The sequence below is a fragment of the Mesoplodon bidens genome (assembly GCF_964165515.1).
Source record: "Mesoplodon bidens genome assembly, chromosome: 15".
NCBI classification, from domain to species: Eukaryota; Metazoa; Chordata; class Mammalia; order Artiodactyla; family Ziphiidae; genus Mesoplodon; species Mesoplodon bidens.
In genome coordinates, this window is record NC_138171.1 from 5970549 (window position 1) to 6022519 (window position 51971).

Genomic DNA, 51971 nt, shown 5'->3' on the forward strand with positions numbered 1-51971 from the left:
GTTACTAATAAGATACTCCATGCTTTAACATTGCTTGCATTGTAGAAGGTAAATAAAATATTTCTGCAGACTTTGATGACATGTGTAAACATTTTTTTCCAAACAAAATTTAAAAGTCAAAATAACATACATTCTTTTATGATTTACTTTAGAACATAGGATAGAAATTAGTCTCTACAGAGAAGGATAAAATAAAGCCTTCTGAAGAAAATTAGAGCGCAGCATTTTTTTGACAAAAAATACAATTGACGGAAATTATTTTATTAAGACCATATGTTCTTTCCACAACAGCATCCACTGCTGAAAACAAAACTAATGAAAAGCCTCTTGCAATCACAAGATATATGCTGATGTGTTTTTATATCCATCCTCCAAATTTTAATTTGTTGGGTAAGTACACTCTGGAGAGATAATCGGATGATAGGAAGGTCAAGGCTTGAATTTCTGCCTTCATTTTAGAGTCTGCCATTATTTCCATCTGTCAATAAACGTAAAATGTAATCATACCAGAGTCCTTTGCTACAGTTCTGTCAACTCAAACTGGTAAATCTAGATTTGTTTTATTCTCCAAAGCCGTGGGCAATAACCTTTAGGTCAGCCAGAATATTCTGGAGCTGCTACAGCTACAAATATTAGTATGGATTCCTTCAATAATTAGGAATGGTCTGGGAGCTTTATAATTTCCTTCTCTCCTTTTTCCCCCATGAACTAGGATACAGCCATAGACAATGGGTATATAACTATGATGAGGATAAACTAGATCGGCTCCACCCAGATGATCTTATCTATTAGCATTCACAATTCAGTGTTTCTACAACCATTTACGGCTGAACAACACACACGTTAGTTGTTGGTTATATAAAAATGCAAGAAGGGGCTTCCCTGGTGGCGCAGTGGTTGGGAGTCCGCCTGCCGATGCAGGGGACACGGGTTCGTGCCCCGGTCCGGGAGGATCCCACGTGCTGCGGAGCGGCTGGGCCCGTGAGCCATGGCCCCTGAGCCTGCGCGTCCGGAGCCTGTGCTCCGCAACGGGAGAGGCCACAACAGTGAGAGGTCCGCGTACCGCAAAAAAAAAAAAAAAAAAAAAATTCAAGAAGAATAGTTCCAAAATATTATGTAAATAGCCACTGCTAAAGTAAAAGGCAATAAAACATACATTTGAATTTTTAAAAGAAACATACTTCTTTTCTCCAAAATGGTTGGCAAGTAATATAAGGTCTCTTCAGGATACTGTCAAGTTTCATTTGGTCCTGTTTTGTCAGTGGAATTAAAGTACCTTTAGGTATATTTAATCTGGAAAAAAAAATAGATGAAAAAAATCAGTAAAAACAAAGTGCTCCTGTAACTTTAAGATCATATATATTTCATTTTTATTTATCATACTATTTCAAGAGACTCAGAAATAAAAGATGAGAAAATTAGTACAGATCCACTTTTAAATACAGAATTTGGGGGATCTGGCATGTCTTAGACCAGCAAATGTTCAAGATCATAGCAGAAGTCTGTTTTAAGTTGTTGTTTTCTTTCATGCCACACTCACAGGACGATGACAGGAAGACAGACATTGGTTATAAAACAAATGCCGAGAACACTAACATCATGTGTATCAACACCAAGGCAGCCCCCAGAGCACCGCAGTTTTGAAGCGGTGAGCGCCAGTATGTGTGGCCAGCAGCAAGATCCACTGTGGGATTTTAGGTTCCACTGAATACTTAATTCTCCGTAATTCATTGAGAATTTTCTGGGCCGAAGAAGTTAGTCTATCAATTTTCACTTATGCATTCATGCATGCACACAGACATGCACACATCTATTTAGTTTTACACTTTTAAAAAGTTGATTGTAATTTTATCTTGGTATGTGTTTTAAAAATAGAACATGAGAGGTCCAGGATTTATGTTGTAAACTGCTTTTTGAAGTCACAAATCCTGGATTTCTCAGGAGAGCTCCAGTTTCAAACAGTCTTTTTCAATGTCCCCATAATTATGACCATTTGCCAGTGGCAGCTCCTGAGTAGGATGACAATTTGATTGAAAGGGAGGCCGAGAGGATTTCCCTCGAAGCCATGTTTGTGTTGCTATCACACTTTTGTCTTTGATTGTGCATTTATTTAGAGTGGCTTTTGAGGGCACTGATGGAATTTATGAGATGCAGCTAGAGTTTCTTCAAGTTTTCCACCTCAATGATCAGACCCTCTGTCCTAAAGTTGTGTTAGAAATGATATTCCTACAAATAGATGACCCCCAAGGGATTCTGACCATGACGTACACACTAAATTGACAAAACTTTGATTCATTAGAGTGTAAACATTCAAAAATCAAAAACTGAATGTTTTCTCTGGTGCCCTCATTTTGTAAGAAGCAGTGATTACCCAAAACCTGTTCATATTCCAGATTTATAAAATAAGCACCTGTTACCACGGTTTGCTCACTGCTTAAAGAAATCCAATAAATATTTAATTTCATTCTCACTGGCTAATTAAGACAATAAAATATTTTAAAATATCACATTAGCAGAGATGAATAAAGTGATAACGTCTCATGCTGAAGGACAGATGGGCTCTTACTCTCCAGGGAAAACAAAATAATTAACCTATCCAGAGGGCAGTCAAAGCCTTAAAAATGTGCATACCCTTTGACCCAGCAATTCTGGGAATTCGGCCTATGGGACTAATTAAGGATACGGGGCAAAGATTTAGTTACAAGATGGCCCATCAAAGCACTATCCATTGGAACAGAGACATGGAAACCACCTAAACGTTCAGCTGCAAGGGGCTGACTGAATAAACACACTCAGAATTGGAACTCAGCAGAAGAAGACATTCAAATGAGGTCTTAGGAATGTATTTCTTGATAAGGAAAAGCGATCACATTGTGTTATGTGAGAAAAGCAGACTACAAAATAGAGTATGACTCCATTCTTTTGGAAGAAGTTATGGCAATGCACAGCAAATAATCAACAAGGGTAAAGCTGTTCATCTGTAGGTGACTTTTATCTTGTTACTTAATGATACTTTTTCTATAATGAACATATATATATATTAAAAATGACAAAATTTAGATTTCCCAACTTTAATCTTAAAATGAGATTTTTAAATGAAGTTAAAATTTTAAATCTATGATAAAGTTAATCCATATGGCAAATGGTGTTGTCAATGATTACCATTTAACTAGATTCAATGTCTTCATACTTTCTAAGTATAAAAAAAATGACTACACACTTTAACCATAAAGGTAAAACAAAAAATGTCTTCTAGCTAGCTAAAGGTTCAATTAACCAAATATATTTAAGTATTTTAGTAGTTGAAACAGAAACATGGATAAATGTAATTCATAATTATATAATCCCGAGTCATTGTGAACACGATAAGTAAAAACCGTTAAGTGCTTTCCCTGGTAGTGACTTTTTAGGCTGAGTGTTACATATTACAATGAATCATCATTTTAAATATCCTACTTCTGCTAAACGCCTAACCTTTTGATATCAGATGGGAGGAGACCAAGCCATCGAATAGCTGGAACTGTGAGATTATGGGCTTCAAAAGACATAGCCTAAAATAAAGAGCAGAAGTGTATTAGCTAAGGTATGCAGAGAACTAGCATACTTGTTTTTGCAGCAAATTTTTTAACTTATTAGGAAGGACCAGTACTGAAGACTTCACACCCCCAGAGACCACAGAAGTGAAGAAAATCACCAGGGGCTTAGCTAAACTTGACTTTCAGTGGAGGTTTTAAAACTGCTCTGTAGTATTTCTGTATTGGTTTTCTATAAAGTAAAACTACAGATGACCCCTCTGACCTGCATTTACTGTTGTTCGTGATCCCATACCTTAACACCTTTCTTCACCATCCTTTTCATCTGCTATAAACTTATACATCAGGACACTCAAGGTGTACAGCAATGGTTCCCAAACTTCACCACGTGTCAGAACCACTTGGAGGGCCCACCCTTGGAAATCCAGACTCAGGAGGTCTGGATGGGGATTGAGATTTGCATTTCTAACAAGTTCCCAGGTGATGCTGATGTCCAGGACCACATTTTTGACAACCATTGATGTGTGGTAGTTGCAGTCTCTGGTGGTGAAGTTTGGTGATCTTCTCATTTCTCCTTATAGTTGGAATTGGAAAAGTCAGAATTCAAGGCTATATATAATTTTCAGGGTATAACTGGTGATCAATGTTGCTATGCTGAGGGCCCACAGTTACTTCAGCAGGCCAGGAAAATGGAGGATAATTAATGTCTCTTGCCCCCAGGTAATCCCACTCTGTCATCGGCAGTCACACTGGTCATGTTGGAAGCTGGAATCACAGGTCTGAAATAGACTGGCCCTAGACTAGGACAGTAGCTTCCCTGGTACATTTTGGGGGCCCTTAGCTTACTAGGGGCTGATAAGTAAATGCAGAAGTCACTTCAGTGAATATAAAATATCTCAATAGTGAAAAAGGAAAAATATTTTTCTATACTTACCATAGATCCATACTTATAGATACACATTATTTCTATGCCTGTTAAAATAAAGTTAACTTTAAAATTAGTCTTCTTGCATATTATAGGCTAGATAATTATACCTAACATCTGCAATTTTTATTTTTGTGGACATTACCAATGGAAAATTTATGGTTCAGTTTAATACAGTAAAAACAGCGATAAGTTGCCCCAAATGATTACAGTCATTCATTTTAATCTACTAATCATATTCTTTTAAATTTTTTTTTCGGCCATGCTGCACAGCATGTGGGATCTTAGTTCCCCGATCAGGGATTGAACCCGTGCCCACTGAAGTGGAAGTGCAGAGCCTTAACCACTGGATGGTCAGGGAAGTCCCAGAATCTTTTATGAAAGTGTTCAGTGAGCAGAAAAACACAACTACAGATATGATTTATTATGACTATTGTTTCAAATAGCCCAACAACAAATTACCATGTGGATCAGCATCTACAAGAGTGAAAATAGGAATGTGAAATGTATCCCACAGCTTCTTGACTAAAAGTCTTGTGTTCAGATCAGGTACTCCCTTTCCCTAAAAGCAAGTATTAAAATCATTTAGTAGGATGAAACTGATAAAACTATATTCTTATTTTGTTAATAACTTAAAAGTTAGATCCCCTCACCTTAAATTTCAGGTGATGGAAGACTGGTTTTGACTGTGAAAAAATGTACACTATATACAACAGGCTGAAAAAGCCCACATAACTTCATACCTTTGACAATTATCCCAGTCCTAGAAAATAATCCTAAGGAAATATTTCAGCAGAAACAGAGATAAGAAAAATCTGACATACATAAAGATGTCCACTGCAGGGTTATTTAACAGGGCAGAAACTATGATAAATAGCCAACATGTCTCACAACAGGGACACGGAGAGGCTGCAGAGCACGGTGCTGATATGCACCAGCTTTGGGGCCAGACAGCCTGGGCTGGCATCTGACCCTGCCACTTCTTAGCAGCATGAACCTGAAAGAGTCACGAAGACTCTCTGAAGTTGGGGCTTCTTAACACCTTATAAAATTACTATAGGAATTAAATTATTTAATGATTATAAAGCATTTAAAAGAGTACCTGGCTCACATTCAGAATTTAATAAACCTAAGTAGTGGAAGAGTATTATGAAGTCATTAAAACAATAATTATGTGGAAAAGTAATTTAAAGAGCTTTACAATGGTGTTTGGAGAAAAAAGCAGAAAACCAAATGAAACATGGAGCAGAGAACGAAGCAAGCAGAGAGAAGAATGGGCTTTCCACGCGACCGCTCTGAGTTTGAACTCCCTCTCCGCCAATCATTAGCGGGTAAAGTTGGGTTGGTTTCTTAGTGTCTTTAGGCTGTGGTTTTATTTATAAAATTAGGATAAATATGCCTGCCACACAGTTATGGGACTAGAGTGATGTGGAGCTGAACTGCCTGAAACCCAGTCCTAGTTTTGACCAGCCTTAAGATTGTGGTAAAATACCTTCCTGGGTCCCACTGTCCTACTGTTAAAATGGGAATGATAATACTACCTACCTCACAAGGTTGGAGAGACTTTACACGATGGTATGTGAAAAACAGCACTAAAATGGGAACCCTTATTGTATCCAGTGCCCAGCAGAGCGCCTGGCACATCATGAGCACTTAGTGAATGCTAGTGTATTTTAATTTTTTCCTTTGGGAACGACTACACATGTATGTGGTAGAGGAGACCACAGAGGAGTACCAAAGGCTCCTTCCTAGCCTGGCCCTCGGTTCTCAGCTCCCCTCTGCAGAGACAGCTACTACAGATCAGCTGCTTGGGGGTGTTTCACCATAGCAATGACAGCAACTATCAGTGGACACCATGATAGCACCAACGCGCAGGTAGGCAAGGACTAGGAGGCAGCCTACAGGAGGAAAGACAAGGTAGAAAAAGAAATGTGACAGAGGGCCGAGCTTTACTGGCGTCTCCGATGCGCGAGTACCAGCTGTGATTCAAACGCCAACAGCTGAACAGAGGCCGGGGCCCGGGCAGCTTTCTCTGTCGGTCGTGGCTTGGCTTCCTATCAGCCCAGCAAGCATGCACTCTCACCAGGGAGGTGTGAAAGCAGAGAAGGACTGGACCAAAGCACGAGCCACAGGACACCCCCACTGAGAGATCACTTCAGGGGTTCAGGCAGCGCCTTTTTAACTTATGAGCTCTCAGTCTGCATTTTCCATCTCAACTGTTCTCCCCTCACTTCAAACTGGGCAGAGGCCACTAGGATTCCCTGTCGTCATCTCAAATTCTTTTTTCTAAAACTACATGCAACATCTTTCTGCCACGAAGAACTGAGCCTTCCCGCCAGTTGTCCTGTAGTATCGATGGTGACATCATGGTAAAGCTCCACACACCAGAGTCATTTTGACTCCTTCCCCTCATCCCATGGTCACCACGTCCTTTTGGATTTGCCTTGGAAATGCCCTTTGCTTAAGCCCTTTCTCCTTAATCATTCCCCTGGCATCCTTCCACCCAGGCAACCACCTGAGAGCCTCTGGACAGGCTCCCTAAATCCAGTTATGTTCTTCTCCGTCTAACTGATGACACTGCCACACTAATCCCTATCATTTCCTTTCTCACCAATCCACTTCTGTAAGCACCTGATATTTACACTACATCAGGATGCCTCCTGAGGGGCGTTATTTGATTTCAGTCAGATTTGAGGACGGTTAAATAAACACCTTGGAAACTCTTGTTCTATAATCCCAAAGGATGCATCATATTGATAACAGAATGCTGTCCAAGCTTATGGATGATGTTATAAACCCGTCTTACCAATCACCAATGTACTATATTATGTTAGTCTTGGAATTGTGGTAAAGGTAGATAATATACCGTAACCACGATGCACGGAGACATTTTGGTGCAAAAATTGTCATCTAGGAGCCGCTGAAATGTCGCATCTTTTTCTACAATTAATAGAAATTTTGCATCTGTAATTAAATCTGTGAAGTTAAGGCTGATAAATTTAAGGCACGAGTATTTCAATTTAACCACTAACTAAATAACGGTTATATTTGAAGGTAAACAGATATCTATTCACACACAGTATTTAGATATCTATCTCTCCTACTAGATGGTGAGCTCCTAAAAGGATCTTTAAAAAGGGACCATGGTGTGCTCATCTTGACCACTACAGGGTTTGGCTTGCTGGTTACACATTATGAAGGCTTGATTTATCAAAGTCATGGATGAATGAACATTCTAGATGTTTTAAATAGTTTTCCCAAAGGATACTCCGAATTCCTTGAATATTAGATGGCACAGCAACAGCCTAAGTTAACAAAACAAGACAGTTTTTATTTTAAATAAATAGCAAGTTTAACGACATTTAAAAATTTATCACAAAAATCCTATATTTTCATTAAAAAAAATACACCTGTTATCAGAGGTCTATGCCTCAGTAAGAAAACAGTAGGACACAGATTCACTTTTCAGTAAGAAAGCAGACATATAACCTAAACTACTTCCCAGAAGGTGAGAATTTCTTGGAAATTTTATAGATATGTGGCTTAAAAAGCAGAAACTGATGAAGGAAAGACTTCCTTATGCAGGATCTCATAGGTGTCACTCTCCTCTTTCCAAAATGGTGAGCTGGCCCTTTCCAAACTTCTGTGCTAGTTCAGTACTGTGGGCTTCCTACGTACCAAGCCTAACAAATAGTTTAGTAACAAACATTAATTTCAGAACCAGAGAATTTTATGAAGATTACATAAATAACCATGCTAAAATGGTCAGGTCACCCTCTACCTGAAAACAACAGTGCATTTTAAAACGGAATGTGTATGTTTGTTTCTTTCAATATGACATTTGGCAAGTGGCATATTTTGAAACGATGTAATGTACAACCCGGTACAGCACATACATATTCATCGATTTTATTTTAAAATCTTAAGCTCCAAACTACATAACAAGGCAGTAACTAAAATGCATTTCAAAAACAAACGATCTGAAATGGAGTTAAAACACGTGAAAACATTGATGCTTACTGTTGCACATGCACAAGTCACCTGGGTGCCATCTTCCTCGATATACCTTAAATTGCCGGCAATTAAACCTTTTGATGTAGATAACTGAAAAAATAATAGACATATCTGAAACCTTTTTCTTGAGTTTACTTTATGCTTCTAAGTCCCTTCTCATGTTCACCTGCTAAATTATATGTATTTTGGCTCAGGCTGGAATTTAAGAAGTAAAGGAGAAAATATGTAAGAGCATTTAGCAATGAAAAATATTTGATAATTCATCTGTTTTGGTTCATTTATCCAAGAGAATACAATGAGAATAGATTATTTAAATTCATAGTGAGAAAAGCATAGTACCAAAAATATGGAAAGAAGGCACAGATTACATTTATTCTTCTATTACAATTTTTATATGTTTTGTCTTAAAATGTTTTGTATTAAATGCTACTTACTATATGCAGACTTCTCCTCGGCACTTTTAACATACAGGAAATATCATTGATAATATTGTCCACAACAGTCTGGTTACCAAAGAGTTGGCTGTCGGTGTAATATATGTCTCTATGAAAATTTTAAAAATATATATTTTAATTAACCATATTCTCTTTGAATATAAGTATTGGAGTATTAATTGAAGAAAGCTTTAACTGGATGAAGGCAATATATAAGCAAAGTAGTTTACTATCCATAGCCTAGTTTTATGTAACTTTTCAAAACATATAATGAAAGTTAATGCCACTAAATCTCACACTGCATTTTAAAGAGTAATTTATTAGAACAATGTACTTACCGTTTGGTTGCATAAGTGTTGCTCTGTACTAATTTATAAATCATGGACAATATTTTAAGAATTAGTGCTGGAAAATAAGATGCAATAAACAAGTTACTCATCATTTTTCTTACAAATTCAAAACATACTGCTATCAAGGATTTTAACTGTCCTCAGTTACTTTCCACAATATTACAAAAATTATCTTCCCAAAATAGAAGTGTTAAGTACAGAATAATAATTGCCTGAAGAATCTGAATTATCTGAAGAATTATTATCTGAAGATATTAATTATTTAAATGTTAATTATCTGAAGAATCAGATAAAATTAATTGCTCTATGTACAGCAACATTGAGAGAATACTTTTCCACTGAATCATGCATCTTGAAAATTTCGTTTGAAATAATACTTTACTTCCATGGTTATTAACAATGCAAAATTCTATAAATGTATTTCAAGTACAGGGTGGCCTATTAAAGAACACGTAAAATTATTTAGCTACGAAAAACTATAACCCAGAAGGTAACTAAAATTATTTATTTTACTACAGAAAGCTAAGAAAGATTAATTTACCAAAAGTTTTAACTGATTTTGCTGAATCACTTTTGATTTTTCTTGTGGTACAATGAGATACCATGTGCAGTCCCACAGAATCTTCAAACCTGTCATTTTGTTCAAAGCAAGGGAATAGAATAAAAAAGAATTAACTTCTGAACACCAAACAATATACACTTAATGTCCTCTTCTGAACATCATTTAAATCCCCATTTCTTCTCAATGTAAGCACTGATATATTATATTATGATAACCTCGTTTATAAGCTTAGATAATTCCAGGTGGTAATTAGGTAATTAGCTTTGCAACATACAGAGGCACTAAAAGCAAGTGTGTAAAATACACGAATTAAATACTTTTAATTATGATGTGTGTGCGTGTGTACGTATTTCTTTCTCAGGAAGATATTTAGGGTATGTGAACTATTACCAAATATTTCACAATTTTATTAGCATTTTGTTCATTTTCTTGATTGGTTTATTTAATTGATTGGTTTATTTAATAATTTTACTCAATTTAATAATAAGTTTTGAAATGTTTTAATTTACCCCCAAGTTACAGTAAATGAAATAACAATTTATACTAGGCTGTTAAATTGAACTGCCAAGCCTGTCCTAGAGGTGGCAGAAGGCACCAGGCAAATAGGCCAGATGACAGCTGCTTCAAGATCCATCTTGCAAAATATGATTCAAAAGTTTACAGTTACATTAATTACATTGATCATAAAAGAATACTTGGTGCCTAAAGAGCCTTAAAATTACTTTAATTCTGTTTCTGTAACTCTTATTGAAGACTATTCTTGTAGTGTTTTTCATTATTAAGTGGTAAGTGTCTACAGGTTGACGATCTGAAAGAAACAAACTATGTCACTAGGTTCCAGGACTTTGATAAAGCTGTTTGCTGATTTTACCCTCTTGGACACAGGACTTAGCAGGGGGAGATTTGCTAGGGGAAAGAGCCATCAAAATGTGCTCTATGTTCAGGATACATTTATTTTGGTCTCAGTATCAGGACTGGTTGTAGCTCCCCTGAGCAAGTGGTTTGCTTTTGCAGTATAGATGAGAATTCCACTGGCGCTATTTCCCCCTTTTGAGTGCTAGAAAGCTTAGATCCAAGGCTGGAGCCTATTTTTAGCAGAACTGTGAGACTTTATCATATGCATTTTGAATTCTAACCCCTTTTGGTGCTCCATCTTTTGTTCCTAGCATTGTTTTCCCTTTGCCTTATCTTTCACACCTACTTCTAGTTTATAAAACCTGCCTGTATGGTAAGTATTTTGTAAACTTCCTTAGATCTTTTTGGCAAGGTAAAGGCAATAAAAAGAATTAAATCCAACTAGAACTCGAACTCAAACTCAAATAATGACATAGATACTGCATTTAAAAGTAAAAAATGCAAAATGCCCACTTTATATTTTCCCAGCTTGATCTGTTGTCTATTGTGAATGCAGGTGCTTCATTTCTTGCCAAGCTTGTGATTATGTCTTGGATAACATTTTCTATAGATGCAAGAACCTCAGAACTGAAACAATAAATACACCATGATTCAGTCTTAATTCTAAATTAGACCTTTACAGTATGTAACATTTCCCCAGATCAATATTAAAGTAATTTTTAGTTTCATTGGTTGTTTTTTAAGACTAGGTGATACATGTCAATAATATTCTCTCCCACTAAATTTTTACAACAGTAATGCATTAAAACAACAACTGGGGCCTCCCTGGTGGCGCAGTGATTGAGAGTCCGCCTGCCGATGCAGGGGATACGGGTTCGTGCCCCGGTCTGGGAGGATCCCATATGCCGCGGAGCGGCTGGGCCCGTGAGCCATGGCCGCTGGGCCTGCGCGTCCGGAGCCTGTGCTCCGCAACGGGAGAGGCCACAACAGTGAGAGGCCCGCATACCGCAAAAAGAAAAAAAAAAAAAAAAAAAAACAACAACTGTATTTATAGTGGTGAATTACAGAGAAATTTCATTTGCTTGTAATTTTACTTCTCAATTACCAATTGAAGTAATATCTCCCTTTTAAATTAATAACTAGGCAATATAATTTATAAATATATTTTTATCTACTCTTCATATCAACCTACTTTAAATACAAACTCATTGACTTGAAATACTACTGATAAATCTTTTAATTAAAATTGATGTAATACTTGCTTTGAATTAATTTCCCCAAAATGCAAAGCGAAAATATTTCCAAAGAAAAACTTCGTGCTGTAGCACGTTACCTTAATTGATCTCATGCCATAAATCAGCCCTTTTGAATTTTAGTGACACAAAAAGAAAAAAATTTAATCACTACCATAAAGGGACTTGGCAACTACTACACCACAGAAAATTATTAAGACTTAGCCCAGTTTTCTGTCAGCTGACTTTTAATTTCACAAGCCATCAGCTTCAAAAAATGTTATTCTGTTATAAACACCGTAAGAATATTGCCTAGGAAGGGAACTCATATTAAATCTAGAAAATGCACAAAATGTAGTGTTCTAATTTCCACAGAAACATCAGAGTTTTCATTGAAAATGCATGTATCAGAAAATAAATTTTAAAACATTCCACATTTTCTAATAGCAGGACGCAAAACCTGATTCAAATATCTCATTTTTCCAGCCTGGAAAAAAAAAGTTACGATAACATTATGACCAACTTTAAAACAACCAGATTTACATCTGAAATGTAAAAAGGGACTTCCATCCCTTTCTTTCCTTTACTCTCAATTCTCCCTTAAACTAAATCCTTTTGTAAAAAAATTTTTGTGGGTTTCTCCGGCTTTTTGGTTTTTTGATAGTTGGTTTGGGCTTAAAAGTAAAAGGCAGTAATTTGTTTAAGTGAAAAAGTTTGCTGATAAATGGGAAAAGCAGATCAAGGAAGCAGAACAACAGAGCATTTTAAGTAAAAGTGGTGAATAATGTAAACATAATTTCTGTAGTTAACTCCAAGCTGGGCAGCTGGAGAATCGCATAACTGATTTTATCAGCACCGCACTCTGAGCTAACCTCTAACTGCTTTAATCGATTTAAAGAAGTATACATTCTCTTCACTTCGAAGTCAAAAACCCCATTGTCTCACTAGAAACCATTTAAAATGTGTTGACTTCCTTGTTCATTTTGATAAAACACACTTATTGAGAACTCACAACATTGATTTTCCCCTCTTCCAAAAAAAAAAAAAGCCTGAAAACTTCTAAAGTTAAATTTTTACTTTTTTTTTTAAAACAAACACAAGGCCAAACTGTGCCCTAAACTCCCCCAATCTGTTAGGATTTCAAGAAACTCGTGAACCCAGCTGTGGGGATGCTCCTGGAACATTCTAGAAGGGGAACATTCTAGAAGACATGGGGGGAGGGTGGTCTGTCACCAGGCTTTCTGCGTTCAAAATAAGTTAACAGCAGAGAAATGGGGTCGCTAAACAAGGGCCTTTCTCGGGGTTCAGGGTTGGAGGGCCCAACAGGCTTCACCCTGTGGCTACCACAGTGGGAGACAGGAAGGGGGCCCAGCATTTCCCCACAGAACACCTAAAGCCCGGCTGCGCTGAGGAAGCTTTTCGCTAAGTCCCGGTGTCTGCGCCCCAGAAGGAGCCCTCATACCTAGTGGCCAGGTGCGTCCCCCCGCCAGCGGGCTCCCCGCCGCCTTTCCTCAGGGCGGCCAGCAGGGAAGCCCTGTGCTGGTCCAAAACCTGGAAGAACGAGGCCTCAGGACCCCTGGGTGCAAAGGCCATGAGGACCGCCCGGCAGTGAAAGTGTCCAAGAGCAGGAACTTGACTTGGCCGGATATCGCCCTTCCCCACACCCACAGAACACTTCCAGGAAAAGATGGAGCTCCTTTCCCTCAGTTTCTGGAGAGGGCTGACTGCGCATGTGCACTCCTCATCCCCCTCCCCAGGCAGAGTTGGACCAACGCATGCGCATAGCACCTCCATTGAGTGAGGCGTGCATGCTCGGGGCTCTCTCAGGCGCCATCCTACCTGGGAGGGAAAGTGAGGGACCGTTTCCTGGGTGCCGTCTGGCAGGTATGGGGACCAGCATAAGGGACCAGAAGGGTATGCTTGGAATGTGGGACCTAGATTTGGGACCTTGAAATGGTTTTATGTCTTTTTTTTTTTTTTTTTTTGGCTATTTATGGAAAGTAGTACCAGCGATTTTTCACTGAAACAAATAGTTATGGCTATCCAACTGTGTGTCAGATACAGCTCTAGGCACTGGGTTCATCTCAGGATCAAGGCAAACAAAATTCCTGCCCTTGCCAACATTTATGAAGTAGTTGAGGGCTTAAAAGCCCATTTCACTCAGCCTCTCTCTTTTAATTCTCATAACCACGCCAAGAGTTTCCTAATATGATCATGGGGATTTTGCAGGAGAGGAGAAAGTGAGGTCCACAAGCTCAGGCAGGCCTGGGTTAACATCCCAGCTCCATCACTTTGTTGGCTTGCCAGATTTAGCAAATTATAATACAGGACCCTCAGTTACAATTGAATTTCAGATAAACAGTGAATACTTTTTTTTAAGGATAACCAGGTTCCATGCAATCTTTGGGACATACTTTTACTAAAAAATTATTTCATTATTCATCCGAAATTCGAATTTAACTAGTCGTCCAGTATTTTAACCTAGCAGCCCTGCCCTTGCAGGCTTGGTGCGCTGAGCCTTTACCCCTGCTCTCTTCTAGAGCAGAAGATAGGAATTCTGAAGCCCCGGGGACGAGTCCTGCCTCTGGGGGACAATTTCTTTGTGAGAGAGAGGACAGCGGGAAGAGGCCCTGGAGCAAGGTGGCTCTGAAGCCTGTGGAGGCAGGTCCTTCATGGATGGGGTCCTGGGGGCTTTGCCCCAGAAGAGCCACCTGACATCAGGCCCTCTCCAGAGAGCTGTTTTGTTCCCTCAGTTCCTGGTGATTTGATAGTGTTGAAACAAAACCTGCCTTCCCATCATAAATAACAAACTCCCTCTGTTCATAATGATGAGTGTCTGTGCTGAGCCCGGTGCTGAGGGCCTTCGTTATTATCAACGCAAATACTTCCTCACCGCCTACCCTGCACTAGGCAGTTGTAGTTATTGAGGTCACGTCTGTGAGCAAGGTGGACAGAGTCCTTGCCTTTAAGGGACGCACAGTCTAGGGGAAGGGGGGAATTGAGGACAAATAGGTGAACACTTAAATAATTAAATTGGCAGGGTGACTTAAATCAACAACCCTAAGCTGTAAAAATGATTCTCCCCATTTCACAGGTGAAGAAACTGAGGCTTGGAGAGGCTGAGCAGTTTGGGCAAGATTGCATTGTGGTCGGCGACGGAGCTGGAAGGTAAACCTTGACTCCCCAGTGGAGCTCTTACCGCTAGATTATGAGGCACCACTGAGGGTCTGGCCGGGAATGCATCATAATTTTGCGGGGGTTTCTTTGGTGGTGGAATTACCCCTCCGGCCTCAGCTTTTTCATCTTTCAGATGAAGGCATTGCAGCAGGTGGGTTCTCCATGAGAAACAAACAAATAAAAGGCCTTTGAAGGGAGAGGCTGAGTCAATGACACCATTGAGGCTTGTCTGCTGGGAGGCACCTCTCTCCTGGGACAGAAACCATCTGACCACTGATCTCTGTCTCTCAGGAGGGCAGACCCTTCTGTATCACATAGCGCTGCACTCAGCCAGGAGCCAGAGGCCTCACTAAACCTGACATGAAATGCAAGGTCCTGAGCTGGGCGGGGGCCCAGGGAGGGGATCAAAACAGTGAAGGGAACAAACCCATAATAAAGCTGGCCTTCCTGTGGGGAGAAACCGCAAGGTGCAGACTTGAAAGGGCCTCGCAGGGGTTCCCACTGCGCAGACCAGAGGGGGAGGCCTTAGCCCTCCTCCCAGGCAGCTGCAGCCTTGCCCTCAGGTCTCCACCTCCACTCAGGTAACTCGCAGGCACACCGTGCACCTCCTTCACAACAAAGTGAAGCCCAGCCCCGGGCTGAGAGGAAACCAGAAAAACAGATTCCACCCCTAGCAGCAGATTGCAGAGGAAACTTGCAGATACCACTTTGCAGGGCAGTCCCAGTACCAAGTTCTTTCTTCCTACTGGCTGGCTGTGCTCACACAGGGACAGGGCGTGGGGGGACTCCCCAAATTGTGTTCAAACTGCATTCCGTTGGGAAAATGAAAAGCTTTTCCCCAAACCTTACTAGTGGGTCTTTCCTCCAAGCACAGCCTGTCACTTAGAAACTTGTCTGAGGGCCAGAGCCTCCATGAGGGTTGGAAAGAGCATCGTTGAAATTAGGTGCAATTATCGTTTCCATGTCTAACGCACCAAAAGAGGGAGAGGAGGTGGGGAAGGATGGGGCGGCCCTTCCAGCAAGCCAGACGGGAGAGGATGCTGTGCCTGTTAGATTTTTTTTAAGTGTTTTTTTTTTTTTTTTAAGCAAATGTGAATGAATTTTAACATACTGTAGAGTTCTTGAGAGGAAAAGAGTAGAGAAAATGCTATCATAATTTCTTTACTTCTTGGGGCTTTATAAGGTGTTTTACTTTTGTACGTGTTTTTTTAACTTTTAAAAACTTATAAGAATGACACATACTTCCATAAAATATTTACGTAATTCAGAAGGTATGAAGTAGAAATGAAAGAAACTCTCGCCCAGCTGCAGCCACGCACTACCCCACCTCCATTTGTCCTGCTTGGGACTCTGTGATCCTTCTGAGCCTGGAATTAGTCCTTCTTGCCCTGAGGGCCTTTGCACTTGCTCTTCCCTTAACAGCTTGGAATGCTTTGTCTTTTTTTCTCTCCCACCTCTCTGCCCTCCCTCCCTAAATCCAACCTGGCTAATTCTCCTATGTCCTTCAGATCTGGTCTGGACCTCTCCTTGCACTGCCCCTAAGTATGGACCCCTGTTTTCCCCTTGTCTCAACATGCCCTCCTTTCTCTTCCCAGGAGAGCAGGGGCTGTGCTCAGGCAGTGGCCCCAGTTCCCCTGTGCCTAGCACATGGAAGGTACTTACTCAGTTGTGTTTGTTGAATGAATGAATGACTCCCTGTGGGATTATCTCTCTGTAATCTCTTTGTAGTATTTCATCCCAGTCATCTTTCTGCAGATGCCTGAATAAGCATACTTTTTTATATGAATAGACCCTACTCTGCATTCTTCTGGTATTGCTGCCACTGGTCATAATAGTCACTGCAGTTTTCTGACAGTCATACACTGGGCCAAGTGCTCCACATGCAAAATCTCACTTACTCCCTCCCATTTTACAGGAGAGAAAGTTGAGGCTCCGAGAAGTATATTTACTGGGTTTCCTAGAGATGCAAATGACAAAGCACGGACAGGAATAGTTTCTCTCCTCTCAGCCACTCTATGACATTGCCTCCAAGTCAAGGTAATTTAGTACTGATGAATGAATTCACCCATTTTTCATAACCAGGAATTATATGCCTGAATGTATGATGCAAAGCAGAGCAATAAAGAAAGTTAAACTGAATTTTAGTAAGAGCACCAAACTATTTGTAAGCTAGTAGGTCATCTGACTGATGAAGTCATGTCTGTTTGTCTTTAGGGAGAGGGTATGTAATCCACTACCACAGACCCAACAGCAGCTGCCATGATTGGTCAATCACGGCCAAACAGCCAAACTTTTTCCATCTATATCCTCCCCTTCCCCCACCTCATTCCAGATTATTTAGAAACAAACCCCAGGCATCGTATTATTTCTTCCACAAGTATGTGAACAAATATCTCTAAAAAATAAGGATTCTTTAAAAAATAACCATGATCCCATTATCATACCAAAACTTGCATTCACAATCATCCTTTAATATCACTGAATATCCCATCACCGTTGAAATTTCCCCAGCCGTTTCATGAATTGTTTTCCCAGTTTGTTCTTGTCATAATGCAAGCAAGGTGCATACATACATGGCTGTTGGTTGATGTGTCTCTTAAGACTCCTAAATTCCACAGGATTCCCTCTTTTCCTTCCTTGCAGTTTATTTGTTGGAGACAGCTAGTCATTTGTCCCAGAGAGCTTTGTGCAATTGAGAGTTTGTGGGTTGCATCCCTGTGGTGTCATTTAACATGTTTTTCTCTCCCTGGTAGTTCCTGTAAATTGGTGGTTAGACTTGGGGACTTGACTGTTTCTGGTTTTATTTTTTATATATTTTTTGTGGTACGTGGGCCTCTCACCGCTGTGGCCTCTCCCGTTGCGGAGCACAAGCTCTGGACACGCAGGCCCAGCGGCCATGGCTCGTGGGCCCAGCCACTCCACGGCATGTGGGATCTTCGCGGACCAGGGCATGAACCCGTGTCCCCTGCATTGGCAGGCGGACTCTCAACCACTGCGCCACCAGGGAAGCCCGTGATTTTTTTTTTATAAAAATATTTAATAGGTGGTTGGAAATATTTAGGGCGTCCAGTCTAACCTCCCAGGGCCACTGTGGCGGGGGCTTCCAGGTCGAGACATTCCAAGCAAGCCTGAGCCTCTCATTAACAGAAGGAGAAGCCAAGCTCAGGAGGCTTAGTTGTGCGCAGCAAAATCCTTGCAAAGTTCAAAATCCCTTCACAGAAGACCACCCCGGAGGAGGAAATCTGGGGAGAGCTTTAGAAGCTGCAAGTTCCTTCCAGTGCTTAGAGGTATCCTGTGGATTTGCCAGGAAGGTTCCTCAAGCCGGCTCTCTCTCTGCCTGCTGGTGCTCAGGGTGGCCCCAGCCCAGGCTGACTCACCCTCTCTGCCTTGTATTTCCTTCCTCCTCACACCCCAAGTGGACTTCTCATCACTTTCCTCCACCCACCCCCTGTTGTCGGAACTGCTGAAGCTGTGACCTAGAGACACCCCACCACTGCTTTCCATTCCCGTTCCAATGTCTAGTCCCTGCTTTATTTGGAAAATCAGCCAACACTAAGCAGAGACTTGCTTTCATTTAAGAAGACTTGAAAATTTTTAAAGTAATCCTCGTCTTCCTCTTCTCCTGTTTTTTTTCCTTCTTGTATTGTGTGTTTTCCGTTTTAAAGACCTCTTGGCAACCGATTTTGAAAGAAAGAGATCTTTTACAAAAGACCAGAAGGCATGGTGCATGCCCACAGCCACGGTGATAAAACTGATAAAACTCCTCAGGTGTTTTCCCCTCCAATCGCCAGTCTTGACCGTGCCCAGGCACACGCCAGGAGGGCTTCCCAATTTACCCGTTGACAGGTTCATGATTCATCCAGCACTCAGAGACGAGCGGCTGCCGGGTACCCAGGCTCTTCCTGGCACCAGAGATTCAACGAACAAGGTCACCAGGCGTCCGCACACACGTTGCTGGTATTTTGGTGGCGCGAGCAGGTTATAAGGAAAAAACTAAATACATATCATAAATTAAATAATGGTGGGTTACAGGGAAAACAAATCCGAGTATTAGGAGAGTGAGTGACTGGGTAGAAAACAGCAAAGAAGGTGGACAGAGAAAACCTGAATAATGAGGAGGAAGGACGGAGGGAAGGACACATGCAAAGAGCCTGAGGAGGGCCGCGCTTGGAGAGTTAGAAGGTCAGAGGGCAGGCCCCCGATGCTGCGGGGTGTGGGTACCGGAAGGTGGTAGGTGAGGAGGTGGGCAAGGCCAGCTCATCAGGAGCTTCTCAGCCACAGTGAGGAATTGGGACTTTCTTCTAAGGCAGCAGTTCCGACCTGGGCAGTTTGTCCCTGTCAGCATCTGGCAATGTTGGGAGATATTTTTGGCTGTCAAACTTAGGGAGAAGATGCTATTGACATCTAGCAGGGAGAGGCCAGGGATGCTGTGAAGCCCCCTACAAGGCACAGGGCAGCCTCCCCGGCACAGAGTGAGCCAGTCCCAAAGGTTAACGGTGCCGCGGTTGAGAAACCCTGGTGCACAGGCAGCAGGAGGCCCCTGGGGGGCTGGGAAAGGAATTTCACTTGCTCAGGAGGGGTGTGCTCCTGGACCAGGGTGCCGGCCTTGAAGCTGGAGAGAAGGCAGATATTTCGGGATTCTTTTTTTTTTTTTTTGCGGTACGCGGGCCTCTCACTGCTGTGGCCTCTCCCATTGCAGAGCACAGGCTCCGGATGTGCAGGCTCAGCAGCCATGGCTCACGGGCCCAGCCGCTCTGCGGCATGCGGGATCCTCCCGGACTGGGGCACGAACCCGTGTCCCCTGCATCGGCAGGCGGACTCTCGACCACTGCGCCACCAGGGAAGCCCGCTTCATCCCTTTTTATGGCCAAATAGTATTCCACTGTATGGACATACCACATTTAATTTATTCATTTATTAGTTGAGGGACTTACATCATTTCCACTTTTATGACTACTGCTGCTGTGAACATTCCTGTGGATGAACCTTGTGTGGGTGTGTGTTTTCCTTTCTTTTGGGTGTGTACCTGGGAGTGAACTGGCTGGGTCGTGTGGTAGCTCTGTTTCGCGTTGGCAGAAGAGAGTGTGTGGATGCTGTCATTTTGTCTTCTCTGCTGTTTTCCTTCCTCCTCCTGCCCCTCCTACCCTTCCCACCCTGTCCACCATCTAGGGCGTGGGTCAGAACTTTGCCACTCCCCAGCTGTGTGTGGCCTTGAGCAAGTAATGTACACTTCTCTGAGCCTCCACGTTCTCATCTGTAAAATGGAGATACAGATGAAATGAGATTATTTATGGAACGTTCTTACTCTCATGTCTGGCCATCAACTGCAGCCGTATTCTTGCTAGCAGCATCTGTGAGTGTGCTGGTAAGATCGTATCAGTATAAGCATTATATATTGGTAGATGTGATTGCAAACAGTGTCATTACCAGGAGTCCTGTGCTTGCCTCCCAGGAGGAATAGGACAGGCTCCTCCTCTTCACTTCCACTAGATTCTGCCAAATGAATCTCTAAGTGATTCCATTGCTGTGCAGTCTCAGTGGAAGCCCCTGTCACACACATCCTTGCCAACCCTTGATCATGTCAGCATTCTTTACTTTTTGCCTATCTGAGGGTAGGAAGCTGTGCCACCTTAGGGTTTTAATGTGGGTGCCAGTCACCTTACCTGGACTCTTCCATTTAGCACCTACAGACACCCTGTGAGGCAGGTACGAAAATTCTCCCTGTGTCGCAGATGAAGGGGGGGCCGGCCCTTATGACACGGAGGCAGGCAGTCTGGCTCTGCTGCCTGGGCTCTCAGCTGTAGCTTCACTCTGCTTCCCGTGGAGCCAGGACTGGCAGACGAACATGAGAATGACCTCGGGGTGACTACTTAAGACCATTAAGAAATTTAAGAAACATGCTCTTCCTTTCATTCAACAAACATTTATTGAGCATCTACTCTGTGCCAGATGCTGCAAACAAAGTACACTCCCTGTCCCCAGGGCTTAGAGTCCAGCAGGGGAGACAGCAAATAAATCTGTAAGAGCACCTCAGCTCTGGGGAGAAAAACGAAGCCGGGTTAAGAGGCTGCAGAGTGACGGGGGCGATGACTCTGATGGGAGGTTGGGAAGGCTGCTAAAGGAGGTGGCGTTTGTACGGGGACCTGAATGAAGTGAGGGGCGGGCCACGTGGCACCTGCAGGGGGAGCTTTCTTGGAGGAGGGAGCAGCAAGTGTGAGTCTTTGGGGGTGGGGGGCTTGGTTGGGATGTTTGAGGAACAAGGAAGCTGTGGTCAGCAGAATTCCAAAGGCAGCCCCTCAAGATTCCAGCCTGTGGTCATTCGACCAAACACGAATCCAGCTACTGCTGTAAAGGGACTCCGCATTGGTAATTAAAGTCCCAAGTCAGTTAACCTTGAGATGCAGAGATGAGCCAGGTGGGTCAGGTCTGATCAGTTGAGCCCTTTAAGAGCAGAGAGCTCTCTCTGGCTCTGGCAGGGAAGTCAAGGGGGACTGAAGCACAGGAAAGATGCCATGTGCTGTTGCTTGCTGAAGGTGGAGGGAGGCACATGCAAGGTGGCCTCTAGGACCTGAGAGCTGCCCCCAGCTGAAAACTGTGAAGGAGGTGGGGACTGCAGTCCTACAACCACAGGAACGGAGTTCTGACAGTTACCGGCAGGAGCTCAGAGAACCCTCAGCTCCAGACAAGAGCACAGCTGGCCAACGCCTTGACTTCTACCTGGGTGAAGGGCCCAGTCAGACCTGCTGGACTTCCAGCCTCCAGAACTGTGAGCTAATACGTTGGTGTTATTCTAAGCTGCTCACTTTGGGGGTGATTTGTTACACAGCAGAGAAAATGGATACAGAGGCCGTGTGGCTGGAACGGAGGACGGGGTTGGGGCGAAAGAGGAGATGGGGCCCGACAGGTAACGACGGGACAGATGCCACAGGGCTGTGTAGGCGGTGGTGAGGACTTTGGCATCTGTGCTGAGGGACACAGAGAACCACCACAAGCATGAAGCTGTCAGCCCTCCTCGCCCGCTGCTCCCACGCTTGTCTCCTCTCATTTTCCATCCTGCCCGGTGTGCCTTCCACCACCGCACCCCAGTTCCTGATGTCCGTCTACCGATGTGTGAATCAGTTGGGGCGCTGTTGATTGGGAGCGACAGGAAAGCAACACAAACTACCTAACCCCCAAGTCCAGGGACTTCAGGCTTAGCTGGATGCAGGAGCTCAAATACTATTGAATACTTTCAGAAATCTGCATCTTTCCGTCCCTCCGCTTGGCTTTCTTCTGCTGTCTCCATTCTCAGGCAGGCTCTTGCCACGTGGTGGCTGATACGGTCAGCAGTAGCTGTGAGCTCACATCCTGCCGTGTTATCCCACACAGAGCGATCCCATCTTGCCTGCATGGTTCCCTAGGAGTCCTGGGATGATAGCATTGGCCCAGCTTGGGTCACATGACCACCGCAGAGCCAGTCACAAAGGCCGGGGGTGGGGTGGGTACAAGAAATTCAGTGGTCAGGCCTCTGCCACGTACCTGTTCTAGGCCGTGGAGCACAGGGGAGGGGAGGGGAGCACGGGGCTGCAGGCCTGAACTGAGAAAGGGAGGGAGAGTCCTTTGGGGTCTTTTAGGTGCTGGCTGGGGTGCTGTGAGCAGCAGAAAAGGGTCTGGATGCTGGGGGGCAAAGCCAGCAGATGTCCACTAGAGCAGCCAGCTCCGTCCATGCCTCTGGGTGCCGTGGGCACTGTGGGCGCCTGCAGCAAGGATGCAGCTTCCGCATGGAGATTCCAGAACCTCGCACGTGCTCTGCTCAGATCACAGGGCGCTCGTGCCTCCCCTCATGATCTCTGCATCCTGTTAGGTCTTGGCACAGGTATTGGGAGTCATGGGAAAACCACAGAACCCTGCCTCTGCCCCGGTTGTTCACGGGAGAAATAACCAGAGAAAGAAACTCAGCTGAGCAGAGGCTTGGACCAACGGAGCAGCCCTGGGAGGCTCATGCCATAGAGAGGCACTGTCACAAACAGACAGGCGCTGAGAGGAGCAGCTCAGAAAGTCCGTCCTAAGCCCCAAACAGATGAGGACCCACAGCCAAATGTGAGGCCAGCTGGAAGGTCCCTAGCCAGGGAGGAGGAGAGCCCCTGGGCCGGGGGAGGGTCCAACAGGACGCTCCAACCCATTGCCTGCGTGGAGGGTCGGGATGGGCACCAAGGGCTGCGTCTTCTCCTTGTGACTTTTTTTTTATTATTATTTATTTTTGGCCGCATTGGGTCTTCGTTGCTTCACGCAGGCTTTCTCTAGTTGCGGCAAGCGGGGGCTACTCTCCGTTGTGGTGCGTGGGCTTCTCATTGCGGTGGCTTCTCTTGTGGATCACAGGCTCTAGGCGCGCGGGCTTCAGTAGTTGTGGCACACAGGCTCAGTAGTTGTGGCCTGCGGACTCTAGAGCACAGGCTCAGTAGTTGTGGCTCACGGGCTTAGTTGCTCCGCGGCACGTGGGATCTTCCCGGACCAGGGCTCGAACCTGTGTCCCCTGCATTGGCAGGCAGGTTCTTAACCACTGCACCACCAGGGAAGCCCTCCTTGTGACTTTTGAAAGGCAGGATTGGAAACAGGTCCGGGAGGACAGGTGTGCTGGTTGGTTTGGAGAGCCTCCCCTCCCCAGACACCAGTAATCATTGTGCTTGGCCTTACAGTGACCTCAAGGACGTCACCAGGCCCCCTCTCCCTGCCACACGGACCCTGATGGGGCTGGTCCAGCCACACCAGCCTCTGTGCTGTTCCTGAAACCCACCAGTCCACTCCTGTCTCCGGGCCTTTGCACCTGCTGTTCCCACTGCCTGCAGCACTCCCCACACATCACACATCGTCCTGCGGCTTGCTTCTAGGCTTCTGCTCCTAGGCTTCTGCTCAAGTGCCCCCTTAAGGACTTTTAGATCAGGCTCAGTTTGCTGCAGTAACAAACAGGCCCCAGTTCTCCAAGTTCAGGCACAGCCAATGCTCATCTCTCACACACACTGCATGTCTGGTGTCATCCTTTGGGGGCTCTGGTGGTCACTCAGAGGCCCAGGCTGACTGAGGCTCCATCTCTACTTATATTTTCACGGTCACAGTGGCCACAGGACGGGAGTGTGGAGAATCACACAGTGGCCCTGCAGTCCCACCGGGTAGTGACACCTATCACTTCCATTCACGTTTCGTGGCCAAAGCCGGTCACAAGTATCCAGAAGGAGAACCAAAAGCTTTCGGTGAACAGCGCAGTGTTACCCCTTTTCTTAATCATCCTACATCTGCTCACCCCACCCTGCCTTAATGCCCTTCCCTGCACTGCTCCCTACCTGACATTATATTATATTTAGTTGTTTGCGTCTTCCCCTAGAATCTAAGCTCCGTAAGGGCAGGGTTTGTCTGGTTTTGTTTACTGCTGTACCTGCAGCACTTAGAACACTGACTGGTGAACAAAAGGTTCTCAAATAAATTTTATTTAAGTGGATCAGTAGTAACACAAATTGTTAATGGCTAAGGTGCTTACCGTGTGCCTGGCACTGTTCATGCATTAACTCATGCGATCCTCATTTCAGTCCTATGGGGGATGTAGGTCTATGATGACTGCCAGTTTCCATACAAGAAACTGAAGCTCAGACAGGTTGAGACACTTGCCGAAGGTCACACAGCCAGTTGGTGGGCAGAGCCAGCCTCTTGATCTGAGACGTCCTGCTGGGCCCAGCTGCTTATGACCAGGGAGCAGGGTCACAACATCCAGGCACAGCAACTCAGTGTCCATCACGTGCGGAGACGGGGATTGGGCGCACGTGCAGAAGATAGAGTGACAATGGCTAAAAGGAAATAAAAGTATCACGGATTAGTGGGTACCAGGGAGGCACATCTTATTTCATGCTCAAAAAAATCACAAGAGCAAGTGTTCAAATCCCCACTGAGCAGAGGGGGAAACTGAGGCGGGGCTAGGACTTTCCAGGGTGCTGCTACGCTCGAAGGGACGGTGGGACTTTGGCCCCAGTCATCCAGACGTGGAGGCTGGAGACCTCACCGCTGTCCCGCTTCCCAGCCGACCTGTGCAACCAGGACATCGAGAAAGATGCGTTTATTTCCACCTGCAGCCCCTCAGCAGTCAGCTGGACCAGCTTTCCTCACCCGACTTTGCGAAGCCCCATGATAGAGGTCTAATGCAGGACGTTGCCTTATTGCTTTGCAGGGGCAGTTCTGTCTTTCCAGCTCAGAGAAGTAAAGTAATTTTCATGTTTTCTTCCCACACGTGCTGGTACTTCTGCCTCCGTCGGTGCCTCACCTCACCTTGGGCTCCATCCCCCACCCCCCACCCCTTCCTTACCCCCTGTCACACCCGCGTGGCCGCATGGTTGCAATAATCATAGGTGTGAAGTGCGTGCAGGGTTTCGGTCCCTAGCCTCACCCCTTACTGGTCCTCTGACTCTGAGCATGTTTCTTAGCCTCTCTGAGCCTCAGTTTGCTCATCTGTCACGGGGTAACCATCATACCTGTCTCAGAGGGTTGTGAGGATAAAATGCGTTCACACTATTAGGACACACACAGTAAGTGCTCAATAAATGGAAGCAATCGTTACTTCGAAGGCCTCTGGTGGTTTCAGATTTCTCTGCTAAAACATTCGGTGTCTATAAAAATCGGCAGTGTTTTTCATTGCCTCACTGTTTGGAAATGCAGAAAACTTGCAAACACTCAGATATTCTCCACTGCAAGATTGAGGCAATGCTTTCCATATACACAGTGGAAAACTCTATAAGCCGATAACAGGAACAAAGTGCGTACTGCCTGGCTACCCGTTGGGTGAAAAGGCCAGCTGTGTCACATGATCCCACTTCAGTACATTATATTTTGGGGGACTTCATCTTCTGCATTCTATATGTCTGAAATGTTTGAACCATTTTATAAGATAGGGATTATTTTGTCTTTAGGAAAAAGGGAAAGAGACATGAGTCTCATGTAATCACAGTCAGCAAGGATCTTTGTATTTCTGTGACTTGGTCTCCCTCCTTCCCAGACTTGGCTTCAAAGAGTTTTGGGTTCTTAAAGCAGAAATCCTTGTTCCTGGTGCTTTTTGGAACTTGTTTTGCTGCTGAATATGGAGTAACTGGGTCTTGTCGGTTTGATTACCATCTGCCATGAGGGCATCGCTCATTTCTCTTCACCTGTCCTGTGCCGGTGCTCAACCCACCTGTCTTTAAACAAAGTTTGGTGCTACCTTATTTGGTGGCTTTTCTTTTTTTTTTTTTTTTTTGCGGTACGCGGGCCTCTCACTGTTGTGGCCTCTCCCGTTGCGGAGCACAGGCTCCGGACACGCAGGTTCAGCGGCCATGGCTCACGGGCCCAGCCACTCCACAGCATGTGGGATCTTCCCAGACCGGGGCACGAACCCGTGTCCCCTGCATCGGCAGGTGGACTCTCTACCACTGCGCCACCAGGGAAGCCCTCACATAGAATATTATACGCAGACCTGGCCGCCTACTCGGTTTCTCGTCTAAGATCCTTTTCACTCCAGTGTGGGTTTTTGAAATATAACTAAGAAAATATTGATGAAACCTTTACAGGGAAAATTATAAAACGTTATTTAAGGTCATGAAAGAAGACCAGAATAAATGGAGACATATGCCATATTTGTGGATGTAAGACTCAGTATTATAAAAAGAAGAATGTGTCCAAATTAACCTAGATCCCATGAAATTCCAATCATTCTTTTTGGAATTTGCATTCTCAATGGACTTAACAAATCAATTCTAAAACTTGTATGGAGAAACAAGGGGCGAGAATAATTTAGATAAATTGGAAGAAGAAGTTAGGCCGATTTAACTTACCAGACATAAGACTTGTTACAAAGCTCTAGTTATTGAGAGAAGCTGATGTTGAAACAGTGATGGATAAGTAGATGAGTGAAAGACTTGTTCCATGACTTGTTCCATGAGTGGAGACTTGTTCCATGACTCAGGTGACCTTGAAGATAAGGGTAAAGGATGGGCTACTTTAAAAAATAGTGCTGTGAGAACCATTTTTCTATGTTAAATTTTTTTTTTGATTCCTACTGTGTATCATACTCAAAATTCACTTCAAAGTGGTTTAAAGACCTATGTGTGGGAATTCCCTGCGGTCCAGTGGTTAAGACTTCCAATGCAGGGGGTGCGGGTGTGATCCCTGGTCAGGGAGCTAAGCTCCCACATGCCTTGGGGCTAAAAAACCAAAACATAAAACAGAAGCAATATTGTAAGAGATTCAATAAAGACTTTAAAAGTGGTCCACATCAAAAAAAAAAAAAAAAAAAAAAGACCTGTGTATGAAAAACAAAACTTCAAAAAAGAAAGCACATGACTTTGGGTAGGGAAGGATTTCTTTAGTGCTGTAGGTCGGAAAGGTCAGGAAGACTAGTGGCCAGGCTGTGGGTCTGGAGTCTCCACCTGCCAGCAATGTGATGTCAGACACCCAGCTTCATCTTTCTTCACCTTGACTCTCCTCGTCAAGGATGGGTGAACATTTGAGAAGACACTATCAACTGTCTCCCTCCCTCAAGTCCTTCTCCTTGCTGGCAAAGCCCACCTCCCACCACGGGAGATGAGCAGTCGGGCTAATTCCTTGCTAGTGAACGGTGGGGCTAAGTGGAGGGTTCTGCCCCAGTCCTGGCAGATGACACCCGACGGCCTGCGTGCCTCCGGTTTAGGGCAAAGGCTTCCCTTCCTAGTAGAGGTGGACAGGACAAGTGCCGCTCGTCAGAGCGTTGCCACATCTGCGTGGGACACCTGGAGCCGCAGCAGCATTCCGTGACCATGAGGGAAGAAGCCAGTCTACAGTTGGTGGGGGAGCAAGAAGATGGAAAGAGCCTGGTCCTTGGAGAGTTCACGGGGACACCAGTCCCGCCTGGTACAGCCTGCCAGCAGCCATGGAGTGCTGGGAGAAAACCCACTTTCCCCCTTGTTGATCCGCTTTGAATCGGCTGACCTGTGACCTGCTATCAGAAGTGTTCTGACTAACGCAACAATGGTCCCAGTGTCATAGGTTTGCTGGGAAAATTAGTGAGGTAACGATGTTTGTAAAACACTTAGCATGGTCCCTGGTGCCTGAGAGCACTGGACAAAGGGCAGCCCTACAGCCACTGGAGCACAGAAGCCCTTCACTGTGGCAACCGCAGTTAAGCTAACAGGGCCTCAGAGGCACTCATGGAGCACATACAACGTTTAAAGCTCTGGTGAGTGTTGGATGAGCATGATCTCACCGAGTCCTCCTAAAGATCATCTGCGGTTGGTGCTATTATCATGTTCATTTTACAGATCAGGAAACTGAGGCTCAGAGAGGCCTCAGGGCCTCAACTGAGGCTGAGTCTCCCAGCAAGAAAGTGGTGGGGCTGGGACTTGAATCCAGGCCTGTCTCCCAAACTCTGGAGCTTGTCCACAGTGCTGGACCGGTTGTCCTGGGACAGGAGCCCTGCTGGTTCCCGTCCCACGTGGAAGCACTTTTGTGCGATCAACAAACCCTGCAGAATGAAGTGCCCTTCGGCTCCTGCAGATCCCGGCTCAGGGCCTCCGGTCCTTTCTCTTCCCCTGCCTGTGTTATGGCTGGTCCTGACGTGCTCCCCAGAGAGGCAGGGAAGAGCCAAAAATGCCTGGCTCAGACGCCTCCTAATAGAATTAGAATGTTCTTGTCAAGATGGATTTCTTCTGCGGATGGCCAAGCAAGCCAGTACTCAGCTGCCAGAGGCAAAGGACAAACACGATGTGTCACCACAGCTGACACTTTGTCTGCTGGGCTGGGCCTGTGAGGAGAGGGGCCTGTTATTTGCACTCCAGATCCAACTTGACTGGGGGAGTTTTGATAATTTTGATAACTTTGGGCTTTCCTCCCATGTTTCTGTCATTTCTCCCCTCCTTCTGAGGCCACTCTCCGTGTCAGCTTGCAAGAGCTCCGTTGCTGGGACATGGCATGATGTGGTGACCCCTACCCTCTTTGGAGGTCTGATCAGCCCAAGACAGGGACAGCAAGGTGCTGATCTGGGGTAGGGGACCCCCGTGGTCTTCCTTGACTATCTGAACATCACCTCCTTCATGGAATTCCACAGACCGTGGGGAACCCTGGGTCAGAAACTGCTGTTTCTGTTGGCTTTGAATTCCGCCCCTGGCTCTCTTCAAGGATTTCTTGGCCGGCTTCAACCTGGACCCTGCACAGCGGATTCCCTCCGGAGCACAGGACTGCATGCTAATGAGGTCACCACTGAGCTCCCGGGGGGCTTCAGGGGCGAGAGCAGCTGGGAGGCTGAAGCCTGCAGATCACAGCCTCCTCGGGGACGCCGCTTGTGCGGCCCAAGACTTGGCGTCGAAGGACAATTGCACACAGACCTGAGTTCTATTTCTCCTTGTCCAGTGTTCTGCAAATCTACCCAGCCCGTTTTGCATGATTTGCACCCAGGAAAGCCGGCCATACTGTCCTGTACCTGTGAATCCCCATCTCCACTAGCCTCTCACTCGTCCAGCTGCTGCAACTCAGGGTTTAGCATCTACATTTTATTTACCCCGTTGAAATTCCATTCCGGTGTTCTTGGTTCTTATGTACTGGTCACAGATGAAGGATGTCCTAATTGAGACTGCGCTGAGCTTTTGGCCACTCACTCAAAAGAAGGCAAAATACAGGATTCGGGAGGCCCCTTCCCAGGTCAGCTAAGCCGGCAGGGGACGCGTGCGTGGATGCCATCTGCTGGGGGCTGCCTGGTCCTGTCTTCACACTGTGCCGTGGGCTCTGAAAGCCGGGGCAGGCAGGGGTGTGTGTGTAACGAGTCCACCCCCAGGTCGACCTCATCAACCATCCCTCTCTGTTGCCATTTCAAAACCCCTGGTATAACTTTCACTGCTATGTGGTGGCATTTACTTTGACCAAAGCATGACAGAGTCACAAATACATCCCCCCTGGGACTTTTCTCACTGCCCCTCTGGTTCTAAAATTCCACATTTTCAGACAAACTATAAATTGTTTCCCTTTCAGCTCCTGTCTATCTCTTTCCCTTTGGGCTGCTTCACATCCCCTCTGATATTATACTATATCTGATACTCTAGCTGACTCTAAGGCCACTGCTTGTCCTCTCCCATGGGAATGGAAGCATCAGGAGGTCAGGGGCCTTGCAAGTCTCCATTCTCTGTGTCTAGAATAGTACCCTGGGCATGGCATGAGCTCAACCGGTATTTCATGACCAATTGCTTTAATCCATTCACTAAATACTGACTAGTGGATGTCCCACAATGTGTGTGGAGTCCTGGGGAGGGCATGAATAACAATCAGATGTACAGTTTATGGACAGCTGGGTGCAGATGCTGTGCCATGTGTGTGTTTCACATCCATCATCGTGTTGAACCAGGGAGCAGTGGGGCTGGTGGTCAGAAAGCTGGGCTCCACTGTCCAAATGCCTGGGTTCAGTTCTGGCCCCAGCACTTGCTAGGTCTGTGACCTCAGGCCCCCCACTGCGTCAGTTTCCTCATCTGTAAATCCCTCTTATCTGGGGATGCCACTAGTACCTGTCTCATGGGGATGTTGCCCAGATTAGATGAGGTCATGCCTGTAACACACTTAGAAGCATGCCCTGCACGGGATACGGGCTCAGCAGAGGCAGCTGTCACTCATCCTTACAGCAGCCCTACTAAGCAGGCACCGCTAGGATCCCCATTTAGCAGAATAGGAAACTAAGCCAGCTTGTTAGCAGACAAAGCCAAACGAGACCCACCCTGCCCCTCAGGGGTTTGCAGTGTAGGGTAGAGGAGGAGACAACGGTACAACAAAACTCTGCTGTGCATTGCACTGCGCTTAAAAAAGTCAAATGCAGACAGTGTACTTCATTTTCACCACTCAGTTCCCAATCCTTACAGAGGGACTGGCTCCAGAGGCTACACCCAGCTCACAAAACTATATTCCATGACTTCCAGAATGCCTTGGACTGATCTGTGTCATTTCGAGAGAATCCCAGTTATGCAAGGACGCTTGGGGTGTGACCTCAGCATCACGTGATGGTAAGCATCTTACACAAGTAGCAGGATGCTTGAAGAGTGCTCTGTGAATGGAAATGTCTCCAGTAATGATACCACAGCCCAGGAGCATCCCCAGTGATGGTTTAAGGTGGGCATACTGTTCCAGTTCGTTCACAGGCTAAATTCAGTTATGGGTTTCCTAGCATCTCTAGCTAATGTCCATTCATACACAGACTGTTGCATTTCTTCTGTAAGAGTGCTGAGCCTGGGGACTGAGAGGACTGGCAGCAGAGTCCCCACGTGCTTCCTATTCCTTAAGCGGAGGTGAAATGCTCCATGCAAGGCGAGGCTGTTTGCTACACCCTCACCTAAGAGAAGCTCCAGGCCCTGCATAGCAGGCTGGAACCTGCCTTAGACTAAGGCCCAAAGTGGGTAGTCATTACCCGGCCCTGGGCTTTGAATCTTGCCGATGGTGGTATTTATATTCTTAAAACCTGGCTGAGCAGGCAGGCATTTCACTGGGGTGGGTCTCGTTTGAAGAGTTAAGTCATCAGCTAACAGTGTCTGCAGATGATTTCATGGAGACCACCCAGGAGATGGGCAGGGGCTTGGTCTCCTCTTTAGTCCTCAAGGTCACCTATGGCAATGGGCATTCATGGGCCAAGGACTGGGGAGAGGAGGTAAGGGTTAATAATAGCCGTCAATGTGGATGAGTACTTCCTATGGGCCATACGGTGCGCACGGCGTATTTGTAAGACTCGTGAATAGGAAGTATTATCCCCGTTTTACAGAAAAGCAAAGCAAGTCTCAGAGAGGTTAAATAATCTCAGCAGAGGTTACTTGGTGCTTGATCTCTGATGTCTGGGGTGGATGATTCCAAGTTCCACACTCAGCCTTAATTGGTCCTTAATTCATCCTCTTAGGAAAGCAGGAAAGAAGACAGTCTCTGAGAAGGGAAAGCGGGAGAAGAAATGAGGGCACAGGAGGATCAGGGGGAGAAAGGGGTTCAGGTGTAAAGGAGTGAGGTTGGGTGGCCTTGATGATTTGCCCCATGCCTCCCAGAGGAGCCCGAGCCTGTCGGGCAGGAGTGTCCACTGGCAGCCGGCGACGGAACTCCCAGGGCAAATGACGGAGGTGTGGCACTGAAGCAACTTCAAAAGCCATCCTGTGTGTTCTGCCTCAGGATCAGCAGGACTTTCTAGGTTGCAAGTGACAGAAAACCTCATCAAACCAGCTTAACCGAAAAATAAATATCGGCTCACGTAACATAAAAGTGCAGTCGATGGCTTCAGGCAAGGCTGTGTCCGGGTGCTCCAACAATGCTTCTCTCTATGTTGTCTCCTTTTCTAGGCAGATGGTCTCTAAGAAAGACGGTGGTCAGCAGCCCCAGGCTTAGATCCGGTGCTCTCAGCAACTCCGGTGGAAAGAAGTGCATCTCACAAGAGTTCCAACAGGAATTTTAGCACTGAGTGGCCTTGACGCTGACTAACCTAGCCTGGGTCCATTTATGGCAAGCTCAGGATGGGCCAATCCGTTCCAAGTGCCTTACTTGTTCTAGCCCACTGCATTCTCCTGGACTCAGTGAGGTAAGTGTTGTTCTTACTCCCATTTTACAGAAGGGGAGAAAGAGGCTTAGAGAGACTAAGGAAGGACCTTGCCCTTGATCACCGAGCTAGAGCTGCAGAGCTGGGATCTGTAGGCTCCGGAGGAGACCACACGCAGCGTATGTGACGCGCTGCCCATCGGCTGCATCTCCCATGTGTCCCCTCAGTGCTCATGCTCCTTGTGGCTGAAGACGAGGAACTTTCATACAACATGCGCCCTAAGGCCAGGCCCCTAGTGAGTTGGGGCTCTCTGGACAACGTAGTGTCTGTCTTGTCCATCCCCAGGGGAAAATCTGGCTATACTGGGCTCCGGAGATGCAGAGCCTTCACCAGTGTATGTTCTGGAGAGATTTTTTTTACATAGTTTTTTCTGCTTGTTTACTTTTTTAAAAATTGAGATGAAATTCATGTAACATAAGTAACTATTTTAAAGTGAACAATTCAGTGGCCTTTAACATAGTCACAGTGTTGTGCATCCATCACCACTATTTAGTTCCAGAACATTTCGTCACTCCAGATAGAAACCCCACACCCATTAGGCACTCACTCCCCATTTCCCCTCTTCCCCCAGCCTCTGGCAGCCACAACTCTACTTTCTGTCTCTACAGATTTGCCAGTTCTGGATATTTCATATAATTGGAATCATATAACATATGATCTTTTGTGTCTGGCTTCTCTCACTCAGCATATTATTCTCAAGGTTCGTCCCTGCTGTAGTAGGTATCAGTACTTCATTCCTGTTTGTGGCTGAATAATATTCCATTGTATGGATATTCCACGATTTGTTTATCCATCCATCAGTTGATAGACATTTGGGTTGTTTCCACCTTTCGGCTATTGTGAGTAGTGCTGCTCTGAACACTAGTGTCCAGTGTTTGTTTGGGTCCAGAATTGAATGTGTTTTCAGTTATTTTGTGTCCATACCTAGGAATGGAATCACTGGGTCATATGGTAACTCTATGTTTAACTTTTTGAGGAACCGCCAAAGTGTTCTGAGGGATTTTCATTTCAGTTGAGTTACAACTTTTATATTAACTACACACGTTGTTAGTACACAGCTTGATACATTTTTCCACGTATATGGACCACTTCCATCCCCCAAGGTGCTTCCTCAGATCTCTTCCCTGGCAGTACCTCTCCTCGTCCCCCCAGCACTCTCACCATAGATTAGTTTTGGGACTTTAGGGAAATAGATTCGCACAGCACATTCTCTTCTGTGCCTGGCTTCTGTTTCTCGGCATAATGTCTGTGGGATTCATCAGTGTTGTGTACTGGTTTATTTTTTATTGCCGTGTAGTATTCTACTGTGTGAACATGCCATAATTTATCCATTCTATTTCTGATGGACATTTGGGTTGTTTCCAGTTCTCGGCTCTTAGGAACAAAGCTGCTTTAGGCAGTCCTGTGCTTATCTTTTGTGGGGATAGACACACATGCTCCTGCACATGCCACGGGGAGAGTGGCTGGGTCCCGGAGTGGGGCAGGGATGTGCTTAGCACTAGTAGTTGCTGCCCAAAGTTTTCCAAAATGTACAACCTACTGTGCTTTCAGGCCAGCAATGCATGAGCTTTCCAGTTGCTCCATATTCTCACCCACACTTGATTTTTTTTTTCTCTTTTTTGCGGTACACGGGCCGCTCACTGTTGTGGCCTCTCCCATTGCGGAGCACAGGTTCCGGACGCACAGGCTCAGCGGCCATGGCTCACGAGCCCAGCCGCTCCGCGGCATGCAGGATCTTCCCGGACCGGGGCACGAACCCGTATCCCCTGCATCGGCAGGCGGACTCTCAACCACTGCACCACCAGGGAAGCCCCACACTTGATATTTTAAGTTTTTTGGTGTTTTTATGCTATCCTAAAAGAATTTCAAGAGTAGTTAAAAATTGTTTAACACTTTGGGATTTCCCTGGTGGTCCAGTGGTTAGGACTCCGCGCTTCCATAGCAGGGGCACGGGTTCAGTCCCTGGTCGGGGAACTAAGATCCCGCATGCTGCGAGGTGTGGCCAAATTTTTTTTTTAATTCTAAAACTTGTTTAACACTTTGAATAGCTACATTCATACAGTTTAAAATTCAAAACCTGTGTAAACGTAAACAGTGAAAAGTCTTCCTCCCACCCAACTCTCTGTCTACGCAATTCCCATTCCAACAGGAAAGCCCTATTAGTAGTTCATTGTTTATCCTTCCAGATATTTTTATAGATAAAAGGCAATGCAAATATATATTCCCCCCATTTTAACATAAAAGGTAGAATATTATGCACACTTTTCTGCATCTTGCTTTTTTCCTTCTAACCATCTTCTGAAGAGCTCTTGATTTTAACACATGAAGAAATTCACTTTGCGGATGTGTCATAACTAGCCCCCCTTGTTGGATATATTTAGATTGTGATTGATCTTTTGCTGCTACAAAGAGAACTGCATTTAATAACCATGTACAAAAATGGTCTTGCTCCTGTGCAAGGGGAGATCTCTAGGATTAGTTTCTAGAAGTGGCATGGCTGGGCATGTGAACTTGGAATTTTGATGGATAGTCCCAGATGACCCTCCAGAGGAATTGTACCACCAGCAGCGTATATGGGAGCCTGGCCAGCATGGCGTATTATCCCAGCCTTAGTCTCCTTAGGGAGGAGGAGGAGGGGCAGGAGCAGAAGGGTAGCTTCCAGGGCAGCTGGTCCTCTTCAAAGGTTTCTCCTGACGCTGAACCCAGCAACTTCCACTGACGTCTTATAGATTTTATAGAAAAGTTGATAGCAAATGCCTGTATCCCCGTGGCCTAAGTTCCACAACTAACATTTACTAAACTTGCTTTTCCTCATTACCTGTCCTGCTCGCAGACATTAGTATAAGACAGCCCAATTTTAAAAGTTATTGTGAAAAGTTTTTAGATAAATGCTAAAGTTTCATACATTGCGGTGTTATAGGACTAGACTGGAGAGTTATTTTATTCATTCATTTAGATTTTTGGACTATGTGTTGTCATAGTCTTCTAGGACAAGTCTATCTCTTTCCCTACTCATCCAGAGGGTACATCTACCAGATTTTTGACCCAGGAGTTTTAGGGTAGCTTTTCAGTGTTAAAAGTCTATGTAAAAGTTGTCATTCACGTTTGTTCATTCACTCCTTCACTCCTTCATTCATTCAAAAACACTGGTTGAAGTCCTTTTAGGAGTCAGAAACTCTTCAGAGTACTAGCAGGCATCTCAAGACTAGAACAGGTGAGCAGTGCATTGTATGTAGAAGATGCTCAATCGATATTCGTCAGGCAATGAAATGAATCTCTAGAGAACTTTCCAGCAATGACATTCTTAGATATTGGTTGGTTGATTTATCATGTTTGTGTGTGTGTGTGTGTGTGTGTGTGTGTGTGATGGTTTCAACATATGAGTTTAAATTCCAGCTTTTACAAGTAGTAAAAATTGTAATATGTACAAATAGACGCACACATTACAAATTTGTGAATTCCGCAGTTTGCAATGTGTGTGGTTTGGGATAAATTATTAAAGTCTCTGAGCCTCAGGTTCTTGACTGTGTCAAGGGAGATAATAACCTAACCCACAGACTTGTTCAGGAGAGGAAGTAAAATGAGCCTTGAAAAGTGCTTAGCACACAGTGCTTGCCCGCAGAAAGCCCACAGTAACTCTCACTCTAGTTATGCCTATGACCTGGACAGCTCTGTGCCGTCTAGTGGATTCTGAATGGTTGCAGGGGAAGGACTGTCCGAGGGAGAGGGAAGGAAGGGAGGACTGTGACCACCTTGTCCCTCTGTCCTGCTGTCTGCTCTTTCCTCTCCCACCTTGAAGCAGCCACATCCCAAAGTGGAGGAACCTGGTCTGCCAGTTCTAAGCCCAAGGTCTCCCTGGTCTGAGCAGCCTGGAGGTCTCTCTAGGTGGCCAGAGCTGGCTGACACAGGGCACTGCATGTCCCATTCCTGCACCTCTGAATAGCAAGTATCTCCTGGGCTGGCCCTCGGATCTCCGAGGTCAAAGTCACACTTGATGCGCTGACGTTCCTTTTGCAAAATATGCGACAGCCCTTTCCAGGTCACTGCAGTGGAATTTGACCCCTGGAGCCCCGCTCTCCCCCTTTCCAGAGCGAGGCTCTTGCCTGGTCCGTTCCCACCACCTCCTAGAAGCTCAGCGTCTGCCTCCTTTGAGGAGGGCAATGACGGCCGTCTGCATTTCAATGTCTCTTTATTATTATATTACTATTTTTAGATTATAAAAGCCATATAGTCTTATCGTAAAAATATTGAAACATGAATGTCAAAGTAAATCAATCCCTTTCCCCAGAAATCAGCATTCTGTGAAAATTTTCTTAGAATTTTTTTTGCATATCCCAACAATATTTTTTAAACAAAAATGAGATAACATTCTGCATATTATTTCATCACCTCCTTTTTTTAACTTTAGGGACATCTTGGGCATCCGTCTAAATCAAGACATTCTTTTTTAACAGCTGCAAAGAATCTGTTGTATGGATGATCTGTAGTATATTATTCCCTCCCCTATGGGTAGCTATTTAGGTGGTTGCTAATTCTTCGCTGTTACAAATACTGCTGCAACAAACAGCCTCGTGCATGTATTGTGAGGCACTTGAGGAATCATAAAACTGAAAATTGGAGTTCGAATCGGAAAAGTAGAATCACTAGGTCAAATAACCATGATAATATTAATCAAGCACTTATTAGGTCCCAGGCATTGTCTAAGGTGCTTTCCGTTTATTAATTAATTTAATCCTCACAGCCATCTTTGAAACAGTCACTATTAGTCCCGTTTACAGGTGTGGAAACTGAATCACAGAGAGGTTAAGTATATATGAGATCATAGCTAGTAAGAACTGTGTTTTAAATTTTGATCTAGGGACTTCCCTGGTGGTGTAGTTGTTAAGAATCCGCCTGCCGGTGCAGGGGACACGGGTTCAAGCCCTGGTCCGGGAAGATCCCACATGCCGCGGAGCAACTAAGCCCGTGCGCCACAACTACTGAGCCTGTGCTCTAGAGCCCGCGAGCCACAACTACTGAGCCCGTGTGCCGCAACTGCTGAAGTCCGCGTGCCTAGAGCCCGTGCTCCGAAACAAGAGAAGCCACTGCAATGAGAAGCCCGTGCACCGCAACGAAGAGTAGCCCCTGCCCACTGCAACCAGAGAAAGCCCGCACGCAGGAACGAAGATGCAACGCAGCCAAATAAATAAATATAAATAAATAAATAAGTTAAAAAAATAAAATATATAAATTTTTATCTATATTCCGCTATTGACCTCCAGAAAGATCGTTTCCAAGTATGCCTTGCTGTCAGGAACTGAGAACCAGAGCTCACATTTACCCAGAGCTTCATCGGCGCTCTATGTGTCATCCCACTGCAGTCTTCAAAAGCACCCCATGGAACAGGGACTTACGCCACTTTACTGATGGGGGAACAAGGCGCAGAGGTTACATGGTTGCTGGAGGTCACCGGCTGGCACAAGGGGAGTGGGGATGATGACGCCTGTTTCATTTCCAAATTAAAGACAATTTATATGCAAATGGTCTTAAGAAATCCATGGCCACCCAAGGGCTTCCTGGACCCCCCAGGTGACCCCTCTCCCTAGTCATTGCCTGCACACGTCGTTGGTGGATTTGAGTCGTTGGTTGTGGCAGTGACAGTGCCTTTGGAGGTCTTTGGGGGCGGCTGGGAGTGATTTGGGTGCAGAGCTGGGCTGAGTTTCCTGAATGAAAAGGCAAGACTCTTCCCAGGGTTAGGAGCATGGGGTGGGGGCAGAGAACCCCTGCAAAGGTTGTAGATGGGAGTGACCTTCCACCTCCAGAAACAACCACGTGAGTCCTTTGTGGGAATTTCTAGCACTCCTGGGGCGGCCACCTCCGTTCCGCTGTCCCGCCACCCCAGCACACACAGTGGTCTTGACTCCTCTGGGGCCCGCAGGCGTCCACCTCTGGGTGAGGCCACTAAGTCGCTCACACCTGAGTGTCAATTGCTTTACTCAGCTAATTAGATCAGCACCTTGCCTCCTGGATGCCCAAACCTCCCCCGAGGGCTTATCGGAGAGGAGACAGACTTATTTCTGAGGGAAGATAGCCCAAGGCTGACGGGTGGAGCCAGAGCTGCCCTCAGGAATTCCAGGAGGAAGAGGGCAAGGCTGTTTCCCCGGCCACTCGTGGGGAGGAGATTAGGGTAGAGTTAACCCGGAGAGGGTGGACGGATGGAGGAAGGTGCCAGGCCTGGGGATGGCTTGGAAGAGAGGGGGGATGGCTTGGGCCCCAAGGGGACCGGCAAAGTCCTCAGGGTGGCAAGGTCACTCCTGCACTGGTCAGGCAGGCCCATGGCTGCCCCAGCTAGGATGTGACCCCACCGCATGCAATGGGTCCTGTGTACCCAGCTTCTCAGTGGATTCTTTGTGTCTCCTCTTTGGCACATCTTCACCTGCCCACTTTCTTTCTTTCTTTCTGTCTCGGAGTGAAGACAGCAAGCTCTGGGGTGCGGGTGATGCCCTGAGAGACCGCCAGGTGTCCCCCTATCTAAGATCAAGCCCAGATTGCTCAGTATGGTGGACCTGGGGCTGACAGTCCTTCCACCTGGAGCATCCCCGCACCTCTGCTCACACCCCAGCCTCCAGCTGCACCCAACTGACCATATGTTTTCTCCTCCGAACCTTTGCACAAGCTGGTCTGTCTTCCCAGAATACCACCCCTCACCCCAGCCCCAGGGACAGGGTAGGGTTAGCCCCTCCTGCAACAGCAATTTCCTTGAGTGACCCCTCCCTCTGGGCAGAGTGTCCCTGCCAGCCAGGGGGACCCTTGTGTGAATTTGTACGAGACGCCCCTGTACCACGATGAGGTGGGATGTTAGCATTAGGGGGAGCAGGGCGAGGGGCGCGCCGAACCCTCTGTACTGTGTTTGCAACTTTGCTGCGAGTCTAAAATTACTTCCAAAACAAAATGTTAACAAGAAAAGGCACCCTTTCCTCTGTGCTACTGGGCTTGATTTCCTGTCCCCAGGGCAGGGCAACCTGTGTGAATGGACCTATCGGACCTGTGGGTCAGGGTCTCTCCTTTGTCTGTCCTCCAGCCCCGTGTGGCCCCCACCGATACAGAGCATGGCCCGATGGAGAAATGGCTCAAAACACACACTCGTTGGCTCATTGATCCTTCTGGTTTTGGCTTCTCAAACCTTTAACACAGTCAGTTTGACCTGTAACCTGCTGTTTGAAACCATTTTGCTAAATGTCTCTGCCTTAGACCGAGTCCCCTTGAAGCAGACACTGAGACGTGGATTCACATGCCCGTGACTTCCTGAGGATGTGTGTCCAGGGCAGCTGGACGGGGCGGGAAGACGCCAAGCATGGGGGGTTGTCAGGCGTGCCCAATGCCAAGCTCAGGACCCCGCCTGGTGGGAGTTCTGTCCAGGGTGTGAGTGACACTCGGAGCTCAGCCTACCTGGAGGCAGGGGCTGGACTCTCGGTCATTGGCTAAGGGCCGCTGGGACCTCAACAGCCAGGCGTCTTTGGCTCCCTGGGTCTGTGACCCAGCAGGAGCAGCTGCAGGAGGGGAGCACAGAAGCAGAGAGGGGGATCCAAGGGGGCACAGGCAGACGCTGGCACTTGGGATCTGCAGGGCAGACAGTGAGACCAGGAAAATGGAGGTTCAATGGGGGAGGAACCTGCCAGAACCCACAAGCATGAGCTGGAGCCCACGAGGATGGACCGGAACCTGTGTTGGTTCTTGTTCCCTCTGACCATGGTGATGGGGGTGTCTTGCTACGGCCGGGACCTTCACCAAGGAGCTGAACACACGCCTGGCCCAGGGGCTGGAGGACCTGCAGGAAGAGCCAGGAGAGGGGGGCCAGTGGCAGCCCCCTGTTATGGGTCGAACCGTGTCCGCCCCAGAAGATAGGCTGAAGTCCTAACCCCCAGGGTCTCAGCGCGTGACCTCACTTGGAGATGGGGTCGATGCAGATCCTATTTGGTAATCAGATGTGGTGATAAGCTGAAGTCCTGTTAGAGTAGGGTAGGCTCCCAATCCAGTAAGGCTGGTGTCCTTGAAGGGAGAGGGCAAGGTGGACACAGATACATGGAAGGGAGACGACGTAAAGATGCAGGCAGAGATCGGAGGGGTGCAGCCGTAAGCCCAGAACACCGGAGCCGCCAGAAGCTGGGAGAGGCCAGGAAGGATCCTCCCCTAAAGGCTTTGGCCCTAATTTGATACCTTGATTTTGGACTTCTAGCCTCCAGAATTTCGAGAGAATAAGTTCCTGTCATTTTAAGCCATCTACGTTTTGGGTGCTTTGTTATAGCAGCTCTAGGAAGTGAGTGCAACCCCCTACCCAGGCACCGCAGAGAAGGGAGTTCCAGGAAACAGGTCCCAGACTGGCCACGGCCGCGTATCAGAGCCGCCCAGCCTCCTAGATGAACGTCGCCACCTCCAGGACCCCTGAGCCGGGCCCTTGCCCAGCCCTTTCCTGGTGCCAGCCGTGCATGGTTAAGTGGCGCTGGGTCACTGGGCACCCTTGCCGGCTCCCCCGGAGACCATTCGTTCTGGCAGACGAGCGTGCCATCTGGTTCCTTCTCTCTGTTGTCTCAGGCCTAGCAAAGTGCCTGGCACATTGCAGGGCCTTTGGTAACTGACAGAAGGGGGCGGGCTTTGCAGGGAGAGAGACGTGACCATCGCTGGGCTGGCATCGCAGCCTCAGTGGGCGGGGGAGCTGGGGCCTCTTTTTCCCAGACCCGCACTGGTCAGCAGATCAACGTCTCAGAGAAAACCCAGCTTTTCTTCCTTGCTCCTTTGGACAGACAGTCTCCAACCCGGACTTACCAGTTTCCTCCAAGTGCTGATTTATCAGGACAATAATAATCTTCGGATGATTTATGGTTTGGGGGGATTACCAGCCTGCAGTGGTGGAGCTGATAGGCGTTTATTACCTACTTAACCATTTAAGTCGAACAAAAAAGGAAAGCCTTGTTGCACAAAAGGTGATGAATGTTTCTGTTAAAACACCCTGTTAACATGATTCATTAACATGACAAAGAACGGCTTGGTCTCCTGACACCAGCTAGGAGGTTGGAAGATCCCACCAGACCTGTGCTCTGGGGGCGGGGAGTGGGGCGGGGGCTCCAGGAATTCAGGGATTTGCTTCGACTCTGCTTGGGGTGGGGTGTGGGGCATATCTGCCCAGGTCTCAGGCCAGCTGCTTTGTGGGATTTGGGTCTTTTTGAGAACCCTGACCCACATTCACCTCTGGCAGCGGCACTGCAAGCTGTACTGGGAAGGAAGTAGCTATAAAAAGAATCCCAGAAGTTTCCCTCAAATCTGCTCCTTACTGAATCATTTCTAAACAGCAGAGGGGTTGGGTAAGGATGTCACGACTGTGCTGTCTGATGCCAGTTAATGAACCTTTAATGAATAGAAACGTGGCAGAAAGTGATACAGTGGAGTGACCAAGAGCTGGGGGTGGGCAGTGGGAGGGGTGCTGTGGACTGGCCTGGGTTTAAACTCTCCCTCCGCCCCGCCCTCACTGTGCGATCTTGAAGAAGTCACTTCTCTCTGAGCCTCAGTTTCCTTGCCTGTAAAACGGAGCTGACACCTGGACCTAGTTCCAGGGTTGTTGCCAGGGTTCAATGAAAGAATCATAGCAAAGCTCTTGGGTCAGTTCATGGGTGGAGCATAGCACAGTGCCTGGCACAAGTGGATGCTGAATAAAGGATCTTTGGGGGTATATTCAGGCTGTTTCATGAAATTCCTGGTTCATCAAAGATACCATCTGGGCAGTGCGCTCCAGGTTCAGCCCTTCTCTGGAGTTCTGCCAACTTGTTACTGTTTTTTAAAAAATACAGATGACATTTATCCAATACCACCTCGTCTTTCTCCCTTGATTCTCACCCCAGCCCCATGAGGTCTGCTCTGCCATCAGCTCCATTTTCCAGATGAGGATTGTTGAGGCTCAGAAAGGGTTAAGTGACACCCAAAATCACATGGCCAGGAGAGGATGGGTGCCCAGTTTGAACCCTAATCTGTCTGAATCTTTGTCTTTGGTATTTAAAAGTGTATCCTGCCAGCCGGGAGAGGGAGGAAATGGGCAAATGTTTCTTAAAGAATCACGTACCAGAATATTTCATGCCCTTTATCTCATTGAATCACTATGGCAGCACTTCAAAGTAGGTATTTTATTAGTCTTGATTTATAGCTGCTTGCTCATAGAGTGTTAGTCCTTCGGTACAAGGAGTGACTTTGGGGAGGCAGGCCGGCTTTGGGGCAAACCACTTTCAGGTTCAGCTTCACTATGGAGCTGTGTGACCCAGCATAAGTTGCTTAACCTCTCTGTGCCTCAGCTTCTCGATTGGTAATCCTGCCACCTACCTCCTAGGGTGGTTTGAGGCTCCATGACTTTATATCTCCATGAGGGGCTCATGGTCAGGGCTCAGTACTTGTTTTCTGTGATAACTGGGCAGCGGCGGGCTGGACTCCGGCAACATGGCCCCCTCTGTCCCCACACCCGTCATTCTTCAGAGGGTTACAGCGATCTACAGGGTTTCCATCACTAGAAACTGTTCACGCCGATCTGACCCCATTGATAACAACTCCCCAAAACACACCTCCCTGTTTCTCTTTTATTTGAAGATGAAATTCATATTTCTACTATCTACTATAGGTGTGTCTGAGAGCAAAAAAAAAAAAAAAAGTAATTTAAAAGCCTGGAATTCAAAACCCGCAAACCTTTGAAGCTAGAGCCAGCTGAAAAAATTGTAGTCAACTGTAGTCACTCCTGTTTATCACGAAGAGAAAAAAAGGTTCACTCCAAACAAAGGCGCTTACCGGGGAGAGGGAAAATATGAGAAGTATTTGGTCAAATGCCGTCCTCTGAGCAGCTTACCCAGCAAGGCATTTCACCCACCAGGGGCTTGGCCTCTCCCCCCACCCCAGGAAGTTATTAAGTTGAAAATAATTAAGGTTGCTACGTGATTTCACCTCTTGTGAAACCGCTAGAAAGGAATCCCGACATTGTTTAATTAAAAAACGAAGGAGGGAAAGAAGGAAGGAAAGAGGGAGGGAGGAAGGAAGGAAAGAGGGAGGGAGGAGGGATGGGGGAGGGATGGGGGAGGGAAGAGAGGAAACCGTGAGATGTGCTTTAGAGGACGGGGCTCTCCCGGGGCGGGGGTGGGGGGAACATCTCTTCTTATCACAGAATGAGCTCATTTCCCACTCAGCTGGAAAGTGGTCCCTGCCAGGCCTTCCCCCTGTTGCTCCCACCCCTTGCCGGCACCTCTGTTTCGGCGGTTGCCTCTTTCCTGCACCCAGGAGAGAACAAAGGGATTCTGAAGTTCCTTTGGCACCATATGCCAACTTCTTCTAAAGGCGCACGGGGTCCCAGTTAGAACACTGAGCAGAAGTTCTGGATTCAGACTGGCTCCAGCGTTTCCCCGTTATGTGGCCTGGGGAAAGGTCCCTGGCTTTTGCTTGACTATGATTTTACTTACGTGCAAAACAGGATCAGTAATATACTTGTTCTGCCTATGTATTGAGACTGAACTCATTTTTTTGGGGGGGTAGGTCAAAAATGGCCAAATATCAGTAATTCCATAAGGTTCTACCTGAATCAGTTAAAAAGGAAAGAGCATGGGAGTGTCTTGAAAGTGGTTAAGTGTTGTACTGATACAGTCATCAAGTCATCCCACAGGTAGTCGCTGAGTGTCTCTGAGATGCCAACACTGGGCTAAGTCAGCACGTACCGTGTGGACCCCGCCTAATCCTGCGACAACCCCAGGGATGGATGCGACTGTTCCTCATTTTATGGATGAGGAAACTGAGGCTCCTATGTCCAGAATCACATACCCTAGGACATTCAGTGGAATGTAGAGCAGCCAGAATTTGAACTCGAGCAGTCTGGCGTCCGAACCCAAGCTCTTCATCATTAATTAATCAATCATCAGTCATTTTTTTAAAAAATCTTTATATTCATTCAATAAATATTTATTGAGTTTTTAAAATGGGCCAGGCACTGTTCTAGGCATTGGGAATACAGTGATAAGGAAGATAAAGTCCCTGCTCCTATGAGAGAGAAAGACAACATACAGCAGATGAGTAAAAAGTATTACAGATGCTGGTAGTAACAGGAAGGAAGATAAGGGGTGGGATGGAGAGGCTATCGTATAATGGGAAACTCTTAAAACCTTTGGAATTTTCTGAGTAATAGGGATGATAGGAGCATCTTTTGTTATAGTATTTGGTGTTTGGCTCTGGTTCCTGACACAGAGCTCCTAAAGCCTTTGGAATTTTGTGATAGGAACATGTTTTGCTCTAATGAGATGACTCTGGGCAGATCCCTGAATAGCTTCATGATGGGGACTGGTCACCGGAAAGACTGGATCTTGATGAGAAGCTTGGGACTTTCAGCCCTACCCCCGCTCCCCATCTCAGGGGAAGGCTGAGGGGCTGGAGATTGAGTTAATAGTTGATCATGCTTATGTGATGAAACTTCCATAAAAAACCCTGAATGATGATATTCAGGGAGCTTCTGTGTTAGCGAACACATCCACACGCTGGGAGGATGGAGCAGTCCAACTCCACAGGGACAGAAGCTCCTTTATAATAAACCAGCAAATGTAAGTAGTCCTTGAGTTCTGTGAACAGTTGTAGCAAATTACTGAACCTGAGGAGAGGGGTCATGGGAACCCCCAGCTTATAGCTGGTTGGTCAGAAGTGCAGGAGGTCCAGGACTTGTGTTTGATATCTAATGTCAGGTTAGTCTTTTGGGACTGAGCCCTTAACCTGTGGGATCTAACTCCAGGTCGTTAGTGTCAGAATTGAATTGAATTGTAGGATACACAATTGGTATCCAGAGAGCTGGAGAATTGGTTGGTGCAGGAAAAAACCCACACACACATTTGGTGTCAGAAGTGTTGGGAGTAGAAACAGAGCATGTAGTTGGTGTCAGAAGTGGGATTTGTTAGAACAGCCCTGGCTCATGGAAACATGTGGCTTGAGAAGAGAGAGGATGAAAGGGTGGGGGATGAGGAACTTTTGATTCCTGGGTGGCCACGTGGTCCCCCATGGTGTGGAACAGCAGGAATGCTACAGTCAGTTACTAAAGATAAAAGTTGCTCATGGAACAGAGTTGGATCCAACTCCAAGGGAGTTGGTTCACTGGATGCATCAGGAAATGTAAACTAATAAGAAAAAAAGCAAAATATGTTCAATATAATGCTTTGGTTATTGTTGTCTGTAAGAGCTAAAATGAAATTAAAAGAAAATGCTCGGTTGGACCTTGATGCAAGACAAAGCTCAGATTTCAGTCAGTCTGCGCTTGGCTACCACCCTCAAAGCCACCCATAAAAGGAAAAGTTATGTGGGGACCACAGAGAGTACCCCCAAGGCCTCTAGTCACCAAGAAAGTAGTCTATGTGAGAGGAGGGAAGAGTCAAGAAACTTTTGAAACCAAGGGGGATAGTGTGAAGGAGTTGCCTCATTTTGTGGATCAGTGTCATCAGATTCCTGAAGAACCTTAACTAAAATGAATTTTGAGAGTGATTAACTCAGGGGCAGTACCCTTAGTTTGTAACACTGCAGGTAGAAGAGGCTCTTCTGATGGGTGGTCTGGGTGCTGGTATTGGAGGAGGCCAGGGTGGCTGGGACATCTGGAATGGAGCAAGAGCAGTAAGGGCAGCCAGAAAGGCAGAGCAGCTATGAACTGTGGCCTGGGCTTCTGGAGGAGGCCAGGGCCACCATCCAGGCAGAGGTGACGGTGGCCTGGGTCTGGGTGCAGGCGTGAGAAGTGGGTGGAGTCGGAATATACCTTGAAGCTAGAGGGGGCAGCACCTGCTGATAGACTAGGTGTGTGAGAGAGAAAGAGAAGGCTGTTGTTTTTGTTATTCCAAGTCCACAGCTAATAGCTTGCAGAGAGAGGACTAGAGGTCCAGGCTCTTGATATTGGTCCAATGTTGTCCACCGTTCATTCATTTCACAAGCATTGATGGAGTGCTTGCTGTGTGCCTGTGCCTGGCGCCGAGGCAGACCTGCTCTGCTCACATACAGCTTACATTCTCGAGGGGAAGGCAGATTCCAAGTCCCAAGTGTCTAATGGCTACTATAATCACGTGGATGTAGAGAGGTGGGGGGTGCCCCAGGAATACAGGGGGGACCTCATTACCGCAGGCTTCCCTGGACCTGCAGAAGGACAAAGCTGGACCAGAAAGATAGCCAGCGTCTCCTGACCTCTTCCCAGGGGCTGGGGAGTATGCAGGGCAGCCTGCATCCGGGATCTCATTTTAATCTTGGTAAGAACCCTAGGAGAAAGGAATTATTTTTATTCCCCTTTTATAGATGAGAAAACCCAGGGTTCGGGGGAGCAGGGGCAGGTAGCTCAAGGTCACACAGCTGGCCAGGCCGAGACTCAAATCTCGAGATTTGGATCCTAAGTTTCACCGTCTTCTCTGTTCAGCGTTCTCTGATATCAGCCCCTTCCCATGACTTCTTGGAGCACAAGGGAAGTGATTAATAAATCAATATGTCACATAATAAGCATGGTTTACCTCCAGACAGTCCCCTGTGATAGAAGCAGGTGTGCTTTTTTGGGAGGGGGTGAGCGTGAGGGAAACTTGATGAAAGTCCAGAATTTTCCCCACAAAGTCCACATGACCTTTAATTACTTACAGATTTAATAGAATATCATTCCACATGATTTATTCCACTGGAAGATTGATTAGTAATATAACTTGAATTGTATTCCATTTCCCCATGCAATTTAAGATGATTTAGTGCCAAATAAAGACTAACCTCAAAGCCCTTGCTTCAAAGAGCAGCAGTCCCCTTTCCTGTTCGAATGCATCTGGGAGGGAGAAATTGTGCCTCCCCACTGCCCCAGTCAGAAAGCAATTCCATCTCTCCTAACCTTTAACTAAGTGACTATCCGGGTCCTTGCAATCTTGGCCGTGGGTCTGGGTCACTGTCTCTCAGCCCAGGGTTTCTCAGCCTCGGTACTGTGGACATTTGGGTCCGTTCCTTCTCTGCTGTGGGCCTGTCCTGTGCACTGTAGGCCGGTGAGCAGCATCCCTGGCCTCTACCCACCAGATGCCAGGAGCACCCCCTGCAGTTGTGAATAACTAAAAATGTCCCCAGACATTGACACCTGTCCCCTGGGGGCAGAATCTTCACCCCTGGCTGAGAACGACTGATCCAGACTTCACTGATGTGGGGAGAGCCCAAGTATGTTCTTTAGAAAAGAACAAATGAGCACAATTAAATCTCACTTGCACATGTATAATTAAAAGAGGGGAAACTTTCTCGGAGGGATAAATCACACCTTTTGTTTCTTGTCTCTCTGGTCCCTGTTGTTACCTAGACACAGCATCCTTCAGGTCCACCTGGGAGACCCTCAGAGGACACTCAGGTGGACCTCAGGTTTTAACAGGGGTGTTGAGCAGGCAGCACGTTGTGACCTGTGAGTGGCTGGTACACTTCAGTCTGTTTCTTCCCCTCTGTGTCAGATCCTGCAGGAACCAAAGGGACCCCGAGGCCTCCACATAAAAGCACAGTGGTCAGAATGTGGCTCCCCCGATGCAGGCTGAGTTCTCGGGCCAGGGAAACACATGTTGCACTTAGTACGTTGACTCTACCAGCTCCTGGGTTTTCAGCTTTTGGGAACCCCTGTCCCTCTGGGATGATATCTGATGTTACTGTGTGTATGTGTGTGTGTGCGTGTGCACGCATGTTTGAGTCTCTAACACATTGCAGACACTAATTATGGAAATTTGTGGGACAGTCCGCCTCACACCAGCCCCCTTCCCTTTTCCATTTTAGACAACAAATAAAACAGCCCTGTTCTCCTTTGCGGCAGGACCACCAAGGCTGAGCAAAGGGCCGCCAGCCCCTCCCAATGGTTCCCTGGTACTCTGCCGCACTTGGCTCTTTCAAGGACGGCTCAATGAGTGGCCTTGTTGAGACTTCCACTAAGGCCCGGCCTAGAAGGGACCATTAAAAACAGTTTAATCAGAACAAAAGAAGTTCTGTTCTTATTGTCCCCCTGGTTGCAGTTTGGATGCAGCAGCTGAAAATCTATCTGCACTAAAGCCACAAATCCGGATCCAGCCATGCCTCCTAGTTCGCCCTCCACAGAGATTTCTGGATGGATCTTTGGAGCAGATAATTTACAACGAAAGCAAAATGCAAGGAGAAGCCTTTTTATTTGGCACAAATGTTTCCTATTAAAAGCCTTCGAAAGCCCCTGGTAACTGGAGTGCTCCTTTTCCTGCCCAAGCTCAAGGTGATCATATTTATGCGTACAGGGCACCTTAAAAGAATTCCTGGCTTGGATGCCCATCCTGTCTGCGAGGAACAGTGTGGAAGCTGATGTGAAAAAGTATACAGAGGCAGAGGCATGTGAAAGGGAGTGTCTTTGGGTTGATTTTAAATGCCTGCCCTGGAAGCTTTGTGGTCAGTGATTTTCTGCTGCTGAGAAGTTCCAAACAGGTAGGGGCATTTGTGGTAAGCGTCCTGAACCGTCCGGAAACAGGGAGAATTGCCCCGAAGTGGAGCTGCTTGTGTGTCGTGAGGGATGGGAATTTTTGTGGCCAGCTTTCTGGGACACAAAAGAAGCTCAGTGCTGCCTATTCTTTGGAATAGACCATTTAAAAGAGGTTATTTTTAAATTTTTGGTTTTCTAAAATTCGTTTTTAATTCTATTTTTTTCTTTATTGGCAAAGATGAAATTCCTAGGGAGACGAGGTTCAGAAGCTCATCTTATTTGACCTCGGGTTTCCTTGTCCAGATTTTTCCAGAATGGTCAGCTCGTGGGGTTGTGGGCTCCTTTTGCTGTGCAGGGCCTAATGCAGCTCAGAACCATTTTCATCCCAGCTCATGAGGAGCTCTGAACAAAAGGAGTCAAAGGAACAAGTCTTACTGTTTGGGCCTCAACTTGGGGGAAAATGTGTCTGTTAAGGCCCGAGGAGGACCCTCCGGTGCAGACATCAAAGAACTAGCCAGAAAGCGACACGGGAACGGCTGGGTGGAAGCATTTCTGTGTGATGTAGAATAAAAGCCCCAAAGGGAATTCAGTGCCAGGTGGATGTCACTTATGTTTCTCTCCTGGTGCCCAGCAGCCCCAGAGTCCAGGCCCCTGTCGTTCTTTATCCCCCGTGGAATTCCTAAGTGCCCATCTGGGGCAGTGAGGGTTATGAGGCTGTCATGAGACCACTACTTGTGATTAGTCACCATTTCTTTTTTTTTTATAAATTTATTCATTGCATTTATTTATTATTTTTGGCCGCATTGGGTCTTTGTTGCTGCACGCGGGGGCTACTCTTTGTTGCGGTGCGCGGGCTTCTCATTGTGGTGGCTTCTTTTGTTGTGGAGCACGGGCTCTAGGTGCGTGGGCTTCAGTAGTTGTGGCACGCAGGCTGAGTAGTTGTGGCTCGCGGGCTCTAGAGCGCAGGCTCATTAGTTGTGGCACGTGGGCTTTGTTGCTCTGCGGCATGTGGGATCTTCCCGGACCAGGGCTCAAACCCCTGTCCCCTGCACTGGCAGGCGGATTCTTAACCACTGTGCCACCAGGGAAGCCCTAGTCACCATTTCTTTTTTTTTTTTTTTTTTTTTTTTGCGGTACGCGGGCCTCTCACTGTTGTGGCCTCTCCCGTTGCGGAGCACAGGCTCCGGACGTGCAGGCTCAGCGGCCATGGCTCACGGGCCCAGCGGCTCCGCGGCATGTGGGATCTTCCCGGACCGGGGCACGAACCTGTGTCCCCTGCATCGGCAGGCGGACTCTCAACCACTGCGCCACCAGGGAAGCCCTCCATTTCTTTTTTTTTTTTTTTTCTTTTTGTGGTATGCGGGCCTCTCACTGTTGTGGCCTCTCCCGTTGCGGAGCACAGGCTCCGGACGCGCAGGCCCAGCGGCCACGGCTCACGGGCCCAGCCGCTCCGCGGCACATGGGATCCTCCCAGACCGGGGCACGAACCCGTATCCCCTGCATCGGCAGGCGGACTCTCAACCACTGCGCCACCAGGGAAGCCCTCCATTTCTTTTTTTAAAAATTATTATTTATTTTATCTATTTATTTTTGGCTGCGTTGGGTCTTTGTTGCTGTGCATGGGCTTTCTCTAGTTGTGGCAAGCAGGGGCTACTCTTCATTGTGGTGTGCGGGCTTCTCATTGCAGTGGCTTCTCTTGTTGCGGAGCATGGGCTCTAGGCACGCGGGCTTCAGTAGTTTTGGCATGAGGGCTCAGTAGTTGTGGCTCACAGGCTCTAGAGTGCAGGCTCAGTAGTTGTGGTGCACGGGTTTATTTGCTCCGCGACATATGGAATCTTCCCGGGCCAGGGATCGAACCTGTGTCCCCTGCATTGGCAAGCAGATTCTTAACCACTGTGCCACCAGGGAAGTCCCTTAGTCACCATTTCTTAGGTAATTAGCATATGATGGGCACTTCCCATGGATTTTCTCGCTGACTCTTCCTAGCAACATGGGGGAGATAAATGAGAGAAATAAGTCTCCCCCTTTTACAGATGGGAGAATGGAGACTCGGAAAGCCTCAGTAAACTGTGCAGGCTCCCACGGTGAGCAGGTGGAAGGTTCTGATCAGCAGGCCTGGGTGGGCTTGAGGTTCTGCTCCCAGTGATGCCAGTGCTACTGGCCCACCAACCACACGTTGAGAATCAAGGATTTAATTCAGGAGCCGGTCAACGTTTTCTGTAAAGTGTGGTTTACAGATTGTAAATATTTTTGGCTCTGCAGAGCATATGGTCTCTGTCCCAGCTATTCAACTCTGCGGTGTAGCATGAAAACAGCCATAGATAATATGTAAACAACTGGCGTAACTGTGTTCCAGTACAACTTTATTAACTAAAATAGGTGACTGAATGTGGCCTGTGGGCCACAGTTTGCTGACCCCTGACCTAGTCCCTAGACTGGATGCACAGTCTGCACCTCACAGAGATGTAAGGAGGCTGAAATGAGTTAGGCCCGTGACGTTCTGAGGCAGATGCTGCTGGTTGCTGGCCCTGTATCCCTTCTCCCCTCTTTCCTTTCTACCAGAACCAACATGATGCCAGTTAAAAATATCCGCTGATTAGCCTCTGTTGCAGCTAAGGATGGCTGTGTGGCCCTGCGATGGCTGATGAGACGTGAGGATGAGATATGTTGCTATCAGGAAAGGCTGTTGTTTCCCCTTGTCCCCCTCCTTCTTCTGTTCATCCTGCCTGGAAGGCTGATGTGATGGCTGGAGCTGGGCAACCGGGAGGACACTGAAACCATGAGGAAGCAAACCACAAGCTTCGGACAGCAGGGCAGGAAGCTTAAGAAGAGGAAGGTACTTGTGGTGTTTTCTGAGAAGCTACATCCACCTTGGACTT

The 51971-nt window shown here is 46.6% G+C and overlaps 1 protein-coding gene and 1 long non-coding RNA gene across 4 annotated transcripts; one reads left to right on the forward strand and one right to left on the reverse strand.

The window, feature by feature from the left end:
• Window positions 1-358: 358 nt before the first annotated feature.
• On the reverse strand, window positions 359-13498 carry SPO11 (SPO11 initiator of meiotic double strand breaks; the record flags this gene model as incomplete). Of its 3 annotated transcripts, XM_081257179.1 has the most annotated exons (13): window positions 359-478; window positions 1182-1293; window positions 3475-3551; window positions 4468-4505; window positions 4921-5020; window positions 7325-7434; window positions 7727-7763; window positions 8479-8562; window positions 8907-9015; window positions 9245-9311; window positions 9798-9886; window positions 11187-11300; window positions 13368-13498. In XM_081257179.1, 13 exons carry the CDS (start codon window positions 13496-13498, stop codon window positions 359-361), a joined length of 1188 nt encoding a protein of 395 aa, XP_081113305.1. The 3 variants fall into 3 exon arrangements, with proteins under 3 accessions (XP_081113305.1, XP_081113307.1, XP_081113306.1); XM_081257181.1 differs by lacking the exon at window positions 11187-11300 and having other exon boundaries at window positions 7325-7422; XM_081257180.1 differs by lacking the exon at window positions 11187-11300.
• Window positions 13499-13714: 216 nt separating this feature from the next.
• Window positions 13715-32624, forward strand: LOC308629401. The gene is made up of 3 exons (XR_014017671.1): window positions 13715-13789; window positions 15000-15073; window positions 32395-32624. It is a non-coding gene; the product is annotated as an uncharacterized lncRNA (long non-coding RNA).
• The last annotated feature ends 19347 nt before the right edge of the window (window positions 32625-51971 follow it).